The sequence below is a fragment of the Pagrus major genome, chromosome 17, assembly GCF_040436345.1.
Source record: "Pagrus major chromosome 17, Pma_NU_1.0".
Classification (NCBI taxonomy): Eukaryota; Metazoa; Chordata; class Actinopteri; order Spariformes; family Sparidae; genus Pagrus; species Pagrus major.
The window spans coordinates 30,356,351-30,415,809 of record NC_133231.1 but is presented as its reverse complement, the minus strand read 5'-3'; the positions used below and the strand labels follow the sequence as shown (position 1 = coordinate 30,415,809).

The following is a 59,459-nucleotide window of genomic DNA, read 5'->3' as shown; positions in this document are numbered from 1 at the left end:
TCTAGTCTAGATGATCCCACACTGCTTATCCCCCCCAAATCTCTTTGTGCACGGGCAATAATGTGAATAGTTTGATTTTTATGCCCTGTGATTAGCTCCATGAGTAAAAGCCAGAGCCTGAAAGAGGCTTTGGATTTTCTTCTGTGGGTGTTTTTGAGTTTATTATGTTAAAAAACAAGATTTTCTACTTCATGTTCAAAGCTGAGAAACAAACGAAAATAAGAAACATCTCTCTGCTCGCTGGTCCTTTATGTGATTTAGACCTTTGTTAAATGAATTCCACATTATTGATTTCCATACTGTTCCTGACATTTGAAACTAAAGAAGATTAATTGTCCACCTGCTGTATTAATAACGCTCTGAAATACATGAAAGAGCACCGTTGGTCTCATTAGGCAATACAATATGGATTTGATTACCTCCTGGGTCAAGCTACACTGCAGATTATCCTCCACACACACATCACACACCTCACTTATTAGTCACGGCCCAGCGTCGGCCACTTGTGCATAATTCGCTTTTTATTACCCACCAGGAATTTGTCCATTTTGCACATTGCCAGTTATGAGACATACAGTACATACGCCGAGCCCAGTGGGGGGTAGTGGCAGGTCAGCATACGATCCATCAGAAAACGTTGTCCCAATGTTATGTTCAAAATATCCAGATTTGTTGCAACAAACACGGCTGGAAAATGTCCCGATTCCATGTAAAAAATATCTGGTTTTACTACCACAACATGTCTCGACGTCACATTGAAAATATCCGGTTTTATTGAAGCAAACCTGCTGGAAAATGTCCCAATGTTAGGTTTAAAATAGCCAGTTTTGTTGCCACAAACAAGGCTGAAAAATGTCCTGACATAACTTTAAAAATATCTGGATTTGTTACAACAAACTAGGCTGAACAATATCCCAGTGTCTCGTCAAAATATTCAGTTTAGTGCCACAAACATGGCTGGAAAATGTCTTAACGTCACATTGAAAATATCTGGTTTTATTGACGCAAACCTGCTGGAAAATGTCCAAACGTTTGGTTTAAAATAGCCAGTTTTGTTGCCACAAAGTCTGTAAAATGTCCTGACGTAACAGTAAAAACATCTGGTTTCGTGGATTTATCTTCACTCCTGTTTATCAGCCTGACTGCAGCAGTGATCCGGAGGTGACCTCCACCGTCGGGTGTTTCTGGTCTGTAATGTTGACTGCTGACTGGAGCTGGAGGGGAAATGGACTCAACCTCATGAACGTAACGTTTATGTTAACGGACTCCATTTCTGAACCAACGTTAGCTGATGTTGCTCTCCGTTAGCGAGGTGGAGGAAGGCGCTGAGACGAGTCACTCTAACATCGCTGCTGACGTGACTCAGGCACAAACGTTCACAGACGAGGTAATGTTTTAAATTTTATTCATGTTAAGTGCTGACAGGCGACTACGAGACGCACCGTTGCCTCGAATAAACTGGTGGATTTGAACTTTGTTGGAAACATTTGGATAACGTAAAATACACAACTCGACTAAATATGATACTTTAATGCAGAATTCTTACAGTTTTGATCTCAAACAGCGTTTATATTTTAAAGTGGACAGAAACAGACTGCAGACTGTCGAAGTCGATCTAAAACATTATTTATAGCGTCTGTACGATGAGGGCAGCTCGTTGTGGAGCTGCACTGCCCCCTGCAGGCCATTAAAGTCAGTTATTGCTGCTTTAATATTAATGTATTCTTTGCCTGTGATAGGACACCTCAAGGTCGATGCACACACACACACACACACACACACACACACACACACACACACACACACCTCATGATATTAGTTTAGCATATTTAGCTCCTCATTTAATGACAGAAAATAATTAATAAGCACTCTTTTCTCATTTGCTCACCTCTCAGTCTGTCCTCCTCCCTCAGCAGGGATTATGATTTTCCAGTCAGGGGGAGGAGGAGGAGGAGGAGGAGGTGGAGGAGGAGGAGGAGGAGGAGGTGTTGGTGCTTTAACTCTGCCCTCATCCTAATTCCTCCTCTCTTCACCTCCTCTCCTCTTGGCGGTCAAAGCCTCTGTCTCTGTCTCTGCCTCCTGGAAGCGGTCGGTCGCTTCAGCTCTGAGAGGCTGCTGAAGGACTTTGTGGTCGGAAACAGACACAAAGATCGACCTGCACCTGTCTGTCTGTCTGTCTGCCTGCCTGTCTGTCTGCCTGTCTGTCTGTGTGTCTGTCTGACTGCCTGTCTGACTGCCTGTCTGTCTGTCTGTCTGCCTGCCTGTCTGTGTGTCTGTCTGTGTGTCTGGAGGCTCTGCAGGGAGAACTTCTGATCCTGACCGACAGCTGAGCCTGAAGAAAATGAAGTAAGTGCATCATGTGTTGTTCCTCAGCTCGTGTTTTCACGCTCACTTTGTCTTTATTGTGCGTGATGCATCTGTTTCCATTAACAAAATGCGTGATGCGTGCGTGATGTTACTGAGACACACAGGTGACAGCGTGTTGTTGTTGTAGTCAGTGAAGTAGTTCAACCAAAATGTCAGAGAAAGTCCTGAAGTATCATCAGGAGGCTGAACTTGTACTAATTATGCAGAAAGTGTTTTATTATTACATTATTATATTATTATATTGTGTTTTTGACTGCGAATGTTGTGGCTGGTCGAGTTGGAGCCATTTGAACTGTTCAGACTTTATATTTTAAAAGGTTTTTAATGTTTTACAGATGAAGTCTTAATGTCACAGTAACCAGAATCTATAGCTGTCAAAAAATACATATTTACTCTGACATGTAGCTTGTGGAGTAGAACTGGGAATGTGAATACTCAAGTAAGTACAAGTACCTTAAAGTTGTTGTTTACTTGAGTACATGTGCACATAGAGATAAAACCATTTTCACACCCAAACTATATAAAGGTCTGTAAAAGTGTTCAGAGTATCATGATCATTTTGATTTTAAGTAAAACTGAAAGATTTTAGTGATGCAATAACAGATGTAGGCCAACTAGAGATGTTAATGATTAATGATTAATCGATTAATCGCCGTTAAGAATTTATCCGATTCAAAATGTCTTAATCGACGATCAGAGACGAGCACAGATACATCAGAGAGTATTAATACAATAACAGATATTCAAATAAAACACAAAATGCTGGTGTGAGAAAATGTGTTTAACTAAAATACAAGTAATTTGTCACATTTTACACAAACTGATCTCACATTTTAACCGTGTAGCCGCTTCAGTCTGAGTGACATTTTGTTGCCAGGTGTTGAACAGCGACAGACGGCAGCATCGTAACTAAAATGAGTCATTATTTTGTGTTATTTCGTTTCAAATTCAATAACTTAATTTTACTTTATCTGTTCTTTTAGCTCCTCACGTAGCCGACTCTGATTTTACATCAAACACAGTATTGTGTAGTTTTATCCTGATCGTGTTATATGTTGAAAGAAATAACCTGTTTTTGAGTTCTTAAATGAAAACATTCAAAACTATTCAGCCTTCAATGTATAATCAATTCAAACAAATCCTGATCACTACCACATTTTCTAAAGACTTACTCCAGTTGTCTTTGTCGTCTTTGTTTCAGGGCATGTGCAATATATTTGACATCTGTTTATTTTAATGTTTCTTGGACCGCCGACTGTCAGTTACATGTTGTTTCTACGCTGATCGTAGCTGTATGCAAACAGAAGTTTGTCCATGGGGACGAAAACGTCGTATCTTAGTTCACCACTGATAAACTGTGTCCCACTTCGAATACATGGGAAGACATTTTACTCCTGAGATACATCTGGGGAGGGAGATTCTTGATCTTGACATTATCTAATCAAAGATAAATCTGCATTTCTAGTCTGCTGTCAGTGATCAGCGCCTCATTAAGGTACCAACTCGTCAAGAACTGACACTTTGGGGTGTTGGCCGACCCGTCCTACGATCCTGAAGCGTACGTTTATGACAAATTGGGAATGAGACAAAAAACCTTACAAATAGCACCTTTAAAGCCGATGGTGTGTGTCACCTTTCTATGATGATACTAAATAAAGCCAACGATGCTAGTTCAGGGTTTTGTTTTTATAGTCCTGGAATAAAGCTGATCAGTAACTTCTGTCTCGTCTTGTAAGATAAATAAATAATAAAGGGAGTCTTCCTGCAAAGAGTGCAGTTTTTGAATGCAGTGTATTTTAGTTTTAAACTCTGTTTCCTTGGTCTCTCAGTGTCTGACGGTGCGGTCGGCTCTCAGCAGGTCGTGCAGGTCGCTGTTGTTGCTGCACAGTTTATTATCTGTAACTGTATCATCAGTTAGTTTCCCACTCTGAAATGTGGCTCGAACTAAATAAGGAGTGCAGACAGACCAGAGCTGATCTCCTGTTGTTTGTTTCTGTCGCCCTGTCTGAGGTATGAAACTCACAGCAGTTTCCTCCTAATCTGCTTGTAGCACGCAGACGTCACCACACACACACACACACACACACACACACACACACACACACACACACACACACACACACACACACACACACACAGTTTAACTACAGAGTCTTGCAGCTTATGTCTTTTGTCACTTCTTTTAAAAGTTTCGCCCTCCGGTGACACACGCAGTCAGCGGCTAACAGCTAATAAGACATGGCTGCCGCTCGAGGCCGTTTCCAAATCATTCCTGTGAACTTGACGTCTCTCTCAGCCGCTCAGTCACGCCGGACGGAGTTTTCTTTCTTCCTCTCCGACCGCCACTCTTTTCTCTGAGAGGTCTCCGTGTGCTTCCAGCCCTCCCCGGCTGCTCCTTGCTTCCTGTCAGATTGTGTCTGTCAGGGGGGTTCGGGTTGCCCCTGGAGATGGGCAGAGCGAGTCATTCGAGGTGGCGCGATGTGGGACTGGTGGGCCGGCGTGATGGAGGAGCTTGCCGAGGGGGCAAAAGGGTTAGTGGCGGTGGTCCTTGCCGTGAGAAAGCAGAGGGGGTACAGCGCAGGGGGAAGTGGTGGCGTCAGGTTCGTCTAACGATGGCTCAGCGAGCGGTTCTGCTCCCTATTCTCAAATCTGAATGACGGGCGGAGGGAGGCTGTGTTTGGCTTTGTGGTTCTGTGTGAAAGACTCAGAGAGGACGAAGAACAGGCCGCTAGTTCCTGCACATCTGCTCATCAACCCTGAATCCTTTTGAATCCCTTTAAAGATTCAGTCAGACCTGCAATCACTGTATTTTATCCACAAGTTAATGTTCACAACCTTTAGAAGTACAGAAGGAAAGTAGAAGTACTGATTCAGCTTCTTTACTCCAGTAAAAGTAATAGAGTACAGGCTCTGAAATGTACTCAGAGTATCAGAGTAAAGAGTCTCCCTCTGAAGGACATCTGTGGTCAAAGCTAACTGAAGCTCACGTCATATTAATATAATTCAGAGACTATTAAAGTTAAAGGTAGAGTCAGTAGGATTTGTCCCAGCTGTTCCTGAACGCACCACAAAGATAGTTGATTGTTGAGTCTCATTCCCAGGACGTCAAACAGCCACATGTTGGGTTGGTAAAGCGTCCCGAGCAGCAACAGAATAAGAAAATAAGAAAATCTCTGCAGATACGAGACACTAACACTTAGAAAGCTAGAAATGAGAAGTTAGCTGACTGATTTTGAACTTTGCTTTCTGTTTAAAAAAAGAAGTCAGGAGACATTTACAGAGTCAGTCACCTTGAAACTACGAGTCAGTGTTTTTCAGCCTCATTTACTTTTGACGGACTTGATACGCTTCAGTTTCGATGACTACAGCTGTTTAGAGCGTCCAGCTTCTGTTTTGCTTGTGTTTTATGTGACGCAGCAGATCTGTGCTGGTGTTATTAAACCAGTGGTTGAAATGATGATGACAATCCAGTCGTCCAGAAGTTTCGTAGTCCATGAAACATTTCTGGAGCTTCACAGCAAAACGCCATTCTCAACATTCTCCTAAGCAACATAAAATGGCTCCAGTATCTCGGCTGGTGTAATCAGCTCTCCTGAAGCTCCAAAATCCCAAACTGATTTGAAAAAGTCGTTAATTAAAACCCTTTAAGCTGAGATCTTCACTGTAGCTGCTAAGCTAAAAGCAATAGCGCACATCCCGTCTGAAGTGTGTGCACCAACTCGGCCGTGCTTTAAGGGGGGAACATGAATTTTGGATTTTTGGAGCTTCAGGAGACTTTGATTACACCGGATGAGCTGTATGAAGACATTTTTCAGACAGAAAAGGACACAAGTCTCCAGCTGCTTCAGTTGTTTAGCAGAATGCTGCAACTCTGTTTTGGTGTGAAGCTCCAGAAATGTTTTGTGGACTACGAGACTTCAGCTGACTTTACATCATCATGGAGGGAGGAGATTAACAGCACTATGTTACAGTTTTAGGTACCTGTTATCATATCGAGGTGTCGTACATCTTGTGAAACGGTCACCAAATATAATCTACAACAACATTTCCGTCTTTGAATGAACCGTGCCAGAGTCCAGCGTTCACATCCAGTCTGTGGTTAGACTCAAGGTCGGGAAAAGATATTTTCAAATTCAGGAAAGATTGTGAGTTTGGTTTATGTTAATTAAACTCTGTTCTTGAAATACTGATGAAATTTAATCGATTGGATTCGTGTACATGGACACAAAAACTCATGCTGAAAAAGATGGACAAATCCTGCTGATCTAAATTTTGATGCCAACCGAGCAAACTCAAAAATGGACCCATGGTGCTCGTCATGTTGGAAAGATGTTCTTTGTCGTTGAGGTGTGACGACACGTCGTGGTGTTTGCTGAACTGAATGTGTGCTGCACTGGGTTTCTCTCTCGTCACACTGGGTAAAGTGACAAATGGGCCAAACTCTCACAAAGCTGCTGCGGTCCTTTAAGAATGTAGTTCACCCCCTTCCTCCCGTCCTCACCCCCTCCCTCCTCCCCGACAGCCTCAAATGACCTTCCCTGGCAAAACTGAGCGGTCAAACATCCTCTCTCTTGGCCCCCCGCCGCCTTTTTTCCCTCAAGGTGAAGTCATTGACTATTCAGCCACTTGTGATGCCTGTCTTTGCACTGGTGATGTTGCCTGGGACGCTGCCTCTGCCGGCTCTGCCTCCCCCGCAGGAAAACCTCTCTCCTCTCTCTCTCTCCCTCTCTGTCTCTGTTTCTTAGAAAGAGAGCGAGTCAGACAGATAGTTGATCAGTCTGAAATGAGGGGATTGTCTGATCTGAATAGTCAGACGTCGGTGGAGGATTGTCAGGAGGACTTACGTTGATTTGACGTAGAGAGAAACTGAAACCGTTGTGACAGGAAGCTGACAGGTTGACAGTTTGTTCGTCCAGCGACTGTCTCCTTTATTCTCACTTTTTTCACAGCTACTGTAACAACTCATTTCTCATAGAATAAAAGACGTTTACATCTTATGGATGTGTGCATCCACCCGTCTGCAGCTCTGCTCTTGATCCCAAGTGGCATTTCTGTCTTTACAGCTTTCATTTTGGAATGACGGAGCCAAATTCAGGCATTAAAGCGCCGCTGAGTGATTATTTATTAATCCTGTTTTGATTAGAAATATGTCTCCGCTGAGACGCACAAAATAAACTCTAATTTCCTGTCGTCATTTCAAGATTAATTCCCCTTTCAGTCAAAGTGAGGAACTCATTGACACACAGTTATTGTCGCGTCTGTGATTTTCCACGTCCGTCCTCAGCGGAGGCTCCTCGTCTCTGCTCTCCACAGGCTCCTCGTATAAAAGATTAAAGAGTCTGGATTTATGTCCTCCAGGTGAGCTGCTTGTTAATGCAGGCCTGCAGGTGATTCAGGCGCTGACAGGTCTCGCCCTTGTTAGCGAGGTGTCGGTGAGGTGTCGGAGGTCACCAGCTGTTTTTCCTGTTTGTTTGTGTTTGTGCCCGGATGAACTGACAAGTAGAGTTTCATCAGCGGCAGAAACACGCGACACTGAGTCTGTGTTAGACCTGCAGGTCGAAGCTCCACTGTTCCTGCAGCAGGAGCCTCTCATCATTTATTCACTACCCGCTTCTTCCACAGACAGGCACATTTGTCGAATGATGCAAGGACGAGCAGGACCTGAAGTAAACATACAGCTCTTTAGGGTCGGACAGTGAGATATGACGCTGGCTTTAAAGGACAAATTCAAACAAAGATGTAAATCCAGTCATCATCTCCTCCCTCCACGCGGATGAAAGTCAGGTGAAGTCTCGTAGAAACAGAGTTGCAGCGTTCTGCTAAACAACTGAAGCAGATATTTTGTTGTAAAATGTGAAAAACAACCGAAACCCCCCCAAAATGGCTCCATACAGCTCGACCAGCATAATCCAGGTCTCCATCCAAGAAATTAATTTGAAAAGATGTTTACAACCTTTTTAAAGCCCAAATCATTGCTGCAGCTGCTTTGCTAACAGCGTCAGTGCACGAGCGTCTCAGACTCACAGCAGAAGAGGTGAAATGCTGCTGAGATCTTGTTTGAAGCTTTCGTTGATGTTTGCAGTCGCCTCATGCAGCTTTTTGGTCATAGAAAACGTTTCTCCTGTTGCAAAACCAAAAATATTTGTCGGCCACTGTTATGAGAAGAAAACCTTAATAGGGGCAGTTCACCCAAAATTCAAAAATACATATTTTTATTTCTACGTTTTGTTAAACTGAACAGCAATGTCTCTTCTAGAAGTCAAGACCTGGTAACTCAAGATAATCCACAGACCTTGTTGTGAGCAGTACACCCACCAACCGGATCACCACATAGAAGAAGGTGTGCATGGACGAGAGGCTCGAGCTCATGACGGCGCAGGATGTAAACATCAGGGATCCATTAGTAGATGCACAGTGAAACAGGAAGAAAATAGTTCCTACATGAAACTGCTGACAACAAGCTCTGTGGATTATCTTGAGTAACCGGGTCAGGATTTCTGGAAAGAGACATTGCTGTTGAGTTTTTAAGCCCGACAAGCCGTCTGACATCTAGGTCCATTATATCGGAGAGAAGGCAGACATCTCTGTGACTGATATACAAAACTCTGTGACCCACAACAAAACAATCCAGATGGATGAAACAGCACAAGAGGAATAATATGCATTTTTTGATTTTTTTGGGGTGAACTGTCCCTTTAAGTTCTCCCAGAGCAGAAAAACAGGATCACAATACGACAAAGAAGAACAGGGCAGAAGAAAAAGAAAGTGAACATAGTGGAGGATAAAAGGTGGTAATGATGGTAAATCTAGTTAAGTTGGTGTTTGGGCTTCGGTCCGACCCTCCGGGGAGTTTTTCAGGGAATCAGAATTCAGCTCACACTCTGCAGCTCCTGAAGTCTGAGTCACAGCAGCTCTACAGCTCCAAGGACACACAGGCAGTAACACACACACACACACACACACACACACACACACGCACACACGCACACACACACACGCTCATTATTAATGATTCTGTCATCATTTAGTCTCTTAAATGTCAAAAGTTGTGAAAAATGACTTCATCAAAGTCCAAAGTGACGTGTTCGACTTTCTTTATTTAGTCCGACCAACAGTCCTCCTGCTGACCAGCTGACTGGTGCTGAAGGAAAACGCAGATGTTCGGGTTTATTTTCTTTTTCAGAGATCCTTTATTGATTTGTTTGGGAAGAGGCTTCACTCTGGAAAGATTTGAGGAACCAAACTTTTTTAACAAACTGAATTTCTATCTGTTGTTGCTTATTGTTAAACTGACGGCTGGTAAAAAGCCACCAGGATGAAGTCAGGCTGTTTGTTTTGAAGAAGAAATTGGAAATATAAATGTCACTTGTGTCTGTTGATCTTTACAGATCCAGATGTGATGCCTGATCTGATCTGTATGTGCTAAAAAAAACATTGAAGTCAAATCGAATCATGACCTTTAAATCTAAATTCAGGTTGCATCGTTGATGTGGAGGAAGTTTCAGACAGTTGTACTTACGTTGGGGTCGAATAACCACTGAGATGCTTTAAAATGTTTAGATTTTAATCCGATGTGTGCAGTCCAGAGTTTCTTGTCACTTCAAGTTCAAGCCTTTCGTCCCTCCCCCTCCCTTGTTGTCTCTCACCCACAGACTGGATGTGCTCCTACCTGTGCTGCTGTGTGCCATCTGTCCGCTCGTCCTGCCGGCGTCCTCTACCCCCCACCACGAGCCAGGTACGAGCCCCCTCTCTATACGTCCCCGCTCCATTAAATCACACATGACCTCTGACTTTTAAGGGCGGCGGGGCGCTCTCTTTAATCATTTCCTGTCAGTCATTGTTTTTGCCGACATGTGCACACTCACAAGGTCAGCTGATGGGCGGAGAGGAAACAGCTGAATGTCTTCTCCTTTAGTCGTGTCAACAGAAGCACAATGAAAGCAAGTATTCACAAACTGCTCCTGAGATGACAACATGTGACGTACAGCAGTGATGCAAAGTGTTCAGAAGCAGATGAGCTGACCTCCTCTGGTGACCAGGAGGAACTGCAGCCACTTTGCAGAGCTGCTTTTGAGCTTCGCTAACAACCAGGACATTTATAATATTGTCATTTTGTGCTATGAGGCAGCAAAAAAACATTTTTTTGGCCTGTAGCCCAGTCCAACATGGATATAATTGTAAATGTCAAGCTGTGCCTCTGATAACTGGCTGCAGGAGTTTGCTACAAAACTGGAAAAGCAAAAAAAAAGGGAATGAATGGATGAAATGATTGAAAAAGTCCTCATAGGTGTCGTCTGACATTATCAGAGATGTTTCCAACAGTGTTCAGACCAGAGAAATCCACAAGTTTACTCAAAGTCAGGGTGCAGTGTCACTATAACTCCTGCAATGCATCATGGTATTTATGCCACTTTTACACCAAAATTAGCCTGTATACACAGGTTTTTAAACGCTGGTAAACACCGTAAAAAATAGGCAGTTAACTAGTGACCGTGATCACAAACAGAAAAAACAGGCAACCGTCAAAAGCAGCAGATCATAAGCCTGATCAGACGTCCGGAAGATGTTAAACTTGTTTTAAAAAGTCTTAATCTATAAAATCCTGAATTAGACACATCGTCTTTCTTTCCAGAGCTGACAAAGAAAGATCACAAGGAGTGAGACCTCCTGCTTCAGGCAGCTGTAATATCTTCAACTTCAACTGTTTGTGGGTTTTTAGGGGGTATTAGATGAAGAGCCAGGCTCGCTGTTTCTCCCTGCTTCTGGTCTTTATGCTAAGCTAGGCTAACTGTCCCCTGTGTCCAGCTCTGTACTGAACACTCAGACATGAGAATGGCATCAATCGTCGCTCGACAACGAACAAGTATGAGCGTAATTCTCAAAATGTCACCTCTACCTTAAAGCTTGCCTCTCCTCAGATGACTCGAAGCTTCTCCAGGTGACCATCCCCCACGGCCAGTCCGAGAGCGCCGTGCTGGGCGGCTCTCTGACGTTACCCTGCCTGGTGTCTCTGGCCCACCCGCCGCCGTCTCCCGCCACCAACGGCCGCCACGCCGTGCTCTCCCTCCCCCGGGTCAAATGGAGCGTTCTGACTCAGGGCACGGAGACGGAGATCCTGGTCGCCCGCGGCGACAGGGTGAGAGTCAACGAGGCCTACAAAGACCGGGCCTCGCTGCTCAACTACGCCTACTCCCCCGCCGACCTCACCCTGCGGCTGGAGGGCCTGAGGCAGAACGACACCGGCTTCTACCGCTGCGAGGTGCAGCAGGGCCTGGAGGACGCCGACGACCTGGCTCACGTCAAGGTCAAAGGTGAGAGAGATAAAGGATGCAGACAGTTAATCAGGCGACACAGAATATTTACTTTTTTTTTTTGAAGCCATGATTCATATTTCTAGATAAAAATGTAAAAATAACAACGAGAAGAGGACGCACAATATCAAACAACAACAAAGACTCAAAGAAAAACCTAATTATTCTGAACATTCACCGTCTCGAAAGTCTCTTTAATCAAGATGAGGACAGCAGAGTTAAATACTATGAATACTGTAAATGTCAAGCTCATATTTTTAGGGTTTTCATGCATGAATTTATAAATCAAAAGTGAATATTTTTGTTTAGTTTTTTCTCTAAAACTCAAAATCAAGCCAGTATCTGACAGAAAATCCACGTGTGAGTCAACGTGTGTTTGTCAGCGGACGTCATGAAAAGACTCAAGGACGAACAAAGTGTCTTCTGGATAATAGAAGAAAGCGTCTCTCGTATTTCTGTGCCTTTATTTTTTCACACACACACACACACACACACACACACACACACACACACACACACACACACACACACACACACACACACACACACACAGCAGCTGTGATGGGTGGTCGTCTCATCACAGAGTAATAGATTATGGATTCTCTGACCACAGTCGTTTGTGAGCTGATATATCAGCCTCTGACTCGTTCTCTCAGTACGACTCTGTTAGATACAGACGTCAGATGCAGCTTCTCCTGACCGTTCGTCCCGATACATTGGACCCACATGGTTTGTGTTTAGAGGTGGAATCAGTGTGTTTGTCGTGGTTAATCAGATGAAAAGTGACGGTTTCTAATATTTAATTGATCGCAGAGAGGAACGTCACAGTGAGTCAGAATTATATCCATGTCCTCTTTTTTGAGTGTCCTGAGTTTCTCTGTTTGTATGACAATAAAGCTAACAAAAAAAACAACCAAAACATAAATAAAATATTCCAAAACTCCTTTAAAACTTTGCAGAATCAGCTGTTAGCACTTCCTGTTTGCAGTGAACCTGTGGATGTACAGACAACCATCACTGGATTACTTTGTTACTGAAGAAAACTTAAAAACATGATTTTTCTAAGGCAAGTTCTGCACATGTAGGGAGCGTCTTTTTTGAGGATTTCTAAGCAGATTTATGGAGTCATCATCTCCTCCCTCCATGCTGATGAAAGTCAGGTGAAGTCTCGTAGTCCACAAAACATTTCTGGAGCTTCTCAGTAAAACAGATGGTTGTTTTTTCCATTTTAAAACAGCTGCTTCAGCTGTTTGGCAGAATGCTGCAACGCTGTTTTACTGTGAAGCTCCAGAAATGTTTTGTGGACCACGAGACTTCACCTGACTTTATATCAGCATGTGGGTGAGGAGACAATGACTGGATTTGATTATTCCTATTAACATCTGGAGGAACCTTCAGCACGTGTTCTCCACTTTGAGCAGCCTAAAATATTAATAAAAATGTAATAAATGTCACATTTTATTTAGGAAAATCTCAGAAAATGTCTTTACACTCGTGCAACATCTTCATGAAAACATCCTGACACCTCTCTGTACCACCCTGCCTCCAATGCTGCTTCACCAAATAATCACAAAACCCGACAGGACCCAGAGTTCATAAATAAAGCTGTTGTTTGGACTTTTCTTTACAGGGGTGGTGTTCCATTACCGTGATGCATCCAGCCGCTACGCCTTCACCTTCGAGCAGGCCAGACAGGCCTGCGAGGACATCGGGGCTCAAATCGCCACCCCGGAGCAGCTCCTGGCCGCCTACCACAGCGGATACGAGCAGTGTGACGCCGGCTGGCTCTCAGACCGCTCGGTGAGGTGAGCACCTGAGAGAACACGGCCCAAAGTCAAACAGCACCGACGCTCAGCTCTGGATCAAGTGTCCTCTCAGCTCCGAAAAGTCTGCATTTGGTTTTTATGATTTTCTGCACTCAGGTGTTCACAGTGTGCATTTGGCTTCAGTCCAAATCAACAAACACAACAACACTAAAACTGTTAGGCCGACACGTCGCCGTCCACGCGGCTGAGGGGGCGTCCAGCGTGGAGGGCTGATAGTGGACCACTCAGCCAGCTCACATTCGATACGCTCTCTACGTCTGCACATCAGCGTCGAGTGGCTGAGAGGCACTCATCGGCTGTGAAACCAAACCTTTCTCCAACAAGTGTGATGAGTGCTGCCATTACGGACGAAGAGGTGCTCAGTGTTTCAGCGCTGTGTGATATTTCCCTCCACAGATATCCCATCCAGATGCCCAGAGAGGGATGTTTCGGGGACATGGATGGGCTGCCAGGAGTGAGGAACTACGGACTGTTAGAGCCCGATGAGCTGTACGACGTCTACTGCTACGTGGAGAGTATCATGGGTGAGACGAGAAAAAAGGAATAATTCAAATTTACAACTAAAATTACAGGATTTAGAAACATTATCCTGACTTTATTTTACAAGTCTGCAAATTTCATGGTAAGTAGGTGGTAAAATATTTGAAATTAACTTCATTTTACCAAAATTATTACCTAAAAGTGTTTGAACATGACTTTGACATGGTTTTATAATAATGTGCTGCTCTTTTCTAGCAAATAATTAATATACTTCCAGAAAACTTCCAACTTGTTTCCGTCCAACTTCTGCATGTCAGTATATTGAAGTACAATTTGTAACCGATTTCTGTCACTTCAGCAGATCAGTATTTGGAATAATTTCTCTAAAGCCACCTTAAATTATTATTTACTGACAAATACAACAAAAATTTTGGCCCGACCTGCTAAAATAATAGAAACTGGTGAAAATGTAAATGGTTAAAAAAATGTCCTTCAGTTTTCTGACCTGCACGAGTTGGACAGAAACTAGTTTGAAATGAAAAGAGCACGATCAGCTGATGTTAAGCAGAAACCAGTTTAAAGAAATCAACAGCTAATTATTAACTGGATGTCGGAAAATCACAGAAAGTCGTTATTAAAATAATATCTGGGTAATTTTCAAGACATTTTGAGGTAATTATTGTGATAATTTGGAGGTAATTTCAAAGAAATTTCAATTACAGGTCTGAAGCCTTTTGTGGCTCCAGAGGAAGCTGCATGTAATCTGATTAAATGCCTCAAGTGATGTCACGTTTTAACTAGCTGAATTGTGGGTAATGTAGTTTTAGCACTGCCCTCCCTTTGGACTCATTATGGACGGTTAATAAAATATCAAAATCAATACAGCAGAACCAGAGATTGGTGTGAAAACAAAAGGCAAAACCATCATCATCAAATCTTGACACCTGTCTCTTCCTGTAAAGGTGAGGTGTTCCATGGCTCCGCCCCCCAGCGCTTCACCTTCTGGGAGGCCAAGGCTTACTGTCTGAGTCACGGGGCCGAGCTGACCACCACCGCTCAGCTGTACGCCGCCTGGAACGACGGACTGAACCACTGCAGTCCGGGTTGGCTGGCGGACGGGAGCGTGCGCTACCCCATCGTCACCCCCAGAGAGCGCTGCGGAGGCGGGGAACCTGGAGTCAGAACCGTGTATCGCTACAGCAACCAGACGGGCTTCCCCGAGGCTCACACTCGACATGACGTCTACTGCTTCAAAAGTAAGACCTCACCTGAGATCCTGTCTAGTTCTTGAGGCAGTGGTTGGTGTCTCAGGGCTGGAAAGTCCAATCAGAACGCTGGATATTAAAAATGTCATGTTCTAATTCTGCTCTTTATTCCAGGCGATAATGGACCTTACACAGAATCCCCTCAGGATTTTCTTGCCACCGAGCCAGAGGACATTGGCCAGGACATTTTCTTAACTAATCCTGCAGAGGAGGAGTTCAGCCCGAGCGAGGTGACGGCAAAGGAGGGCGAAGAGGTCCAACATGCCCAGACGGCCAATCCTGTGAAGCTGGGCCCTGCGGAGGCTCAGTCCCCAACACTGGGTTACGATGAGGAGACGCTGGTGACGGAAGACCTTCACCCGTCTGTCACTCCTACGTCTGAGCAGAGTCCCGAGTCCATGTCTGAGTCCACAGAGGACATCGTGGAGGTTATAGAGAAGGCCAGCTACCCAGAGTCCTACCAGCCAGCACCTGAACAGAACCCGCACACAGAACATGAAGAGTCTCACGTAACTCCAACAGCTTCTTCTGGTGCTGCTGTTGTTGTAGTAACTGTCGGTGAAGACGCCACTTCACCCACAACTGACGCGACAACGTCAGAGAGCAGAGAGACTTCAGAGCATCATATCTCTGTGACTGACGGCCCGGATACACCGTGTCTGTGCACAACATCTGGACCTGATTTGAACGAGCTCCTCAGCAGCTCTCCAGATGTTCCTCAGGAGGGCGACCTTCCCGTCTTACAAGAGGACCACACTCCTGACGTCCACCTGGAGCACGCCTCCGAAACCGGTGAGCTCGTCTACTCGAGCACCTCTTACGATGTTTCAGGACAGCCAGAAGAGGCCAGCGCCGGCACCGGCACCGTTGAGGAGATGTCAGCGCTGACTACTGCGCTCCACACCGAGGACACAGACGTTCACTCCACCACCCTGTCGCCGTCTTTTGACAACAGCACGCCTGAGATCCATCCGACAGAAGAAGAGTCTGGAGAGGAGGGTGAGGAGGAAACACAGGAGGCTGTCACTCAAAGTTTGGTTGGTACGGACGTCTCTGCCACCTCTGAGCTGATCCCCACGTCTGAGTCAGGTAATAACAGAGCCTGGTAGAGCTGTGCTGGCATGACGGTTAACATTTTGTGTATTTCTAAGACCTACATTGTTGTTCCTACCTTTGTCTTTATATCCTGCTGTAGTTATTGTTGAAAAGGATATTTTTAAACATATAACTCCAGATCATCTCCTTTTGACAGCTCATGATCCGACTCAAGAGCACCTCGGTGTAACCGTGGAGTCGTCCACCCCAGCTGATCACGACGATGAGGAACCCCACAGCACCTCAGAGGAGGACTCAGAACCAGAACACAGTGGACACATCCATCCTGCAGAGACAACAGCAGAGGTCTTCACGGTCACAGACGACTCCGGTGTCCTCAACAGTGATCCGGTCACTTTGTTGACATCGCCTGTATCTGTGACTCTGTCTCCCCCCTCTGAGGTTGAAGCCAGCTCCCCAGAGATTATAACCTTCATACCCGAAAGCAATGCTTCATCTGAGGCCGGACCTGTGGAGGACATCCAGGACAAACAGGAGCAGGAGGGTTTGGGAGAAAGCCCTGAAGTTTTCCTCAGCACAACCCAAAATATCACAGACGGTGATCCGGAGGGGAGGGAACAAGAAGCCGGGGAGGGATCAGGTGAATCGTCTGGAGAAAGCCCAGAGGTGAGACGAGGACTCCTGCTGACTACTCTTTCTACAGACCACACTTCCTCTGAGGGAGCTGACGGCGAGGCCGGCACTGATACGCCTCCTCAATCAGAGGTAAAAATCACACTGATCCCTCATCTGACCCTCACACCCGGCTGGGAGCCAGAGCCCTCGTCCTCGGCGCCGCAGGAGTCCCGCTCCGACCGGGAGTACAGCGCCGAGCCTCCCGTCACCGAGGAGTCTGATGACGTCTCTAAAGAGCAAGAGGTCGTGACTGAGATCAGCACCAGCAGCATCAGTGGTGAGTTTAAAGGAGACCACCATGTTGAAGCTATCAAGCTTTAGCTAACTTAAAGGAGCAGTCTGGTGGCTTTGAGCTGGTTGACAGGCCCATTTGTTTTGGTCTGAGATGCTGGTGCTCTATTGTGACGTCTAATGTGACATACAGAACCATAATCCTTATTTTTGGTGCCAGCAACACTCAGTTACTCACTTTGTGAGATCATAGTACCCAACATACTTTTTATTATTGTTTTCTGATAATTCACAAAAAACTACTAATTATTTACTTAGAAAATAAACAGAAACTAGCAGATAATGACAATAAATGTTATTTGCAGCTCAAATACTAAATAATAAAGATCTCTTATCTACTGTAGACGGACCGAAATTATTTAAGTTTACATCCCTGTGGTGTTTACTCTGTTTAAGCATAATCAACATGACATTTTGAATAGTGCTTTTTGATAAAAACATTTAAAATCAAGTTGTCTGCATGTATAAATAACCTGTGAACATAATAAACTGTGTCGACAGAACACGGATCAGAGGGAGGTGAGGGGGAGACCAGCACAGACGAGCCTTCAGTTAAAATATGCACATGGCGTCCGGACGAGGAGGAAACCTCCGGTCCGACCCACGGCGCCGATGTGACCGTCACCGCTCCCACCGCGTTCCCAGAGTCCGTCCAGCGAGGCGACGAGGAGCAGACCGCCATGGCCGCCGCCAAAGTGTCTGCTGTAAGACAAGCGGGCATTTCAGGTACCTGTGAATCACGAGCGCTGAAACAACAGCTGGTGCGAGGCGGCTTTATCGCTGACTCGGGAAGGCCCGTCTCCAAAAACTGCCCAATCAGGACAGAGATTTATCGGACGCTGCAATTTAGTGCCTCAAGCTGACTCGGCACAAAACAGAGAGATTAGCTTCCCAATATTTAATTAATCCTCCGAGACTAACACACAGAAAGCTCCTGACTGTGTTGCATAAGACGGGTTTAGTTATCCTCCTTCTGACCACTTCTGTTCTTTAACCTGTTAACAACTCGCCTCTGTTTTGTGTCTCTGCTTGATAATCAACAGAGTGAATCTCTGCAACTACAAGGTCTATTTAAATAATCAGGGTATCATAGTAAAGGGAACACTTGAAATATTTAATCAGATGTGTAAGTATAAGTATTTATGTCAGTGGGTCTGAGTAAATTAAATTGGCACACAGCATAAATGAAAGTTGTTTTTTTTTTTAATTACAATTTCAGAGTGAATCTCCCTGAGGACTGATGCAGTTGTAGCTCTAAATCTCAAGCAAACCAAAGTAAAACATCTGAACGTTACCTCTGACAACTTTCACGCTAATAAAGTGAATCAGAGCAAAATTAGAGAGGTTTTAGTGCAGAGCTCTCTGGCAGAAGCTCCAGATGTGCCGTTTTGGCACATTTTGGCACCACTATAACTATATATTTACCGTATATGTCACCATAGGTGCTCAAAAAACAGCCCAGTTGGACTCCTCTCAGGCTTAACAGGTTAAGTTCAAGAAGCCCAAAGACAAAACGTCTTAAATCACAACAACTCAAAATGTTTTCTTGGTTTCTGTCCAATGAAATGTGACACAACATTTTACTAAATTATAAAAATCTAAAAGTTAAAAAGTTGAGCTGTCTCTCCGACTCAGTGATGCTGATGATGATTTCTGCTGCTTTATACTTATTTCCACTTATTGTACTTTATACTCCACTACATTTATTTGATTACTTCAGTAACTTGTTACTTTGCAGATTATATGCTGCATCAGAGCAGAAGTAACATTTTTAAATAATTTATTTTATTGACAATCAGGTAAAAAACAAAACAAAACACTGATTCCAAATATCAGAAAAATACTGAAAATCAGATCCGATAATCGGTCGGCTCAGAGTAAACAGTATATACACACATGTAAATATATTTATTTATACTTTTATTTTACTTTTGATACTTAGGTACGTTTGATATCAGGCACTTTAAGACTTTGGGTGACTTTCACTTTTACTTATTCATGTTTTAACACGATATCTTTACTTTTACTCGAGTATGACTTTTGGGAACATTGTACATCACTGTTTAAAGCAGCACTTGACATAAACAGCTCTAATAAAAAGTACTTTAATAAATTAATTATGATTAAAATGTTCACTTTGTTGTAAAAGAATGAAATGTGATGTTTGTCCACTTCATTTGTCACTGCAGGCTGTTTGATCGTCCACATTTACTGTATAATTCTATAAATTACGGGATTTTTTCAAATTATTACTTTATTACTTATTTCTGAAACTAAAACCTCATTTTATTACACTGCAAAAAACACAAACATTTTTTTTTCAACATTGATACTGGAAGAAGTCATGACTCAGCAGTCGGTCTCATCCCTGATGTAACGGCGCCCTCTGCTGGTGTTTTCCTGTAACTTCCAAAAATAAAATATTAAAAAAATATTAACTTTTATTTAACACAGATTGCAGCTTTTATCCCAGATACAATCAACGTTAGTGCTTAAAAGATTATCTACCATCGTTTGATACTGGTATAATTTAGTTTTCAGTCATTTCAAGTCAACATTATTAGTGTTATATTTAAAAAGTGAAACCAATCGGGGTCGACCACAGAAACTTAGAATGAATTTGGTGCTTTTAACTCCAAAAATATGGTATTTTTAAAAGCACAAATTAAAACAGAGACAGAAAAAACTGTTAGGGGGGCCATTAGGAAGGAATTGATTGACACAGTGGATAAAATACATTTAAAAAGTTGGTAGGATTTAGTTTAAGGCAAATTAATTTGACACGTAGATACTAAAATAAGGTTATAAATCAGTCAGTTAAGTGTTTTTGGTGTTTTGAAGACCTCTGAATATGTTTTTTGGGGCTTCAGGACTCAAAAAATTACAATTAATTTAGTTAAAAAATGACTTTTGGCATGAAAACAGAACTAGATTAAAGCTTTTTGTACACGGTACCTAATATATAAAGGTAAAAACATTGGTTATTGGCTATTTTTGCACACTGTTCTCATAAAATTGTATTACTGTATGAATATCTGAGATGCTGCGATATATATAAAGTGTTTAACCTTCTCCACAGACTCCTGCCTGGAGAATCCTTGTCTGAACGGAGGCACTTGTGTCGACGGTGAATCTGCGAGGTGTCTGTGTTTGCCCGGTTACGGAGGAGACTTGTGCCAGACAGGTAGAAAACTCTCTGACGAACACAGAGACACAAACACTAAAAGACTTTAAATAATTAACATTTCCTTTCCTCTCTGATTCATCGCGTCTCCGACCCGTTCAGACCAGGAGGCCTGTGAGCCCGGCTGGGAGAAGTTTCAGGGCTTCTGTTATCGTCACTTCACCAAGAGGCAGAGCTGGGAGGCGGCCGAGCAGCACTGTCGCATGTGTGGAGGACATCTCCTCTCCGTCATGACCCCCGAGGAGCAGGACTACATCAACGGTACGACATGAAACCCCCCTGAGAACGCCACTCGTTTCAAATCAACGATCTGGAGGCAAAAAATTATCTGATTTCACGAGTGAGATGTGATTTCATGGAGCCAAGGAAACACAAATTAGCTTGTTAGCGAGTGAATGTGCTCAGCACTTTGGATTTTGTGATTTGTGCTGCAGAAATGTAGGTGTTTGGTTCAGATCTCTGAGATTTAACTCTGAAGTTACACACTGCGCTATTGAAAATCAGCTACAAAATATATTCTCGACACATTTTCCACAAAAATTCATCGTTAGGTGACGATCTTCAAGCTTTATTGTCTAAAAACTCAAACCAGGAGAGATAAAATGACTTCCTCGCTTACTCTGATGATCAAGAAGGAAAACTTGATGTTAGGAAAACTGTTTACTGAGGTGACAAATCAAGTGAGAAGTCCTCATGAGCTCATTTTCTCATAAACTTACATATGCATATGATCAGATTTCTTTTTGCAACCAGTGGAGCCTCCTGCTGGCTGTTAGAAATACTGCAGGCTTGAGGCACACTGGCTTCGCTTTTCAGACTCGGAGGCTCTATAATTCATAAAACGATGTGAACAGACAGGCGACATCTTTCTGTTTGGAGACGAGCACATTTCCTGCTGCAGATATCAAACTTCTCATCTTTCCTCTTAACATTCCTCCAATTCAGACTCTTGAAGAAACCAAAGCGACGAGTTTGTTTTAAGAAACGTCCAGACGAGTCACAACAACGACCTCTCCTCACGTCCTCCCTCTCATTGAATCTGTTTTTTGTTCCTAGAAAAAGTCACGGTTTTGAAGTCGGTGTTGGTGTTTCGTCTGGCAGCGAGGCGATGAGATGTTATCTGACATTCCTCTGCAGGCTGTTTTTTACTCTGAGGGCAGTTGTCATGGAGCCTATAGACGGTTACTGATAGGTTAGGTGAGAAAAGAGAGTCGTCTTTACATAATCAGGATCTTTATCGACTCACTCCAGTGTCAAACATCGAGTGTCGACAACAACTAGAACAAATTACTAGAATATTTAGTTTAAAGAGGTTTTTTTAAAAGAAGTATTTTACAGTAATCTCAGTTTATAAAAACTCAGCTGGTCTCAAATATTTGATCTTAGTTTTTAATCCTGGCCTTGTCTGGTGGTCTTGTTAAGGTGGTCACCTGTACATCCTGCAACACAGTGACCTCTCTCTTATTTTCTCTCCTCATACATTTTCATTTCCAGACAAATACAGAGAATATCAGTGGATTGGACTGAATGACAGAACCATCGAGGGAGACTTCCGCTGGTCGGACGGGAACCCGCTGGTGAGACGTAATTTGACTTTATATGTGTTGACCTGCCGCTTACAGTTCACCTTCAAGTTAGATTTTAAGTTTTCTATCCCAGAAGAGATTGAAGACTCTTTGAAATGCATCCTATGATTGTCTCTCTCCGTCAGCTCTATGAGAACTGGTACACGGGCCAGCCCGACAGCTACTTCCTGTCCGGCGAGGACTGCGCGGTGATGGTGTGGCACGACGGCGGCCACTGGAGCGACGTGCCGTGCAACTACCACCTGTCCTACACCTGCAAGAAGGGCATCTGTGAGTTCAGTTCATCTGAAACGCACCTCTTCACTTTACTCAGGAGGAAACTTCACGTCTCTCCATGTTTTCCTCCGTCTAACAGCGTCCTGCGGCCAGCCCCCCAAGGTTCCCTACGCTAAGGTGTTTGGGAAGAAGCGGATGCGCTATGAGACGAACACTAAGGTCCGGTACTACTGTGAGGACGGTTTTGTGCAGAAACTGAATCCTGTGATCAAGTGCCAGCCAGGCGGCCAGTGGGAGGAGCCTCTGATCACCTGCATGACGAGTAAGTGCGTTAACTAAAGATCCGCACACGAACAAAACAAAGCTTTTTCTGTGGGTTTTGGCCTTTTGTACACACGTAACAGCGTTTCAGGTCATCGAAAATGGAGCTTTTCAACATCTCAAGATATTCAGAAACGCTGTTTTCAGTGTTTATGTGTCGACAGGAAACAGGTTTTTTCGTCGTTATCTCTTAAGAGCAATTTACAGACATTTTCTCACATGTTTACGTATAAATGTCGATCTAGGAGGACAGAGATTCATTTTAAAATACCGTTTGTGTGGACGGGATTTTTTTTTAAACGAGAGGAGGGAAAAAATGTGTTTTTAAAAATACCTGTGTACGTGTGGACTAAGCCTAAAAAAGCAGCTTTTTGTAAATAAAACTCACTCGTTGACAGTGAAGACTGTGATCCTTGACTTTTCTATGTGTCTCCCACCTCCAGCCCATTCAATGGAAGAAGACCCAATGACCTCACTTCCTCACCAGCACGAGGAGGTCATGGACGTCATGGAGGTCAAGGGCACGGCCACAGAGAAAGCAGCTCCTCTGTTCTGGGACATTAAGTGGAGCGTCTGAAGCCATCCTGCCTTTCTTTTTTTTTTTTAAAACAATATTCCACCTCCTCTTTTCCCCTTTCTCTCGTGACTCAAACAGACCTTTCAGCCCAGTGTTTCTGCAGTAAGTTAAAATGTTTTAATCTAATATTTCATTTTAAAGTCATCTCACAGCCACAGTTAATGGAGAACGTGATGCGTGTCAGTGAAGTTATAGAAGCTTTAGGTGAATTTGAGTTGAAACCAAACCTGATCTTGATCTTGAGATATCTCTGGAAAAAAATGACGCCCAAACCTTTCCTCTGAAACACGAGATAAGAGAGGATCCTCCGACAAACAAACATCCTTTAACATCTTCCTTTGTTGGATTAGAAAAGCTTACTGTGTGTTCTCCGGTCAGTTTGTAACATCCTCTCTTATCTTTTGACTTTAATGTGGGACAACATCTTTTATGTGACTTTAAAAAACCTGGAATCTGATTTACAAAATGCACATGAACCCTGAGACGATTCTGATCACGTTTCAAACGTATCAGTCTGTGTTACCCGACATAAACCAAATTAAATATCGGATGTGATGTGAACCAGAAATATTTAAAATATGACTTACAGCCCACTTATTTCCCTTCCTGACTGTAACTAACAGTAACCCGTGTTGTGCTTTAATCTCATAATCGACCACCGTTTTGTAACTTAACGTTAAAAAAAAAAAAAATCAAACCTGTTTGACAACGTTGAATTCATGAATTTGACAGCTCGAGCCGTATTTTAACATGTGTGACAGTTTGCAGTTAATTCTCAGCATCAGCCGGTCTGACGTTCACTGAAGCCTGCTGAACTTAAAACCTGGAGGATTCCTTGTTTTTTACTTTTGGAGGGATTTGTATCCGTGTTGAGATCTGCCCCAGTCTGACTCACTTCATTTCCTGCAGGCTGCACTCTTGAAAAACGTGTTCATTTCATGTAAAAGCACTAATATAGTGCGATGTTTCATCACAGCTGCACTGAGTGTGAAGAACGTGGAATCAACACCAGCAGGATTATTGAGCTGAGTGCAAAACAGGTGCAGAAAATGTCCAAAATCCACATTTTTTAGTTCAGATTCCTGTTCTGTACATTCAATCATGAGCACATATTGCATATTTAAACATTAAATATCAGAAAAGCTCTAAATACAAAGAAATTGTCTTAATCTAAGTAGGGTATAGAGCCCCCTGCTGGTCATGGTGAGAACTTTCTTTAGGACGACCTAATCAGTCTGATGACTCACCTGTATGTGGAGATTCCTGCCAGCGATCACACCTGAAGTTACTCTGGCCGATCCGACTGAACCGTGGCCGTCCCAGTGAATGTGAACGAGATGCTTTTCTGCGGTCCGACTGTGTGTTTCTGCTGTAGTTCACAGAATATTCTTCATATTTTATCAGCGCAGCTTTAACGTCGTCTAAAAACTCACACGTCCACAAAATTCAGCCACCGTGTCACAACAAGCTTCAGTTCTTTTATTTTGTATTTTTTAGATGAAGCACTAACCAGGGAATCAAACCAGAACCCAACAAAACTGAACCACTCGACCATCTCCGTGCACACACGACATCTTTTATTTTAAAGAGCGCAGATCTCTGCTCGTCCTCTGGTGCTTTTTATTCAGGTGTCTCTGAGACTTTGTTGTTTGGTTTGCTGATATTAAAACTGTACTGTATCTGTAGTTTTGGGGGGGATCAGTGAGGAAAAAACAAATCTGTATCTTTTGTAGTGATTAAAGACGTACTGTATTATAATAATAGACGAGGCAGGTGTTGTTAATCGTTTATCTAATAAACACGTACTGATAACTGTAGAAATAATGTCGTAGAAATGGATCCAATGAGAGAAGGAGAAATGAAAATGTAATTTTTTTAATGTAGTCTGGATTTTTACTGTTGTTACATGTCACCTGTTGATTTAACTGTATAAAAATAACACATTAAAATGTTTATAAAAAAATACATTTGTAATATTTATCGTGATCACGTGACTGATTTAACAGGACAGTGTTGTTTCAGATATACTGCACTTGACTTTGTGTTGTTTTTTGACACTTTCTGGTGTATTTAAGATCTTTGATTAAGCCATTAACTGTTTTTTTTAATACTAAGAGGTCGTCAAATTAAATCCGACACACAAAAATAAGACAATTAAAACAAAAAATGATATGTTGGACATCATTTTTATTGAGTTACATGTAATTAATTCACACATAAACCAGTTCATTGTGAAAGTAACCAGCAGTGTTATTTACATCTGAGAGTTTTTGGCGTCTTTGGATGAGCTCGCAGGAAGACGTTCGTGTTAAATGCTGCAACATGTCGGACTTTTCTTGAACCTTCAGTGACGTGAAGACGTTACAGGTTTAGATCAGACGATTGTGTCATTAAAATCTTTTATACGACTCCATAAACAAACATCAGTTAACAATCTGTGTTTAGTGGCCAACAACGTTTTCCGACATGATTATTAAAGTGGAAACAGACAACTTATCATTCTGAAGTAAATATTGATTGCACAGTGTAAACGCTGTAGGAAGACGACACCATCCATCTCTGTAAGCTTCACGTTCACTACGCTGTTCAGTCTGCACTGCGCTGCACTTTTCACAGAAAAATGAAGGCTGGATTGAAGGTCATCGTGCAAACAAAACAGGAAGAGGCTTTGTTTTCCCCGGTCACTATCCTCAGGTAACGGTGGAACAACTGGAATAACTGTGGAAACTCTACACTGCTGCACATCCGTCCTCCTCGGATTGATCTCATATCCTGAGTTGGGAAGTCGTTCCTCAAACTGTTCGTGGGATTTTTTCCCAGTCGGAACAAGTGATAGAAACTGAGGTAAAACAAGAGTGAGCTGACGGACGTTCAGTCGATGTAGAGCGCTGTGGTGTCAAAGTTTGTTCCCCAGAAACCTCCAGGACTCGAGAGGCTCAAAACCGACGTTCAGTTAGTAACAAATCCTGTCTACTACTACTACAACTGGGTGTTTTGCACTGAGATTTGTGTTTCTTTTTGGTTTGTAGCTAGGCTGCTATTGGTAGCCATGTTACTACAGCTACCGCTAGTTAACGCTAGCAGCCAGAAAAGAAACCAGGAGGAACCAGAGAAGCGGCGAGCAAACGAAACATCTGAGTGTGTTTCTGTGGTGTTTCCTGGCTGCAGGTGTCAGCGAGCTGGTTGTCTTTGTGACAGCGGTGCTAAAAACAATACCAATCAGAAACGCTGAGAGGGAAAAGTTGAATAGTTGTCTGTTTCCACTTTAATTTAAAGATACTGACTGGGGGATTGAAGACAGTGGTTCACCAGCCACAACAACATTTGATGTTGGTAGCTGAAAACAACCCAAACATTCAATTTTGACTTTATAGCTTCTATAAAAGGTTTTTATCTGCAATCTAAAGTCCACCAAGTTATAAGAAAATGGAGCCTTTTAACTTTAAAGTCGACTCAAAATTCCCTGTTTTCAATAAAAGCACTCATCGAATGACTGATTCAATTTGAAAAGATTGAATGTAACCTTATAGTAACTCTGTCAGTCATTGCTGTAGCTTCAGATCTGAGGTTTCTTGTTCATTGGTGGATCAAACTGTAGTAAATACTGTCATGAATTCTGGGCCTGGACTCTCATCTCTGTTGAGACACTGACGTTTTTCATTTTGGGCTACCTGTAGCAGTAGGCCCCGTAGAGATGCATCGTCTTGTTCGGGAACCCAAATGAGCGCACCCCGGCCTCAGGGATGCCTCCGCAGCGCTGCCTGGGGTTGCTGATGGGAAACCGCACGCTGCCGTCTCTCAGCCACCCGCCGTCGCACCGGTCGTATTTCTGGAAACGCCAGGCGGAGTAAAGATGGCCGACCAACGCCAACTCGGCTCCCTGACGTTTACACGTGTGCGCCGCCTGGTCGAAGGAGAAAGACCCCGATATGTAGGAGACGGAGCCTGTGAGAGGAAAACAAATTTAAATCTACTGTGTCACATTTTTCCCAGTTTCCCAGAGACACGGGCCAAGTATTTTTCCCACTGAGGAACTTTCCAATCACGTCTCACCAACAGATGTTATTGTCCTCTGTCAGCCTACCGTCTGTCCCACTCTCACACTGTGAAGACTGAAGGTCGGCTTGTTGCGACAGAGTTGACATTCAGTGAAACACAAACACAAAATGCTGCTCCGTTGGAAATACCAAGAAAATGACGGTAGTATGCTACCTAACATTAGCCTAAATGTTGACAGTTGTCAGCGGCTCCTGCTCGGGGAAATACTGATGTTATGGTCCAGATTTTAAATTGTGAATATCTAACACGTTTGATATTTATCTGGGCGGCCCTGATGACTCTGTGAGCATCACATTACCAGATAATCAAGGCTGAATTTCAGTAATGAAGAAGCTCCCAAATCAGATTTCTGCTCCAAATCTGAGATGAATATTTCTTTGTGCACGAAAGAAGTCTTAAATCTTTTACTTTAACTGGATAACGAGCCAAAATAAAAGTGCTGCAGAGTTTTATTTATTTCTTATTTTTATTTGTATTCATCTTAATGTCATGGTTTGGGTTTTTGGTTCGTCATTTCCTGTTTATTTTCTAGATTTTATCGTCATGTGTTACTTTTCACTTCCTGTTTTTGTCTGTTTTCCTGCCCTTGTCCTGCTCATCACGTTTCATTAGTTAATATCAAGTCATTGTGTGCTCCTGATTTTTCTTCATGGTTATGGTTTTTCCTCCCTTTTTCGTATTACTCTTTAGTTTTCTTGGATTTTTTTTGTTGCCTCTTTGCTGCCTGCACTTTTGATTTCCAGACTTCGACCTGCCTGCCTCTGTGAATCTTACGTCCCTTTTTGATACACATAACAAACAGTTATTTATTTTTTAATTTCCCATTTAAAATCAAGAGCTGCTCTGCCTTGGAAAAACTCCAGTTTGCTTCCAGCGTTCTGTCAGGAAACCAGACTAAACTGTTGATCTGAGCCTCACTCAAATCTTACCTGACGTCTTGGAGGTGAAGCAGAAAGCGTCAAACCGATCGTGATTCTTGTCTTTTGGTCCGTAACTGCGGATGCCAGAGAGCATCTCTCCTCCGCAGGCCGGTCGAGGATGAATGATGGGGTAATGAACGGTCCCATCGCGGAGCCAGCCTGCGTTACACCAGTCCAGACCCTCCGTCCACGCTGCAGGAGGACACAGGCTGATTTAAGAGAGCTGAAACAGCTGCAGACAACATGTTATTGACTCTTTAGACGTGCGGTACCTCTGAACAGTTGGTTGTATGAGGCTAATGTGCCGTCTTGCTCGGCACAAACCTCTTTAGCCTCATGGAAAGTGTATTTGTAGCGGCCATTTTTACTCTGATACGGGAACACCACACCTGGAAACGAAAGTCATTTGTCAGTGTTTATGTTTTTACACTTGTTCTAGTGACACCAAACTTTTAGCCCTCAGCCCTGATAAAATTCATCTCCCGGTTGAGGTGTGGGAACATTTCAAACACAGGTTATACTGGTTGATTCTGGTTGATTCAGCACCAGAGATTTGCCCTCAAAATTCCTTCAGTTCAACATTTTGAATAGACATTTGGCTTCTTGTTACCTTCTATCCTCAAAGAAATGACGATGTTCTCGTCCTCGATGCCGTTGACGAGCTCGCAGCGATACATGCCGCTGTCTTCCAGCTCCAGATGGCTGAGCTCCAGGGAGGCGTCCATGGTGTGAGCTTTCCGGAGCGAAGCCCGCTGTCCGAGATGGCCGTACGGCTTGCAGGCGTGCGCGTTCGATATCATGATAATGTTCTCGGGCCCTACGTGCCCCGGCTCCAGCTTAGTCCATTTCACTTTGTAATGGTTGGGTTTGGTCCTCAGGATGCACGGCAAGGTGACGTTATCTCCCCTTCGGCCAACGACCTCGGCGTACACCAGCGGCTCGAGGAGGTACTTTAGCTTCTTGGCTGGTGCTGGTGAAAGAGGATCCGGTAGGAGTCAGAAATTTAGAGATAAGCTCGATATACCAAAGAATCTCTAGATTAAAGTTCCTGCGAAACGTCTACTGGAGATTCAGGCAGCTAGTGACGGACTTGTTGTGGGTATTGATTGCTGCTAACGGTAGCCGATAGCCCTGAAGGTGCATTTCCCTCCTCGCCATCCAGCGGTACACTAACTCTGCCCGGACTGAGAACACAGTCTCTGAATAGACTGAGGCCAGTTTTTTGACCGAGAGTAAAGTACAGAGGTGGTTTTATCGTCAGTTTTGGCTCCTGACATCCTGCAGCTCATGCGTCAAATGAGACTACTAACCAAGCTCACTAGCTGTCAGCCGCCACCAGGACGACTCCAGGCTTTTAGGCCAACGATGTCATTACAATGCCATGTGATGCACTGGGGCCCAAAACGACCTTTTCCCCATAAGCTTCTGTAAAATGGTAGGTACATTTTTTTTTGTCAGAACCCAAACAAAATGACTCTTTTCACTATCAGAACTTGATCCATTTAATCTGATACAATTGGGAAAAAAGCCAGTGGAAGTCTTTCATGAACATGCAAAAGATCTATTACTATTTTAGGGTCAAACTTTTTTGGCCTCATGTGCCACTAAGCAGCTTTCACAGGAATGAACAGGGCGGGCACGTACCGGTATCTGTCCACCAGTAAACTCCATAAATCACCTTGGTACTGTAAATCGCCTCCATTGTTCTGGGAGGCTGCGTACAGCCCCGGCCCATTGGTGTTCATTGGGAGGATGCTGGTTAGCAGCAGTTAGCAGCTACTTTAGTGACAAATAAAGCTATCTGTCCAGCAGCCAAAGGACATCAGAGGGAAAACCAGAAGATTTTTTCTCCATAAAATATGATCTAGTTTCACAAAAATCATAGAATAAAGTTGTGTTTTTCTGCAGTAATCTGAGGCCCAGTCCCCAGAAACAAAATGTCTTTTTTGTTGGGCCTGATACTGATAAGACATACGTGATAAAACACTTAATGTGAACTTGAAAAAAGTCATATTAAAAGGTCAAATTCAGCTTGATGATCAGAGAGGTATTTCTTTATCCATCACTCATTCATCACAGTCACTGTTCATACTCTACCTGCTCTGTTGGGGGTATACATAGCTGATGACCAGGTGAAGCAGCTCGATGTTAATATAAATATCACTGCACAGTTCATTATGGAGGAAGTCACTCTTCCAGCTCCTACAGTTCACGAGAAAACAGATTCAGATTCAGTCTTCTTCACACTAATCAGCAACAGAGAAAAGAAGAAAAACAATCATGCAAACCTGTGAAGTTGAGAAGATGCAGGTGTCCAGTCATCCTCCTGCGACGTCCCACATGACGACGATGTCTTCAAAGCGTCTGAAATCTTACGCACTTCATAACTTCAGGAAGTAGACGCGACCGTTAATCCGTTTGGTCCTCTGACTGAGCCCTGAGTGTTGAGCTGTCAGTTCATCTCTCTCACCCTCACCTCCCCCTCTCCCCTCTCTCCTCTCTCCTCTCTCCTCTCTCCGGTCATCTGGTCCAGTCTGTTGTCAACAGTGTGTAAACAGGATTGTTGTCCTCTCCGCTCCAGATGTTGATGACCATATGAAGCTCTGACATGCTCTCTTTGTTTTCTGTTTGCCATTGATTTCTTCTATGTGAGACAAAATAATGGTACTTGTGGCTATTAAATCAATCGTTACTTGTAAAACTGTTTTTTTTTAAGCATGTTAGACTTTTTGACACACTTGAAGTCAGAGATAAAGACCTGAATCCAGCCTGTGCCTGCATTTTTAAGACCTTACCCTGAATTTGATACCAAAACCTGAAGTTTTATGTTTGCCTTATTTCATTTTTCTACTCGCTGTTAGAAAGACAGAGGCCACAAATCGGCTACACACTGGAACAGACACTTAAAATATCCTGACTCAAACCTGAAGCAGTCAGTTTAATTCCCGTCATTGTCCGTTCTTAGGCAGGGCCTTTATTTGTTAGCAGCGGCTGTATGAAATGACCCTCACTTAATTTATGACCTCTGTAAACAGTTTACTAATACATTTATGATCCTAATCACTAGTTTCAAGACTTCTTCAACACAGCATGATGTTCATTTTTGTAAATTCGGGTCCCATTTCGAGTAAAATAGACGATAAAGCGGGTAATGCTTCAGGGCTTGGCTACTCTCTGATTGACAAGTTGCTACCACGTCAAATCCAATCAAGATATCCTCTTCAGCTCCACCATCTCATCCAAATATGGTTATTTCTTGCTCAATAAAACCCCAAGATGGCGACACCCATAATGCCAAACTGAGGCTCAAGGGTCACGGTCACACATACGCAAAATCAACAGTGGTGAACCTTTGCCTCTTTCCAATGTTCAAGGTTGGACATCCCCTCAAATGGAGCACAAACCAGGAAACTAATTTCAGTGTAACTCACATCCAGCACCTCCAGGCGAAGGTCATTCGCATATTGCCCTCAAAATGGTTGTCCACAAACCAACGGGCGACTTCACGGCGGCTCTACGCTTGGAGGTTACGGAGAAAACTCTTATGTGAGCCAGTAGACTTACCAGATATACAGTCACCTGGATACTTTCAGTCCTCCAAACCCATTTCAAACTTTCACATCCTGTCACCTGCTTTCTGTCGTGGTTTAGGCTAGCCAAAAATACCTTTGAGAAGAATACTATACTTCAGTTTCCCTGCAGGGATGAATTTAAAGAGCCACATATGGTGTGAAAAGAAAAGGAGTCTTCCACTGAGTGCCTATGAAAACACACGCTGAGCTTGCATGCTCACTACTGGGTTACTTTTCTTGCTCATTAGCTATTTAGCTTGCTCGTTAACTTGACGGTACCACTAATCCTTCTGAACTGACATGACCTCTCTGTGCACATCAAAACTGGCGATTCTTAGTAAACTGTCTAAATAAACCTCTGTCACTTTTAATACATAGTTTTAACCTATAGGAGCAGTTAGGAGCACATCGAAAACTGTTCATGTCTTGGGTCATTTTCCACTGTTTGAGTCATCTGCAACAGATTTGTATTTCTAAATTCCTGTAACAAAAGAAATTACTCAGTAAAATGACTCTTTCAAGCTAAATATATGTGACATCGCTGTTTTTTTTAACCACATTTGACTGATATAAAAGTCAAATTAGCATCCTGGCTGCTATATTGGCTCCAGCGGTGAAACAGCATATTGTAGCGTACAGTGCATACGATGATGAGCCATCGCTGAACCCTGCGGACAACAAGCCTTCCTGTGTTTTCTAACCTTTCCCAGAGGGCCGATGCCAAAGAGGACTATAGTGTGCATTCAGCCATCTTTGTTATTGCCCACACGGCTCTGGGGGCAGTGGGAGAGGAAGCTGTGTCGGCTCTGGTTTCCTCTGCCGCCGTGGCCCCTGGGCACAAGGGCGGCATTGTGACAGTCACGGTCTCCACGCAGTGACAGCAGGCGGCGGTCACACAAACACGGTCCAATGTGGAAAGAAGATGAAATAATGGGATTCTTCTTGTTTTTTGCTTGTGTTGCTTCTCCATTGTGCTCCGTCATCAATGGGACTCTTTCTTACCCTCCAATTAGTATTCACCCAAACACCTCGAGGTGAAAACGGCCAACCGTCTATCTATCTATCTATCTATCTATCTATCTATCTAACATTTGAACATTTAGGAAAAGATGGTTTGGGTTAAAATTAACCACCTGTTACAAAGGATAACTTCCCCCATGTGCATATTTTTCCAGTATTTTTCCCCGAGTCACAAACCCGTGACGTTACAAAAACGTGATAAGTTGCAATGATGGTCCTGCAGAAATAACAAAATGGAAATTTCCAATCGTGAGACCTCATTTCAGAAGAAGTATGTGTGATAGTCGCGGTCGAGAGACAGATAATTGTTTGCTCCCCTTTTAAATTGTGCCATGAAATGTGCCAAATGATTTTTGTCAATTTTAATAAAACTGTTCAACTCAAGAAAGTCGCAGTTTGCCGTTGTGTAGTACTGATCTCTAACTCCCTCTGGACTGATTGCGGTGGATTCAGATCACCTGTTGCAGGTGTGGAGACTGATTAATGAGGGAGAGCAGCTTGGGGCTTTCAGTGTGACAACACCCTCTTGTGAAGGTTTAAAAGAGGTGGGAAACAGTTATTCTGATTCCTGATTCTGTCCTTGACACACTCATCCTCACCCTAAGAGACTGTCAGCCAGAAACTCTGTGTTGTTTACGCCTTGTTGGGATTTCTTTGCTGTCCTTGTTTTTTCTAGTTGACGGACAAAAGTCACCTTTCATCGAGGTTACCTGCATCAGGGCCGTGCTTATTTGAGCAAGAGCGTTGCTGCCAGTAACCTGACGCCTGCAGGTTTCATTTGTTATGTATCTCAACTGAACCTGTTGATGCCGGAGCCCCTCTATACACCTTCAGTTTGTCCCCCTTTCATCTCATTAAGGACTAGAAGAAGACGTATATTTCAGTTTAATTATCCCTAAAGAGGCATTTTTTGTGACCTACTGGAGATATTTCTACAACACCACAGTTCAAGACTGTGAAAATATGACAAACCACACACCCCACAGTCAGTCCAATCACCAGAGTGAACGTTGGCAATTTCTGCAAACCACCGATATGGTGAAACTTTACATTTTTTTTGTTCTAACTTTACTTTCTTCAGGTTAAATGTTCAGTTCTGTGTTGGTCGGGGTTGGGTGAAGGTTATATTTGGCCTAAAATTCCAGGCTCTGTCTGCAAAAATGCAGAGGATGTCCTGACGTCTTTTTAAAAAACATCCAGTGGTTTCACGAACAAATGTTGAAGTGGCGTCTCAGCGTTCTCGCCTACACCACCCCCTCCACCTCCTGACATGAGTCAGCTCATATACACGTAATGTGAACGAGATTTTAAATGTTTTGTGTCGATATAATGCGTATGACACATACAAATTGATGGCCATGTAGCTGCTGGTGACGGGGAGGGACTTACCCGCCATCCCAAAGGATCTGAGGATACACCAGAGAAGCTCTCCTGCTGCACATTTCAATGAGATGGTGGACGATCCGTCACATGAAAGGATGTCTCGTTACTCTTTAAACACATTTTCTTGTTTCCTCTGTCCTTTCTTGGCTTCCTTGTGTTTCTCCTGACTAAAATGCAAGGAAAAGTTGCAAGTGAGGGAAACTAGGATGCGATTTCTCTGGCACCACCCTCAAGGAAGACTGCACTTACTGGTGTTCAAACTGAAATAGTAAATTTATCATAATGTGGTTGCGTTATGAGTCATTCTGAAGACTGCAGCCTGCTAACGGAGCTTCAGGGTACTAATCTTGTTAAAAACTAAAATTTTGTCTTTAAGAAGTCCAACTTTTGTCCTATCTCTCAGTCTAAACTCTGAATACAGCTGATCCACTACTAAACACTTCATCCTTTTCCGTTCTCAACCTCTCTTCTCTCTTTATCATCAGCACCAGTGAATGAGCAGAACTAACTCTGCCCTCTGCTGTATGAACACTGAATCAATATGTTGGGAGCTCCCGTCAGCAACAAGCCTTCATAGTAGTTTTATTCACTTCATCCTAACACGTGTCATCCTGGCTCTAATCTTCACAAGCAGGGTCGGAGGTCAAACATGAGGTCAAAGCATCAGGTCGCAAATCTTGTATCCTGATAGCATCAAGTTTCTCAAGGAGAAAAAACAGATATTTGTGGATGAATATCATGAATCCAAAGATCCCAAACTAAACACTTTCAGTAACATTATGCCGTCACGTGGAAACTTTAAAAGCAAATTGTTCATTGTATTCTTTAACAATGAACTCAAGTTTGAGTTCAGGCCAGGCGTTGAAAGCCTTGATAGATGATGTTTTCCTGGTAAAGAAACGAGGATCAGTCACTTCTGAGGTTCGTGTCACTCAGTCTCTCTGTTTGACTGATTTCCTGTCCACTCCCGCTCGTCCTCGTCCTCCTGCAGCTGCTGAAGACTCTCAGAGCGTCTTCCAGCCTGCAGGTGAACTCTCTCTCGGCCCTGCAGGGAAACTCTGACACTTCATCTCCACGTGATTGATGGGTTTGTTCTTGGTTGCCCTGCTCCTGAAGCAGTTACTGGGAATCACTTAAATCACTCATTCTGATTATTCTTGTTTATCCTGTTTTAGTTTCACATTAATCCACTAAAAACAGAAACAAAGATCTGTTGAAAGCCCCACCCGCCCTCATTTTCCTGCAGATTTATGCTGCTATTTGTCTTTAACTGCTGCGCTGACTAACTAAATGTCCCTTCCATCCGCGGTACGATAGATGAGCGAGGCTGATATGAGAGCAGGTCGGCTCAGCCTGCAGCCCTGATGGCGTATCAGTTTGCGTCTTGCAACGGTGCGTGACTCGGTTGATGAAAGGCGTGACAAGCGTTGGGGTCATGAAGGCGGCCTCGTGGGGTAAAATATGTACTTTCTGACAGCAGTTCTCCCCCTCTGAAAGGTTCCCCCTGTAAAGACACGCAACCCCCTGAAACATTTACAACATTCCTGCAGACGCCCCCTCTCCTGAAGCTTCGCTGCGACTGACAGTTTCTGAGCGTAGTGACAGATTTGCCTTCCTCACCGCTCAGAAAGTTAAACTTTCTTGACAGCTCGAGAGGCTCCCCTCTCTGACCGGGGGTCACCTGTATCCCCCTGTGTTACTCATGCAGGTGAATGCGGGCACCTTTTTGTTCTCTTTGCATACCTCACACATGGAGCTGGATTTGACCTCTGACCCTTTCTCATGCAGCAGACAATGAACATTTTTAAATAAGCAACATGGAGCCGAGTAGAGTTTTACATTCCTTTCACTCAGTGTCAGTGGAGCAGGTACATGTGTGAGATTGTTGTGTGATTACGATAAATTGTTGACCGAGATACTGTTCAGTTCTTTGTGTTTCTAACGAGAACCAGTTCAGAGGAACTCATTCGTTAACTCACTATTCTCTCCTCTTGTGAGTCTTTCACCAGGTGTATTCAGGGGCCCTGTGGTGCTGTGATTGGTCGACAGGTGAACTTGGGCATTCGTTGTTTATTTTAAGTTGATATGATGAACATGTTTGCAAACTGTTGCCCATAAACACATTCAACAACCGAGAAGCAACGTTAGCATGTTGAATGTTCTGGCCTGGTTCTGGTCTCCTAACTCGTGAGGTAAATATCCGACTCTTTAGCTGCCAGATTCTCCAACATGTTCACCAGTTAGCCGCTAACCTAAACTGAACAGATGGCCGATCAGATTGTGAGAGTTTGAGAGAATGAGACTGACTCGCTTCATCATTTATATCTTTGTGATGTCATGTTTCCGTGGTGACCTGATGGTTGTGTGAGATGTGCGGCAGGTGACTGTCTCCAGTCTCCCAGCAGGCATGCAGGGGCTCTTCACTGATTGGCTGCTCGGTCACTCGGATGCTCTGCCAGGTGTTGTGAAGCATTGACTCATTGTGTGAACAACTGCTCATAGCCTTTAGCATTTTAACATTGTTCATCTTTATTTTTCAGTCCAAAATGCTTAAACAGTTTTGTTGAAAGGAACAAATTAATCATCTGTGAAGTTATTTTGTCTTTTCAACAAAAACAGCTGCACACAAACACAGAGCATCCGTCTAGACAACGACAGGAGAGCGACGTATTGACCCGTTGCCCTCGACGGGGGAATGATTTACTGATGAGCCCGAGGCTCCTCAACCAATCACCTATCAGTTGAGTTGGTTTTGTAAGACGTTGACGCCCCATGTGATCACACAGGGGAGATATGAAAGCAGAGAAGGGAAAGAGATAAGTCAACATTCCCATACCTGTCTTACTCTGTTTAGCCTGGAGCTCCTCTGGCTGGTTTCCTCTGTGTGCCGAACGCCACAACAAAAAGAAAACGCAGAACAATACAAGACTGTGTGTGTGTGTGTGTGTGTGTGTGTGTGTGTCTATGAATATTTACAGTATCTACAACTCACCTGGGAGAACAAGGACACTTTATATCCTTCTGTGGAAAAAAGGCATGATAACACAGGCTGGAGAGGCAGATACACTGATCTCATATCCCAATCATTTCTGCAATGTGTTTAATATTTTACCCTTTTTGCAGACATTTATTCACTTATCTGTATGAAAAAAATGACCCTATGGATGAGATGACTCGAGGTGTTTTCACATCGCTCACATACCCTCTCTGAAATGAGCATGCAGCCCCCCCCCACCGCAGTATAATGGCTCTCCTGTGCATTAGCAAGCAAAGTGTGAAATACCTGCACAGCTTCTTAATGTATGTTATCTCTGTGTTAAATAACAGGCAGGTTTGGTCTTGCTTTTATCTCATCTCATCTCATCTGGTGCCTCTTGTAGCCTCCATGGTGTTACTATTGATGCACCCCCTCCCCCCTCCGGCCTCTGATGGGGAGATTGTGTTATCAGTGGGGCCCAGGAGCCAGGCTGCTGCACTGATGGAGTGACAAGAAGCATCCACCGCCAAACACATCTGTGGCACGCATACTTCTGAGAGTCCCCTCCCGATGAGTCAGGTGACACAAAACACACACACACAAGACCAGTATAGTCTGGTGACTCCATCAGAAGGACAGAGACCAGTTTGTAAAAACTCAAACTTGATCTTAAAAGTCTTAAAGTGTCTGATTATTAAATGTAGTTAAGTATGCAAAGCCGTTTTCTGGCAATAAATATCAAAAAGGACAAGAAAAATGTAATTATACATATATTTACATGCATGTATACTACGTGTTGACTTATTAGAGACGTGGCTGATTATTGGATTTGATAATTTGCATTTTGGATGATCAGAATCAGTGTTTTTTTATTTTAATCCAATTGCCAATAAAATAAAATTGGACTCTGAAGCATGCAATCTGTAAAGTAACTAGTAACTAAAGTTATAAAATTCAAGTAGTGGAGTGAAAAGTACAATATTTGCCTCAAATGTAGAGAAGTGGACACACAAAGCAGCAGAAAATGGAAATACTCAAGTGAAGTACAAGTACCTTTTTGTTGTACTTTTTACTCTATATGATTTTATCAATTAAGATTGATTCCAATAATCAGAAAAATGCTAAATACTGGCTGGGTCGATCATTGGTTGACCTCAAGTATTCAATCATTCATTCATTCATTTGTTCGTTCAACCTTTATTTAAATGCACAAATAAAAAAAACAAAATAGGTGCAAAAATGTGACAACAAACAAGCAACAAACATAATCACAGAGTGAATAAACAGAACGAGTCCATAAAGATGAAAACAGATACGAAGCAATATGACAGAATACAAATGGAAAAAAGTGCTGAAAATGATTTGAAACTGCAAACAAACGTGACAAAACACAAATAAAACTGAGGTCCATAAATAAATAAATCAATAAATAAATAATCAACCATACAGGACGGCACGTAGTTAAAAACAGTTATATTTAAATGCTGAGTAGTTTGAAATCAAAGTCTTACACTGAGCTGTAGGTAGAGCTGAGTCAAGTTTAAATGTATGTTGTAAAATGTTCCAGGTGTATGAAGCTCTGACACTGAAAGGAGTTTTTTATTTTAGCACGATATCTTTGCTTTTACTCTGCAACGCTGCTCGTTACAGCTCTGAGTTGTAGTTAAACTGAAGAACAGGTTGTGTTTGTGTCTCTGGTCAGTCACAGAGGAGCATGTGGAGCGTTAGCAGCAGGCTAGTCTCACACTCACTCTGCCATGGGGGAAAAAAGGCTGTCTTATTTGCACGTCTTTAAACCAATAACACATCCTACTTAACCCAGGATGCAGAGTGTCAAGGGAGACTTGGTTTGCACACGGGGAGGTGAGTCCTCAAAGGCAAAGCTAACAGCTGCTAGCTTGTTTACATTTGTGCAGTTGGCGAACAGGTTAGCCACTTTCAGCGTGCAGGTCGCCAGCTCAGAGGTTTTTCGTTGTCGTTTCACACAGGGATGGGGGTTTGTGAGCACAGTAGGCTACTGTATGACAAAAGATCCACAGAGTGTGTGTGTGTGTGTGTGTGTGTGTGTGAATCCTCTGCGTTTTATTAAATCATTAGAGTATCGATCATTACTGTTCCTGACATTTTATAATACAGATGTGATATCGGCCAGTGTTTCAGGTTTTCTTTCTTGCAGTTATCAGTCAGCTGCTAAATCCAGTGGAAAATAAACAGTCAGAGTTGTTAGAGCATGGTCAATTTAATCTAACTGAGCAGCATGAATTTAATACAGCTTTGTTTTGATTTTGAACAGAGATATGTGGATATAATTCAGCCCAGGTTTGACTTTGCCTGATGTGTGCAGCACTGTGTTTTCCCTGTATAAGAAATGTCTTCAGCTGGTAAAAGAAATGGATAATTCTGTTTTTTGTGCACAAATTAATATCTCTGCTTTTAAATCAGAAACTACAGCTGGATAATTTTTACCAGCTTGTTCTGAATTAAAGTCACATGTTCAGTTAAAGTAAAAAGCGACGGGTTATTTAAAACACATTCTTGCTGAACGAGGTTTGAAACTACAAAATCTTAGCTTGATGGAACCGGCTAACCACTCATCATGTGGTACAGTATTGCAACATTTACAGTGCAATCAAAAGTATTTGAGGAATTGTTGAGTATTATCTCCAATCTGACATGACGACAGGGACGCTTTGTGTCTTTACTGTCACAAGACTCACAAGACTGCGAGTGTCTGCCACGAGTTTGTTCTGCTGAGTAAGAAACGAAACAAACATTTAAAAAAGTTAGCTCTGGAATGACGACAACTCGTGACACGTCTCTGAGATTAAACAGAAAACGATCTATATTTCCTGTTATCCCACCAGTCTGGAACGACCATTTCTAGTGAAGCTGCAGGACAGCGAAGAGGAAAACGCTAAAAAGAGCGAGCACATGGAGAAAGATACAGAAAGATGACTTTGACTAATGTTGTTCATTAAAGGTCTCATAGTCCACAAAACATTTCTGGAGCTTCACAGTAAAACAGAGTTGCAGCATTCTGCTGAACAACTAAAGCAGCTGGAGACTTGATTAAAAAACGGGAAAACAACCAGAACAACATAAAATGACTCCATACAGCTCGTCAGATGTGATCCAAGTGTCCAGAAGCCCCGAGATCTCAGATTGATTTGAGATTTACATCCTTTTTTAAGATGAAATCTTCACTGTAGCTGTGAGGCTAAAAGAGTTAGCTTGACCGTGCAGCTTTTCAAATACATTTTTGGGTGAACTGCTCCTTTAATGCCCATTTAAATTGAACTCCTCATTAAATTTAAATATATAGTTGTATTTAAAGAGTTTCCAAAATGACTTCTTTTTTGTTTTGGACTTCAAGAAATCTCAAAGTGGTGTTGTGGTGTTACTTTTACACACTGTGACCTTTTTCAATATTGGTGTCATTGATTCATTTGTTTTTAAGTTGTTTTTAATGATTCACTCTTTAGTGCCTAATCAAAGAAGATGAATGAGCTTTAACTGTTTGCTGGGCTTTTCACACGTTTTCTAACAACTCATCATTTCATTGACTTCAGCGGACGGATCAATCACCACAATGAACCGAGAGGTCAGAGGTCACAGCCTTAATCTGTTAAAACCAGCACAGATACATTATCTGAGGTGTAATTACACACTGAGCAGCAGCAGTTGGTTGAATCTACACCTGTGGACTTCAGTCTGACCAGAGTTTGAAGTGGCTCAGTGTGAGAACGCCGGTTTTGCTCGAAGGCAAACCTGTAACTGTAACTGGGGAGATGAAGCGATGAGGAACGAGAGCAGTTCGCTGGAAAAGACAAGATGAGACTTGTAGACATGTGTGGACAAGTGAAGATGTTCCTGAAAGCACTCAACCCAGAAATGTGACATAAGCTAATGGATTTCTTCCAAAAAACAAGACTACGACTGCATGAATCATCTCCTCTCCTTCAGTGTACAATAGATCAATTCATTATTATTTTTAGGGTCATGTTCATATTGAACCGTGAACGTGGGGTGTGAAATAACAGAATCACTTTGAAAATAAGACTTCCTGAAAACTGGCTCCTCTTCAAAAGGAGTGCACAAGAATATTTTGAGTCTAAATTCCTCTGAATAGAAACACGAGCTTGTTTTTGTACTTTAAATATGATCTGTCGACACATTCACAGTATGTATTGTAATAAATGTGAACTAAATGTGCGATAAATTAACAATATGACATCAAAAGGATGACGTAGTAATACTTTGAGCCGGTCAGACAGGAGGAGAGCTCAGAGATTACTTTGTAACTTCTGGGATTAAAAAGTGGATTTATCTTCACTCCTGTTTATCAACCTGACTGCAGCAGTGATCCGGACGTGACCTCCATCGTCGGGTGTTTCTGTTTCTGTAATATTGACTGCTGACTGGAGCTGGAGGGGAAATGTACTTTATTTCATGAACGTAATGTTACAGAGAACCAGAACCAGAACCAGAGTCTCTGCTGAGTGCTGAGTTTAGTCAGAGGTTGACCTCAATTCAAACACTTGCTAGTTTACAGCTAACGGACAGTAAAGTAATCTGGCTGTTTGGGGTGATTAAACACGACTGATCCCACGATCACATCATGAAGTTTTATTCATGTAACGTTTAGTCTTTTCCTAAACTTCACTTCCTTCCTCACTGTCTGACTCTCTCCTGGAAGTTATAGCGACAGGCGACCAAATGAAACGCACCCTTGTCTTTAACAAAATAACACATTTCTTTGGTTTAAACATTTACAGTAGTACACAACTCAATAAAATATATAAGAAAAGGTCACTTAGTCATATTTCTGTTTTTTTTTTTACTTCCACTCACTGAATATCTCCTGTTCTCTCAGTCTACACCTCATCCAGCCTACCTGCCCTCTGATATACATCTCCACTGAGACACATCACCTCGACCAACTCATCCTGATTGTCTTAATAAACCCTGTTGAGCTCGTCACTACAGTCTGTGTTCGGCTTCTGCGTCCTGACACTCATTGGTTGTAACAAGTTATGAATCAAGAAATCATGAAACGACATGACAGGCACAGTTTATTTCACAAAAAATCCAGAACATAGATGTTGACGTCCTCATGAGGGGAATAAAACACATTTCAGTACAAAAACAGTTCCTCAAAAACAAATATTAGATGCCTCCTAATGCCAAAGATCCAATTTGCCATAAAGAAAGTGTGTGTTTTATATGAATGACTTCTCATAAAGCTCCACTTTTTAAGACAGATAAAACTCAACATCAACTTTCTTACAAACTGGACCTTTTTAAAGCATAAGTGTGGTGTGAAAAAAGACGTGTCAGTGTTGGTCTCAATACTCTGTTGCTAACGCTGAGCTAATGGTTGCTAAATCTTTAAAAACCCCTCACAAATATACAGTTTCTCTTTTAAGAAGGTTGGTAATTTCCATTGTAGTATTTATCAAGCAAACGGGAGGAAAAAGTGCATTTGTTGGGGACTACTTTCAGTGGCAGATTAATCCACATCTCATGCTCTGACATGTGGCTTTATCCTTTTTATTGGCGACAGGTGGTGAAGCAGACAGAAGACCTTCGTCCATCTCCTCTCTTTGACGCCGCAGGTCTCAAGTGCGAATAGTTAAAATTCCCTAAAATCAAAACAACATTCCTTCCAGTTCTTTCACCTTTCAGTAAAAAAGCCGTTGCTGTCGATGGAGGAGGCAGATACAGGTGTGAGTGACAGCTCTTATCAATCTCTACAGCAGGAAGAGGAGGAGATGCAGAGAGTCTACCTCAGCTCTAACCCAACCCCCCCGGACCCAGCAGTCATGAGTACTGTGTGCATGAGATGCTTCTGATATTTAACATCAGGTACTAACAGTGTTGGGGGTAACGCATTAACTAGTAATATGTATCATATTGCATTGTGAAAGTAACTTGCCCAACACTTGTTATGACCCATATTTATGATTCTTGTTAGGCGACGACCTCAAGTTCAAGTCAAACAGGTCCACAGGTGTCGAGTTATCACCTGCAGCTGTGTCCAGGTAATTAGCAGAGCACAAAGAAAACAACTCCACGCTGAGAAGCTGTTTGACTGGCAGACTAACTGCTGCTGCCGAACAATGAAGCAATCACACACATTACACAACTGTCTTGGTATACTTGACAACACTGGGCTGGAATAATGGACCTCAAAGTAGCTGACTAGTTGTTGAAACACCTTCACATGTTACAACCAAAGAGTTCCTATCACACAGTCAAGGATTATCACTGATTACTGATCAATCAGGTGAGCTGCAGCACCTCAGACCACCTTAAAAGTACAGTATCAGGGGGGCGGGACTAACAGTGATCCTGCATTATTCATGGAGGAGGCAGGTCCAGTAGGTGTGACCCAGCAGCAGAAAAACACACATGAAACACCAGCTCTTCTGTCTCCCACCCTCACACACACTCACTCACACACACTCACACACACACCAGCCTCCTGTCTCTGCACTGAGGACACCCCCGGGTGTGTGTGAGAGAGGCAGAGTGTGTCTAACTATCTGTGCTGGACCTTTTAATCCCTTTTCAACTCCAAGAGAGAGAGAGAGCCTCATTCATCCTCTCCTGCTCGTCTCACCGTGAGAAGAAAACATGACGGACGCGGCGACCAACATGCGGCTGAAGCTGCCGATCATCTGCTTCATCCTGGAGATCATCCTCATCATCCTCTTCGGCACGTTGGTCCAGTACGACGACGAGACGGATGCAAAGAAGTGGCATAACCAGACTCACCCCGACTTTGAGAACGACTTCTACTACCGCTACCCAAGTGAGTGTCAGAGGTTACACTGAGGGTCAGGGGTCAAGATGCATTGGGTCCTGATCTGTAGCCTGTTTAGATGAAGCATCAGGAGGTTTCTCAGTTCTGCGGATGTTATCGTGCTTTGATCAGGATGCATTTTCTTGTAAAAATATTCAAATCTTTCAATTTCGATTGCTTATGTAGATTGCTTGCTCGCTTATTGGAGAAAAGAAGCTGACTACAATCCCCATGATGCCGTTCTGCCTCTGCCTTCATCAGGACACGCAGTGAATTTCAGGATTAGGAATATAGGACCACAATCAAGCCAACACATTTTAAATAGTTTCATAGACACATAGTGTCATGATGTGTTTAGGTTAGGGTCAGGAAAAGATCCTGTTTTAGTTGCCACAAACACGACTGGAGATATCCTGAGGTTTCTTTTTAAAAATATCACGTTTACAAATGTTGAAACACAGATTTGAACGGGGGTCAGTGGCTTGCCAGCCCTCTCTGGCCTGTAACTCCACCACTGTCAGGTAATAATGATGTAATTTGAACATGATATGCACATTTATTTTTCTAGAAATGTCAGTATGGCACGTAGCCTTCAACACACATGAATGTGTCGGTTGTTTGCAGAAAAATTTTTTCTTGGCGACTGGGCTGAAATTTTCTTAAATTGAAACTCATCAAAATAAATAAATAAATTTCTTTGTCAGTATTTAGATGGTATCTTTGAAACAGAAAACACTACTTAAGGCTGATGTGTAAAAGGTCTCGTAACTAACTTCTGACAAAAGTCTCAAAAGCCGCTGAACTTTAAACTGTGAATGTTCACATACAGTGATAAGATGTGTTGATTTTATTTAATGTTTTAACTCAGACACTGTTTTTAAAATGAGAACCCAGAGGTGGAAAAACAGCCATTACCATCTTTAGGATACAGCTTCTAAGTATTAACAAGTTTATTTGAAAAATAATGTTTAAAATCCAGAGATAATGAACTTTTTTCACACCTGAAGCTTGAATTCTTCACATCGCCTCATGTCCTTCGGTTGTGGACTCTTGTCTTTCTAATGCTGCCTAACATTCCTCTTTCTATCTTATCTTTCATGCTTTCTCAGTGATCTTTACACACCTGTAAGTACGTCATTCCTGCATGTTAGACCCAACTCCTGTACATATTCAGAATATTCGTGTTTCTGGTCAGACTGTCCACAGTTGTCTCATTATCTCCTCGGGGAAACATTATGTATTCTGTGTGACGTGATGAGATGCTGCTGAGTCCTCTGGTTTTCCCCTAATTGGACGGGTCTCATTCTTTCTGAGGGGACCTGTTTATAGAGATGTCTTCCACTCGGCTGCTGACCCGTGCAGGCAGATCCATTGATCGCTAATTTCCTGATTTATATGGATTGATGGTGTAGAATAAAAGCGCTTCCTTTTCACAGGCTGGAGGGGAAACACAGGCCGCTGATTACCGGCTGTAAAATGCTCATTACTTAAAAACACATTTTCTGTCCACACATTACAAAACTGAGTCTTTCAGCATTGACTAATCTATACAAGTCTGCAGTATAGTGTGAATAAGTGCATGGTTTACAAATTTGTGTTTGAATTTCAGACTTCAAATGTCAGAAAAATATTAAGGGGACAACATAATTCAACTGTGCTCTTTAAAAATTAGGTTTATATATGAAACACAAGACCACCAAGATTTTAAGACATTTAAACGTGCAATTTTCTTTCCCTTCACATTTCCATTTCCACACTGCTTTGTCATTTATCCATTTAGCCTTTTCTGAGGCACTTCAGGCCTTGTGCTTGTAAAATGAGATGTTATAAAAAAAAATGCCAATAGGATGTATCAAGCTCTCTGATTGGTTAGAGGGACACACCCATCCTCATACCTGAGTTATCTTTTGGATACTTTCAATGTGTCATGGAAGGGTCAACAGGGAAGCTAAAAAGAGACGCTAACAGTTAATTAATTAAATGCTTTATTATTATTTTTGTGACACTTTTGTTCCTCTATATTTTTTTTCCATTTTAATTTGCAGTTGTTGCAGAAACTTTACATTCTGTTCCACCTTAACAGATGAACCTTCAGTACCGTGACTGAGGGCTGGTGGGCGGGTCTTTATAAGTCCGACACATTGTCTCTCAGGTGGGTGGGTCATGTCCTGGAGCAGAGCAGAGTGACGGGATCGCCCTCTTCTTACTTAATGCTGTTTAAATCTCCTAATAGATAACGTTCGTCCTGCAGGCAGCTCACTGTAACGATAACCCCGCCCTCCTCCTGTCACTCACTGAACTGTTCACCTGAAATTACAGCGTCCAGCCTGAGGCTGAACTCACCCAGCACCGGGACACTGACGCAGCTCATAGCCAATATTTTGTGCCAACTCTCATTGTGTTTATGTGTCATTCATCATTGTTTTGGATTTGGGCCCTTTTTCATGCAGGCGTGTAATCTGCAAACATGAACGCATTTGTTTGATACCAGGAAATATCATTTGAAAGACTTGAGAAAAGTCTTTACGTGTATTCAGCTTCAACATCAAGTCAGTTATCATGTATAGATACTATCTCACAACGCAAATCCAGTTCGTAATTACATCAGGATCGTCGAGGTTAACAGGAGAAGTCATTTGAAGCCTCTCAGGTTGGTATGCAGACTGCTAATGTGCCCTGGAGCAAATGCACTCCAGACGACGCTGGTCTGTATTAAAGCATGACATTCGACCTCTGTTCTGTGCCTGAGCATCTCTTCTGACGAACCAACATACCAACAAAGTATGCAAAATGTTACAGACTGTTCAAATAACAATAACAGCAGCTTCAGTTGTGAGTTCAAACGCCTTCAAGTGATTTTGTTCAGTGCCAATGTAGGAAAGAGTGAGACATTGTTAAAATCTTCTGTCCCACAAGCTGCCTGACTTTCACCTTGGCGGATGTAACTGTACGTGACGGATCAGAAAATGCTCTTTACCTGATTTTCTAAGCATATTTTCAGCGTAGCTAGGAAACAACTATGGGATGGATTGTCATGAAATTTGGCACAGATATTCATGTTCCTCAGAGGATGAATCCTACTGACTTTGGTGACCCCTTCACTAAATATAGCGCCACCGTCATGGTAACGGTAAACTCGTTTCATACTTTGGGCCTTGTGCTAATTAGTAGATGTTTGCATGGTAACACGCTAAAGTCAGATGATGATCACGGTAAACAATATACCAGTTGAGCATTGTAAATGCATGTTAGCATGCTGATATTAGCATTAAAATTAAAGAACAACTGTTCAAAGCTGCTATCCTCGCTTTTGACTCTGTTTCATATTTTTGGTAGACTCTGGAAACTTATTAAAATCATCTAACTCAACCAACAACCTCAAAGTGAAAAGGTAAAGTAGGTGATCCATATTAGCTTTGTCCTGCTCTGATGCGTCTATCGATTGTCTTTACATTACAAAACTGTAAATTATTGTTTACGGCAACTAAAACTTGGTCAAGGTTAGAGAGAAACCATTGTCACGGTTAAAAGAAACTGATGTCAGTTTGTCAAAGAGTGACCTGCCGTTGTTTTTGTTGAAGTCCAATATTTACTTAAACTCTCTACACCAGCCCTTTTTCCTATGGACCCTGACAGACTGGGACAAGGTCTGCCATTGGTCAATGTTGGGGCCATCTGTGAGCATCTGTGGCCCTAGTTTTTTGTAGTGTGTCAACCCTTATCAGCAGGGAGAGAAATCACTGTGATTGGCTGTTCTGCAAAGCAAATTAGTGCAGGGGAAGAGGAAGGGAACGCTCCTTTCACTGTTTCCATGATTTCACCCATTTAGCACATTTTTTTTCTAATTTTTTACATCCGCCTCTTCACCAGTGTCCTTATTAGACATATTCTCGATCAGTCCTGAGTTTTCCTGTTTCCTTGTTTGAGTGACGAATACAGACGACTGCCACCTGGTGGCATGGAGAGTTATTTTCTCTCTCACAGGTGCATAATGTATGAGCTATTTGTCCGTCGGCTGTAGTCTTTGTGGTGTGTTCAGGTGCAGCTTTTTGGCATTTGTCGATCCTTTGAGTCGGTTGGTGTGCCTGCACCCTAAGCCTGCTACTTCTGCCTTTACTGTTACATGGAAAACACAATGGATGTTGGTCGATCTATTGTCTCTGCAGCTGTATTTCAAACCACACAAGGTGTCTGAGGTTAGAGAGTGAAGGTCCATTAGATTCAATGGCTTCAGATAATGTTTAACCTGACACCTTCACTGTCACGGGAGCTGAAACTGAAGTTCACCGTCATGTTTCAGTGATGTGTGTACATAACCTTCATCCTCCATCCTTATTGCATGACAGGAAAAATCAGAACAATAAACAGCCAAGTTCACACCTGCAGGTTAGAGACAGGATACACACCTGACCGTTGTGTAATCTAAAGCAGGATCATGTGCAGCTTGTAAATCCATCATGTGTTGGTGGTCTTACAGTCAACGCATCGTCTGTTCTATACGCTCTTGAGATAAGGATGGTATGTAAACTGAAAATATGCCTCACGAGTCTTCCTGTTGTGCAACAGATCACCCGAAGGTGAACGAGGCAGAGTGATGAAAAAGGCCGTCCTGTGTTTGTCAGAGGTCACAGGTTTGATCCCTACAGCAGAAAAATGTACCTGTTGAAGTTTACGTGATTGAAAAGTTGACAGGTAGATCTTTTGGTTTTAGATGTGTTGAAAATGGCTTTAATGAACAATAAATAGCTGCCTTTACTTAATCTTAATCCGTCTGTTCACTCTTGTTTGACCTCGGTTTCTATCACTCGCCCTCTTCACCTTCTTTGCCTCCTCCATCAGCGGGGGAAGGATCATCTCTTTCTTTTGCAGTTTAGTGTTTCCACAGATATTCCAGCTGTTCCACCGTTACCTGGGGATTATAAACCTAATCCAATACTCAGTTTTTGGTTCTTTTACCTGATTGCTGCCAACATAAAGTGTCAGTATAGTAGGTCAAGTCAAGTAGGCCTACCTCAAAATGGTACTTAAGTACAGTACCTGTGGAAAAGTACTTAGCTGCAAAAAGTGTGTACCTCTGTCCCAAAGTGGTGTCCAGCTGTGCAGATGTTGTTAGTTTTATTTGCTGACTTTTTAAGTCTTTTTAAAACCCAAAGCTGTTTTTGTGATTCAGGTGAGCTGTCCCTTTTTTCGGTCTAAACAAGCTTAAAGAGTATTTTTTCTCCCCAAAGATATGGAAAAAAATTGAAAAATCAATGATGTCTGTGGCCCAGCAGGTGGAGTGACTTGTCGACTGATCACAGTCCACCTGTTGAAGTGTCGTTGGATGGGATACTGAACCCCAAATTGCTCCCGTATCTGCTTGAATCGTTTGCAAAAACCTTGGCTATTCATGAAGTGTCTTTTTGTGGAATTTTGTGGACCTTTTTAAAATTGTCAAAACCTCAAGAGAAAGTATAAATGTCGCTTCATCAGAACTGAACTGACAGTGAGACAGATTCTACCCAGCAGAGCCTCCCGTCACTGCCTTGATTGTATGGTGTCCTCCTGGATGTCTGTTCGTGTATCTGGGCCAAAATGCCAACGGGGACACTGGCAACACCTCCGCCCGGCAATGCCAATGGACCGTCACCATGGCAACAGCAGCCACAGCACAGTACAATATTGTGTGTGTGAGTTTGGGACAAATAAAGAGTTAGAAAGCGGCGCTCACAAACTGTGTGAACCAAGACAATGAGGTCGGAAGGAACGCATCAGGCTGCGAGTTGAGAGAGTTCATCATCCTGAGAGTTCTTCTTCTTTTACACAGCGGAGAGTCATATTAAACGTTTTAAAGTATACAGTTTCTAAACATGATAATCACTGAAGAAGACCACTTTACAAAATGGCCTGAGTCACAGCTGAACCTAAAGTCCCCCGTTAACTAAAGCTTATGTAACTGTGCTCGTTCACAGGCTGCTTTCCATGACAAAGCCCTCAAGTCGTTGGCAGCGATTGGCTGTTTCTGTTGAGGCTTTTGAGGAGCAGATATGACGTTGATCTAAATGACTAGTGTCCTCACTGAAGTGCTTTTAGCACGTTAGTACAAGGCTCTTCACTGATGAGCTATAAACAAAAAATTAAGTTAAAAAAAACAAAGAGACGGAGCGAGGTAGAAAAAGTTGTTAAAAATGATGATAATTGTGTACAATCATTACTATGCGTTGACATCGTCATACATTGCTCAGAAAACACACAACTTCTCAAATAATGTTTTGTACAACAAGTCTGTCTGTCTACCTTGTCTGCTGTAGACCATCCATCCGTCTCTGTCCATTTATCCTCTCCACCACATAAAACAAACAAAAGACACCACAGTTAACAAAAGATTGGTCTCCCAGCTCACAATCTCCATAATATTTAATGCCAGTTTTGTCTACATTGTGCAGGTTTCCAGGATGTTCACGTGATGATCTTCATCGGTTTCGGCTTCCTCATGACCTTCCTGCAGCGTTATGGCTTCAGCAGCGTGGGCTTCAACTTCCTGATCGCCGCCTTCGCCCTGCAGTGGGCCACGCTCATGCAGGGCTTCTTCCACGGTATGCATGGAGGCAAGATCCACATCGGGGTGGAGAGGTATGTGCTAAACATATTGTACATGTACACACACAAAGGATTTGTTGAACATACAAAATCTGAAAAATACCTGTTTGTCTTTAGCTCTCAGTACTCTCACTTCAACACGTCAAAGCAGGTCTGCAAACAAATCACTTTTATTTAATTTGCTTGCTTTTTGCTAACAAACGGCTTTTATCTTAGTACCTACAGTGAAGATTTGGCTTAAAATTTCATTTCAAACAACGTCTTTAAATTCATCTTAAATCCAAAATCTTTAGTTGTGTTGCAAGGGGAAATGTCACAAAAATGACCAAACACAGAATACCTGCGTTAACAAAGAGGAAAATTGGATCCACAAACACGCTCACCAATATTTTCAGAAATATGTGAAAGTTGCTTAACACCACCACAAACTACAAATTCAAAGATATCAATCAATTTGAAGCAAAACCTTTGACATATCATTATAACTGTTATTATTTCAACCATGTCCTAACCAAAGTGTACTAATGACCTTTGTCAAACTCTGTTTCCTTTCAGTATGATCAATGCTGATTTCTGCACCGGCTCGGTGCTCATCTCATTTGGAGCCGTTCTGGGTAAAACCAGCCCGGTCCAGCTGCTGATCATGGCGATGTTCGAGGTCACGCTGTTTGCTGTCAACGAGTTCATCCTGCTGTCTATTCTGGGGGTGAGTCACAATAAAACACATCTAACCTGAAGATCTCCATTCAACAATACATATGCCATCTCTGAAAAAGTCACGTGAAACAGCTCAGCAATGACGACGATAAATCAACTTTATTAAATCAGGATAACTTTGTTTCAGACCAGAGATGCCGGAGGCTCCATGACCATCCATACGTTTGGAGCCTATTTCGGCCTCATGGTGACCAGAGTCCTGTTCCGACCCAACCTGGATAAGAGCAAACACAAGAACTCCTCAGTGTACCATTCTGACCTCTTCGCTATGATCGGTAAACATCTTTCAATGCTGGAGCTTTATTGTTTTCAGAAGAGTAAATTATTTCCAGTTTAAAGGGAATTTACACCCAATTAACCCATTAAATAAATCTGTTCGTACTGCCATCTAACGGTTGCCAAGATCTGGGCTCAATTTCATTTGCCTTTTTTCCTCATCGCCTCAATCCTTCCTCTGAGTAAATACCACTGGTAACTTATGCAAATACTTTTTTAGACTGATGACACAATACAGTACATTGCCATGGCGACAGTGATCATGTTTTATCAACAGTGACGCCTGCATGAGCTCAGATCTCACTGATGGGTGTGGTGTGTGATTGACAGGTAGAGGCAGCACTGAAATCTCAGACACAGTGCTTCTTAAATGAATTAAATAAAAATGGAACGGCTGCAATATATCAACCTAAATGATGCAACGATACTTAATTTTTAAATGTAATATATTTAGCTGATCACTAACAGTTTTATATTAAAAGCTACAGAGTTATTGTTGTTTCAAATTCCCATGAAATGGCTGGAAGACTTTTTTGAATTGAAAGAATTGAAGAACAATGACTTTGTACCAGCCCTGATACCAAATACAAAGTGTCTACTAACTGCTATTTGCCTAAATTAAGTCCTGAAAATCTGTGAAACACAAGTTTCCTTCCTGAACAGCAGCGTGTTCTCCTTCAATCTTTTCTCATCCTCACAGACTGGCTGATAAACATGAACATGGTGCATGCTGTTTACAGTTGCACTTCACTGCTATTAGGATCTTTCAGTAACTGTTGTTCTTCTCAGGTACCATCTACCTGTGGATGTTCTGGCCCAGCTTCAACTCTGCCATCACGGCTCACGGAGACGACCAGCACCGCACAGCCATGAACACCTACTACTCCCTTGCAGCCTGCACCCTGTCCACCTACGGCATGTCGGCACTCACGGCACACGACGGCAAGCTGGACATGGTGAGGACACTGGAGTATCTTGACTGTTGAATCAAATATCGAATCAAATCAAGTCTTCAGAAAGTGATCCACAGCTGTAGAATCAAAAATAAACAGTAAAAGTGAAGATAAAATTAAAACTTGAACAGCAGGTGTAATAAATTTTGTCGCTGACACAGAAGTGTTCAAGTAAAGACAAGACTTCAAGAGAAAGTTTTGCAACATCTTGAATTCCTGTCAGCGGGGAGGGTCGCTGCTTATCACAGTTTAAAACTCATGACAGAGTCACTCAAAAGATAAAAGCTGATGAATGTGTCACCTGGAGACACACACGCACCTCCCACCAAAAAAATGTGAGTCGTTGTTCAGTCACATGTGAGTCAAACACAGGCTCAGCTGTCAACTGTAAATCACGCTGAAATCAAGATGGGACATTCCTGTGCTGATAGAGATCAAAACCTGAGAGAGAGAGTCAGGGGGTGGACATACCATAGAGCCTGTTGATAGTAAAGACAAGCCAATCAGTTGATGGAGTCAGCTTGTCGCTAATGCATTCAGGCGGTTTGCATATAGTGTGAAAGAGATTGCAATAAGATACAAACGTGACAGCAAAGACTCATTGTTGTGTCTCATCTGATCATTTTCTAAAGTTGCTCACTCTACAGCGGTGCAGATCCATTAATGTCACATGATGGTCTGTAGCAGATCTAGAAATGTAAAGTTTTAGAAGCCAAAAGGACATTTTAGACTTAGACCAGTTAAAGAAAAAAGTTCAGGAAAAAAGCTGATTTGTGTGTCAGTGGTTGAGGTTAGGGCAAGTCTCCAGGAAATGAATGTAAGTCTATGTAAAGTCTGTAAAGTGTGAGGACATGTATTACTCACTTTTGTGGAGGACAAAAATGTGTTTACACTGTCACATTGTGGGGACCCTCTGTCCTTATGGGGACTTAATGTTTACACAGTCACCTTGTGGGGACCCTGCGTCCTTATGGGGACAAAATGTCAAGATGCAAGTCTCAATAACATAATCATTAAATTTTAGGGTGAAGACTTGGTTTAGGGTAAGAATATGTTTAGGTTAAGTTTGGGGTTTTGTGTGTGTGTGTGTGTGTGTGTGTGTGCACTTGAATAACTATCTGAGGGGGAGAATTCATTTGAGTTTTACACCTTGGGTCTAGCAATCAAATCTGTCTTAACTGACTTAATTTACTGTGTTTTTTTAGCAAATAAATTACCCTCAAAATACAAGCGTAGGGAGGTGGAGAGAGTCTGTAACCACAAGTGTTAAAAAACTAAAAAACTGCTTAATTACTTGTGAAAAGGCAACCATTCGTCTGAACATCTCCACTTGATTTCTCACACTTTTCTCTCCTCTTTAGGTCCACATCCAAAACGCTGCCCTGGCCGGTGGAGTCGCAGTGGGAACCGCTGGTGAAATGATGCTGACGCCTTTCGGCTCCATGATTGTCGGTTTCCTGGCCGGCATCATCTCCGTGCTGGGCTTCAAGTACCTCTCAGTAAGGATGACTCAGCATGTTATACTTCTGTACATATTAGGAGCTTTTAATCTAAAAAAATCAAGATGTCTGAGTGTTTTTAACTGTTTCTGCTGTCAGATAACTGTGAAATGATCACATCTAACACTGTAATAGTAACAGCACCTGGAGAGCCTGTTTATATTAACAGATGTGGGATTTTTTAGAGAGCAGCATTCCTGCTGTAATCAAACCGAACAAAATCTATTACAATCATTACATTTAAACATCACAGAGAATACAGTTAAGTGGGCGTAGTGTGGGATTTTGGGAATTCTGCTTCAGGCAGAACAAAACCACATGATCTGCTTCTCCTTTCAGCCCATCCTGGAGGACAAACTGAAGATCCAAGACACCTGCGGGGTTCACAACCTGCACGGCATGCCCGGCGTCCTGGGCGCTATCGTCGGAGCGGTGACTGCTGCCTTTGCATCCACGGACATTTACGGAGCAGGGTAAACTCTTAATATGTGCTGCTGTGGCCACAAACACCTGATGCATGCAGAATTATCCCAGAGACGGGGTTAGAAGGACTCAGTCCAGATGAAAACATGTCCGTCAAGGTTGTCTGTAAGCAATTTGTGTATTAATATGAATGCAAATGAAGCGTTTATGATCAGTAATCAGTTTCTTGGCATTTGTTAATCAGACTTTTAAGTGATATTGGCTTCTAGCATGAGAAGATAGATATAAAGTGAATTCAACAAGCTGTAACACGACTGTTGTCAGCTGACGGACCATAAACACCGGCACTGGTTTGTCCTGAATTTCAACATTTTTCAGTGTGAATAAGATCACCCTCTGTGTGAGGGTTTGACTGCAGGACTGTGTTTTGCTTACAGATATCATCACTGACAGATATCAGCTTTCCTCACGCTACTCTCACATTCCTCATTAAGTGCAAAGTCAGCACTGCAAAGACAGACTGTAAAGTCTACTGTCCCGTATGCTCCATGCCAACGAGACAAATCATGAAACATGTTTTCTTGTTTTTGTGCGTTTCAGTTTGGAAGACGTGTTCCCTGATGTGGCGAGCGATAAAGTTACGGCTGCTAAACAGGGCGGCATTCAGGCCGCTTCCCTCGCCGTCACCCTCGGCATCGCCCTGCTGGGAGGCCTTATTGTCGGTATGTGTCACGTTATCCTGATAAAGCACTCACAGCACTCTCAAACTAGACCGGTCAGGTGAACAACGAAGATGTTAATTAGATTAAAGCAGGGCTTAAACTAAAGTGTAAAGTTTAAGAAATCTTGGGGACATACAAGTTAGAAATATTACACAAGAGGGTGTGTTTATACAACTTTACTACCAAAATAAAATATACAATCAAAATGTTTTCATGTTTTTGGGCAATTGGCTCAAAAAATTAAAAAACTTGAGCGTTATGTCACTTTAAACATAAATTGGGTCTGACTAATAACTGGAAAACAATCAGTCATGTCTATAGATGCCTGAATGTTATGAAACCTAGATACTACTCCAGCAATTAGGCCGACGAGTCTCTGTTGAGTCAGTCAGCCAACTTAAGCTAACGTTAAAACTTTCTACAGATCATTGGATTTCCACAACAGAATAAATACCACACATATAAACACGAAACTTCCTAGCCTGCTAAATCTTTAGCTGCTACGTACACAAACTTCACATGTAGTTTTAAGCACACCTGTGTTAACAAGAGGCGGTTTAGCAGCAGTCTGACAGCGCCATAATTTCATTAATGGGGCTCTATGTAACAATTTGTGGTAATTTACTTGTATTCACTTTTTTATTGGCCATATGTGAGCAGATTGTAAGGTGAAGTGTAAAATGAGACCGTCCCCGTCTCTCTCTGTTGTCTTTACAAGCCTGTGGACGATTTGTGGAAGTTGTTTAACGCTGCTGGACTGTTGGATTTCTTTGTGATGGACTCGGGTCGGATTTTCTGCAACAGTCAGTCAGTCCAGTTCGTCTCAGTGTCTCGTCTCTCTGCTAACAGAGAGCTAACGTTGGTTTAGAAATGGAGTCGGCTAACGTAAACTAACGACCGGCTTCCAGCAAAACACAGAAGCTCCACAGAGCCCCTTTAAAGAAAGTTGATTTCAATAACAAAAATAAGAAAAGTTAATTTATTCTGATTTCTTTGAACAGCATCACAATAGCTGTATTTCACTGTGAAGCAGATAATGACACCACATGACATGATGTCCACACGACTCAAAAACTTTCATTTTCAAAACAAACGCAGCCTATAATTAACTTAGACGTCCAGACAAATTACTACTCCCTGAGACGACTCATTAAAGTGGATAAAAAGTAAGATTTTTCCTGCCCTTCATCATATAATGACCGTGCAGGTGCTGGGCGGGTTAATTATAAACACCAGTGACTCACTCGATAATTAACTTTCTCAGCTGGTTGGATTTTTGTCTTTGAAAACTCTCCTGTTTTTATGAAAAAGTTACAGAAGCACATTTTTGTGTGGTTAAATGTGTAATTATCATTTCTGTACCGGAGTGATCTTAAAACCCAGTTTGGTTTCTGAACTGTTTCAGTATTAGAAGATATGTAGTTAATGTAACTCGAGGTGAAGAATCACCTGCAGCACAGAGAACGATCAGTAACATGGATGAGATATTTTTTTTATCCCACATTATTATTTGTTCTCTGGCTAGCTCCCACTTTCTAAAACCAGGATAAAGTTTACACTATTTTTACATAAAGTGAAGATTTATGTATTCTCCTCTTCAGGTCAACACTGACGGGTTGATGTATTTTTACTTTAAAGAACGTCTGTGATGATTCTGGATGTTTACATCAGTAACAAGGTCTCTTTTCTGGTGGCAGGTTTCATTTTGAAGCTGCCCGTCTTCGGCGCTCCTCCTGACACCATCTGCTTTGAGGACAGCATCTACTGGGAGGTGAGTTGTGAGATGAAACGAGACAAAGAAGTTTCCTGGAAATAATTCTGTTTTTTTGACGACTAAAGAGTCTTTTTAGTCAGAGCAGAGAACGTGCACAGATGTGACATTTGTCTACAGGCCAGTGTACAATGCAATACAATTTATATCATAGAAAAATTTTATTTATTTGGGTTTAATTATCACAGAAATTTGAATTTACCCTATAACTAGAACCAAATTTCATTGTTTTTTCTGGAAATGTTCTATTTCACAGGTCTGTTTTTTTAATAGTTTAATTAAAGGGACAGTATGAACAGTTTTCAATAGATTTCAATTAAATGTAACACAACTGAGGAAGTCTTTTTGTCTCAGCGGTTCAGATGATTGTGCCAAAATGTGAAATTTGTCTACAGGCAGGCAAACAAGACAACATATAGAAGCTTTCTAATCATAAATTAAAGATGAATTAATATTTATTTTGGTTTAATCGGAGCAGGTCTTTCAAGTAAACCCATATCTACCTTATGAGGAGTAATCAAATTACATATTTTTCCAGGATCCTTCTCAGAAAAATTATCATAAAATTATGGATCTCCAAAATAAATCTGTCACTGAGACATTTTCCAGTGAAATCTACACCTTTGATCAGACATCTACGTTTTTGCAGCTATAAATCTTACGACCACAAGATGGCGACGTCTCACTTACAGTCACATAATCAGCGGCGGATGACAGTAGCGCAGTCTGACCACCAGGTGGAGCAAATGCACCATCACCCTGCGTTATCAACCAGGTGGATTAAAACAAAATGATGTCACACCTTTTAACTTTGGGCTGACGTCATTCAGATTTCTCCCACAATGCACTGTGGCTCATCATCCTTTTGTTTCATGTATGTGTGAGTGCAGGTATATAAATGCACATGTTGTTATGTGCATTTAGTAGAATTACACACTGATTTGTGCCTCATTTCTGTGTTTTATTTGATCATTTTACCAACAATAAAAGATGTTTTTTTTATTTTTATTGAATTAAAAACATTTTATGAATTGTTCTTTAACTGGTAATTCATAAATGCAGTATGAGTGACATTAAAGATACAGATATAAAATGTTCTGTATTTTCAAAACCCCTTTTTTAAAATTAACATTTGATTATGTACTCTGCGTGCACAAACTACATCCGATAATAAATAATCCACTGCTGCTGTTTTTATTTTAAAAAATCTTTTTAAAATAAATCTGAGGTGGAACAAAAAGACAAAGCACACATCCTGCAGAGCCTCACAGAGACCTGCAGGACGGTGACATTTAAAAGACAAATTAATGACATAAAAACCAGGAAGCGGCTCCTAATGTGCACCTCGAAAAGCAACAATTAGACCGTATTTAGTCTGGAAAATGGAGGGTGTGTGAAACCAGACGAGGTCAGAAAAGTCTGGAAACTCAATTATCTCCTCCTTTTTCTTTCTGTCTGTCGTCAGGTGCCTGGAGAGGAGGATCACAGCGAGGCCCAGCTGACCACAGTGAGGACGGAGGAGTCGGAGAAGCTCAACAGTTAGACGCACATATACATGGAGACAGACACACACACACTGAGGTTTTAACATCCTGACACACACACACACTGAGGTTTTAACATCCTAGCACTTGAGTATTACACCCTTTTAGGTCGTAAAAAAATAAAAATGTACGTGCATCGTGCTCATGTCAGCTGCCAAATGTCTGTGAGTGAATAAATGAATTCCCATTTTTATTCTGCAAAAATAAAAAAATCTCCCTTTTCATATGTCACCGACAGCTGCGCCCACTAGAGGTTGATCTCGAGCTGTGTCGCTCTGTGCTAGAGGCCCGTGAGAACACTGCATTGGGAAATGATGTGTCTATTTGATGAAAGATGCTGTCTAATTGTCCCCTAAACCGAGCCAAGACACGGTTACAGAATTTAATTTCAGCAGCCGCCACCGAACCAAAGACGAACAAGAGCCAGAAACCCTCCATTCAACGAACGAGGCCTCAATGAGTCCTGGGAAATATATATACAATTTTAAAAAACGGATCACATTTTTATAGCAAAAAACAGTTTTGTTTTTACTATTTTCTTTATTTTAAATAAAGGATTTTCATGCAAAACAATGCAGAGACATAACGATTTTTATACGTGTGTATTATCTCCTGATACTTGAGGTTTGGGATTTTCTGTGATTTTTATTTTTCATATTAAAATGATTAGTTAGAATAGAAATATCACTGTTATGTACCTTTTTATATTAACTGTATATTTCAGATCGGCCTAAATCCATTTGGTAAAAAGATGACAGCTGCATTCAGTGTTGGAAGCAATTCGATGTGAACTGAGAGCATTTTAAATACTATTGGATTAGTTTTTTTGGCAAATAAATTGTTCAAGTGTGTGTTTGTGTCTCATTTCATATGTAATATTGAACTGTATTTATTGTGTCATGATGAGGAAACATCAACATCAAAGCAAAGAAAAGACATTTTAGAAAATAATGAATCAACTTTTTGTTGTTTCTTTGACTTTTTTCTCCTAATGATTTAATAATTCTATAAAATGTGTGAGTGGCATTCAGGTGTGCTTGTTATGATGAAGGACAGTCATCATTAGTCCTTATTTTTAATGACT

The 59,459-nt window shown here is 42.3% G+C and overlaps 3 protein-coding genes across 3 annotated transcripts; 2 read left to right on the top strand and 1 right to left on the bottom strand.

The window, feature by feature from the left end:
- Window positions 1-4,845: 4,845 nt before the first annotated feature.
- On the top strand, window positions 4,846-24,915 carry bcan (brevican). Its single transcript, XM_073484694.1, has 15 exons — window positions 4,846-4,967; window positions 10,020-10,102; window positions 11,286-11,678; window positions 13,309-13,483; window positions 13,901-14,028; window positions 14,947-15,240; window positions 15,364-16,338; window positions 16,502-17,254; window positions 17,773-17,997; window positions 20,351-20,455; window positions 20,558-20,716; window positions 21,950-22,032; window positions 22,167-22,311; window positions 22,397-22,579; window positions 23,022-24,915. Exons 1-15 carry the CDS (start codon window positions 4,846-4,848, stop codon window positions 23,153-23,155), a joined length of 3,957 nt encoding a protein of 1,318 aa, XP_073340795.1. The 3' UTR covers window positions 23,156-24,915.
- Window positions 24,916-26,822: 1,907 nt separating this feature from the next.
- hapln2 (hyaluronan and proteoglycan link protein 2) lies at window positions 26,823-30,445 on the bottom strand. Its single transcript, XM_073485990.1, has 6 exons — window positions 30,423-30,445; window positions 30,232-30,336; window positions 28,745-29,098; window positions 28,407-28,523; window positions 28,144-28,326; window positions 26,823-27,100 (listed from the first exon to the last, which is right to left on the bottom strand). Exons 2-6 carry the CDS (start codon window positions 30,308-30,310, stop codon window positions 26,823-26,825), a joined length of 1,011 nt encoding a protein of 336 aa, XP_073342091.1. The 5' UTR covers window positions 30,311-30,336; window positions 30,423-30,445.
- A 13,084-nt stretch (window positions 30,446-43,529) lies between these two features.
- Window positions 43,530-59,226, top strand: rhbg (Rh family B glycoprotein). The gene is made up of 10 exons (XM_073485180.1): window positions 43,530-43,900; window positions 50,317-50,503; window positions 51,026-51,176; window positions 51,315-51,462; window positions 52,253-52,419; window positions 53,778-53,915; window positions 54,255-54,388; window positions 54,939-55,060; window positions 56,758-56,831; window positions 58,297-59,226. Exons 1-10 carry the CDS (start codon window positions 43,723-43,725, stop codon window positions 58,372-58,374), a joined length of 1,377 nt encoding a protein of 458 aa, XP_073341281.1. The 5' UTR covers window positions 43,530-43,722; the 3' UTR covers window positions 58,375-59,226.
- The last annotated feature ends 233 nt before the right edge of the window (window positions 59,227-59,459 follow it).

What these genes read in the sequence shown, in the direction of transcription:
- hapln2 (XM_073485990.1), bottom strand. Translation starts at nt 30,310, where the DNA reads ATGAACTGTGCAGTGATATTTATATTAACATCGAGCTGCTTCACCTGG. An exon ending in GTATACCCCCAACAGAGCAG is followed by an intron (nt 29,099 to 30,231) that starts GTAGAGTATGAA and finishes CACCAGCACCAG; the next exon opens with CCAAGAAGCTAAAGTACCTC. An exon ending in ATACAACCAACTGTTCAGAG is followed by an intron (nt 28,327 to 28,406) that starts GTACCGCACGTC and finishes GTCCTCCTGCAG; the next exon opens with CGTGGACGGAGGGTCTGGAC.
- bcan (XM_073484694.1), top strand. Translation starts at nt 4,846, where the DNA reads ATGTGGGACTGGTGGGCCGGCGTGATGGAGGAGCTTGCCGAGGGGGCA. An exon ending in TACCCCCCACCACGAGCCAG is followed by an intron (nt 10,103 to 11,285) that starts GTACGAGCCCCC and finishes GCCTCTCCTCAG; the next exon opens with ATGACTCGAAGCTTCTCCAG. An exon ending in CTCTCAGACCGCTCGGTGAG is followed by an intron (nt 13,484 to 13,900) that starts GTGAGCACCTGA and finishes TTCCCTCCACAG; the next exon opens with ATATCCCATCCAGATGCCCA.
- rhbg (XM_073485180.1), top strand. Translation starts at nt 43,723, where the DNA reads ATGACGGACGCGGCGACCAACATGCGGCTGAAGCTGCCGATCATCTGC. An exon ending in TCCTGCTGTCTATTCTGGGG is followed by an intron (nt 51,177 to 51,314) that starts GTGAGTCACAAT and finishes ACTTTGTTTCAG; the next exon opens with ACCAGAGATGCCGGAGGCTC. An exon ending in AGGACAGCATCTACTGGGAG is followed by an intron (nt 56,832 to 58,296) that starts GTGAGTTGTGAG and finishes GTCTGTCGTCAG; the next exon opens with GTGCCTGGAGAGGAGGATCA.